Genomic DNA, 69507 nt, shown 5'->3' with positions numbered 1-69507 from the left:
TTATCAGCACATTTCTCTAGAAGCTGACTCTCAAGTGCGGAAACGAGCAGAGCAGAATCCAGCCTGAGCCCCTTTACATGAGCATTTAAGTTGGTGATATGTCACAGCTTTTCAGAACTTTTTAGGTTTGTATTCCTCAAAAGGGGGTTGTGGTGGGAAAGCTGCTATAAAGACTCAGTAGAAAACACTGTACGTGCCATGAACTCAGAACTGAAAACATAAAAATGACAATGTTAAGATTTATATATATATATATATATATATTTAGAAAGTAGAATTTTTATTGACATGCATTTCTCCAAATTTTGAGTCATTAAAAAAAAAAAAAGGATCTGGTGGGTATTCTTTTTTTCCTCTAAATATGTAAGTAATAGACCCTGTTGTTTTGGAAAACTGCAGAGAGAATATTATTTTTTTATTTTTATTTTTTAAAGTAACGTCTTACTTCACTATCTGCTTATGGTCCCTACATTTCTTTAAACAGATTGTGGCAGCCAAATACCATCACATAATTGATTGTTCATAGAATAAATTGTAAATTATGGGATATAAAGAAACATTTATCATTCTCCTCACAATAATGGAACAATGTTAATTAATAATATGAAGGCAAAGAGAAATACTAAATACTCAAGAAAAATATGTGGTGTTAAAGATTATATTAATGTGGCTCACCTGCTGCTTCCTTCTGCTTGTTTTTCCCTTTCACTTTTGGTTAAAGTGGGATTTTCCAAAACACAGGAATTTGCTTATCCTGTTCCTAGTTCTTTCAAAACAGAGCCTACTGAAAATCAGACTGTCTGTCCTACACTGTCCCATATTTTTGCTTTTGTTCTCTAATTGGGAAGAAAAATAAAACATGGAAAGTTCCACAATATTTGGGTTTTGAAATGTGGGCTTAGGGCGCCTTTGATGGATCATCATACCACAGCTAGAAGGGTCTCTATTGTTCTTTATGGAAAATGTAATCCATTCAGGGACCTCAGATGACAGGGAGAAATGAGGGACCTAACCATGACAAACTCCTGATGAGTAATGACAAGCCATCCTGAAGGAAAACATTTAGATTCACTTGGGCAGTTCAAAACATTTTGGATTCTCTTTTATTCTCCCAAAGGGACATTACATTGTTTTGGCATAACCATCTTTTTTTCCTGTGGAAAAACAGAATATTGCAGAAACCACTTCTCTATTAAAAAGCATGAACAGAAAATTCTGGGGCAGCAATGGGGGAAGACGTCAAGCCAAAACCAAGCACATTTGAAAACGCCCTCCCTAGAGAACACTAGGACTGCTCCAACCTGGCAATAAGAATTTTATATTATCTCCATGTTTTACACGAAGCATAAAGGTAAGTATATTTCATAGACAGTGAATATAACAAAATGAAATCCATGTGGCATGACTTGCTATGTTTCAACACATTGAAAATATGATGTTTCACAGAGGCCCTCAAAAGCTGTGCTTGTTTAACAATGTAAAAGAACTGTTGTTGAAAGCTTAGGCCTTTGAGGTGAAAAATCCCACACAAGATTTCACAACTGTTTTGCTGGGAGTGGGCACTTTTTTAAAAAACAAAACACTGCTTTTGAAAAAAAAAAAAAAAACAAAAAAACAGTGTACAAAGCAAAAGCTTCAGCTTTTAGCTTTGGAAACATACTTGTAGCTATAGAAACGTAAGGAAAAATTCATTGTTATTTATTACCCAGAAATATATTGCTAGGTTCAGTTCTAAGAAAAGGACACAAATTTTACTGATGACAGCAAAGTAGAAGATATGGAATAGGGTTCTCTTACTGAAGTTTGAGGATGCTGGTAGTGAGGATAACCTGCCAGGCTATCCTATAACCTTGGTGTTGCAAAAGTGGCCGTGAGTCCCTGATGGCAGATGGAGGCTGCAAAGTATAAGAGAGCCTCTGGCTTTCTAGAATTGGCAGACATCTCAATATCTATATTTCAGGGCAACTTTCACGTTAAATGTGGCAAACTTTGTCCTGGCTGCCTTTGTATCAGGGCAGACTTCATCATTACGATAGTGGATAGAGAGCAAAGCCTGTCATTTTCTGTAACCCAAATTAATCACATGCTTTGCTGAGGGTAATAAACAGGTAATTCAGCAAGTTTGGGAGCAGAAGTGATGAACAGATCGGTCAGTGAAGCTCTGCAGCTCACCACCTCTCAGTTTTTTCCCACACATGAACCCAGCCCCTGGGCCAGACCAAAGTGTCCCATATAGATCAGAAGGCACTGAGAGGTGGGGAGTCCACACCTTTGGGTGGCAGAGGCTTAAGAGAACAACAAGCATGAAGAGCAGAGCAACAAACCAGATCAGGAATCTGCCTGCTATTTGACAATGATGACTGCCTATCGGCATGCGGATCATTTGTCAGCTGTGTTACATGATCGCTTATCTGGTTCTTGCAGGCATGCATCATCTTTTTTTTTGTTCTTTGCACAGTTTTCAAAATGGAATGCTAGTCCCCATGGCGAGCCTGTTGGGTGCTTTCATAATAAGAGCTATAGGAATATAAAAAAGCCTTGCTAGGCAGACATGCAAAATAATCCTAACAATTCTGGACTTCATCACACATTCATCAATGCTCTTTTTGCTTCATGATCATTCTGAGAATGTCTGTGGAGTCAAATTAAAATGGATGGGTGTATTTCATAGCGGAGTACTTCCCTTTGGAGCACTTGTGGCTCTTCACTAGCTCAGAGAAAACAAAATACAAATGGATCCTGCTATGGTTTCAAAGGTACTTTAAATGTATAAATGTATTAATGTTTTTTTTTTTTTTTTTAGCCAACATCACCTGACAAAGTGCTGTTTATTAATGTATTCAGTGTGTTTCAATATATTTTTTCTTGTCTTTTTCTATAATTGCTTTTGTTAGTCATTTCTGTAGGCAGCTAGGCAGCTGCTGCTGCAATCCGTTTGTTATTTGTGGTTGGCTCCAGACTTAACAAAATGCAACTGCACCCTCTTGTGGTACCTAATATATGGATTATTTTGGTTTCACGGTACCTCCCGGTTTATTTTTTCTGAGCAAGAAAAGTAAAAACAAATAGCAGAAGTGTCCTGAGGCCACACAGAAACAAAGCTTCCTGGAGAACTTCAAAAACTTAGCTGCAACATAGGAATGTCTGAGCTCTGGCAGCCTTTGAAGGCAAACTTCTGTGGAGAACGCCTTCAAAGGCACCCTGGGAAACCTTTGTGCTCTTGATTTTTGGGGGGATTCCTATCATAATATATTCTTCAAGAAAAACAGAGTTCATACTGCTATATGCATATAAACAGTACATTTACAACTAAGTCTAAGGACAATAATTCATTATAAGTATCCAGCATGGACTTGACAACTAGTTTATATTCATTATTATCTATATGTATAAATTCATGAACAGACATTTGTTCAGACACCAGTCTCCTTGTATGCAATAATGGAAACATTGTATGTTCTTGGGTGGAAATATACTTGTGAAGAGTGTAGGTTAGGCTGCACATTAAGGGTTCAACTTTGAACAATTCTAAATCTTGATGTCTTTTTTTTTTTTTCTTTTTCTCTGAGACTCCTGTGAAAACCTTATATAAAACAAGTGTATTTAAATTCATGAGTGCATTTATATGCTGGTCTCTGAGGAGCGGTGGCAGGTGAAACAAGAACTCCTTCAACTTGTGAAGCAAGTGTATGGGCATGTCCATCTTCCACCCTGTAGTACAGTGGCTCATAGAGAGGGGTTTATTCAATATTTCCCTAACTTAAAAAAATAATAAAGAAAAACAAATGTATACAGGAAACTCATTTTTCTGTAAAAGATCCCCAAAATATTTCTCTCTCTCTTTTTTTTTTTTTTTTGCCCCCCTCCACTGTTAGTGAAAAAAGGAGATTCTCCATGAGATAAAATGGAGGAAATATATATATATATTTAATTATAATTCATCATGTCCTCCATAAGCAGAAGCAGTCACTGAGAAAAGGGGAAGAAATGCCAAGAAAGCAACACAGTATTTGTGAAAATATAACTTTCCACAAGTAAATTTTGAAGAAAGAGTGGTGAAAAAAATGGTATAATTTTAATAGCCAAAGTAACCTGATGAATGAAGTTCTCATTTAAGCACCAACCACTTCTAATGGTGCATAGCAGTGCTAGCCTTTTGCAGAGCAAAGAATTAACCCAGAGCCTGCTCTAGTGTCAATTACAAATCTGGAAGAATTTGTCTTATTTACTGCAAATGGTTAATTAATAATATTTTTTGAAAAAAGGTAACTGTTACACAGCAATTTGATCCTCTGCCCTACACAGGATTTAGTGAGGTGAACAGATTTGCGCTTTTATGCCTGGACTTGTTTTCTGGCTGCCAGCGTCTCTCAGGAAGCAGTGGAGTCCGACCTATCCACGTGGCTGGGTGGGGTAGCAGCCTTCAAAAGGCTGGTCTGAAAGCTGCATTTAAGGAGCCATGGTCATATATTCCCATCATCTTACCCCTGACAGAGTTGTTTGACTTTCTAAAATTCCACAGCAACTAATATATATATAATTAAAAAATTCTGTTTCTATTTGTTTTTCTGTTTTGCTTTTCTCTTTGCTTTCAAGGGCCCTTCGCCATCCCCAGGTGGTGTACCACTCAGCAATATGGTACTTTTTACACAGGATAAGGATCTGAGCCTCATTTTTATATCTCCAAGCTGTTAGCTCTTGTCCTGCATGCTCTACTTTGTGTGTTTCTCCCAGATCAGCAATAGGGCCAGCACCCAGGAGGAGCAGCTATCATTGCAGGTCTCTGGAGGGAGGCTCGCAGCCTGGCCAGCTTTCTGCTCCAAGGTCTATCACAAAGGTAAAGAAACAGGTGAAGTACTCTCATGACTGTTGACACTATTGTTCGGTTACGTCTTCCCACAGGGCATGCAAGTGCACGCAGGTGGATGAGCAAAACGAGGAGCGAGCACCCTCATGTATGGGAAAGCTGCTTCTTGGATGGCGAGAGGAATTGCTTTGTGCTGCCAAGTGCAGAAGGGCTCCCCGTCACGTGAGCTTGCTCCTTCTCCAGAGTGAGTGTGGATGTGGAGTTTATGCAGCTGCATCCCTCTTTCAAGTTAATTATATCACTCCGAGCGCTTCAGCTACGATCCCACACTGCCCTGCTCGCTGCTTGAACCAGCCTGCCGATTCCCCTGGGTGCCTGCCACAGAGGTTGCCTCCCTGCTGAAATCCTGGCACAGTACCCAGTCCTCTGCAGCCCGGGTTTCTTTCAAGCTCATGCACCCGGAATTCTGCTGCAGCCGTGCCTCATGTCTCTGCATGATTTCAGCTCCTTTCCCAGTCTCCCTTGGGGAAAGGAGCATGTCCAGTCTCATTTAAAATAAACATTGCTGAAATCCAAGGGTCTACACATGGATTCGACAGCTCCTGTGAGGCTAACAAATGCCAAAAAGCCATTTTCAATTCCTAGCATTGATCCCCCACTTAATAATCCCGAGCATCTCTATTGGAAACAAACCCCCCATTCCAGGCCCATACTAATCCCATACTCCAAATCTAATGCCATTTCTGAGGGGAGGCCTCATGGCGGCCTGCAGCTCCCTCACGAGGGGAGCGGAGGGGCAGGCGCTAAGCTCTGCTCCCTGGTGACCAGTAGTAGGACTTGAGGGAACAGCTTGAAGCTGTGACAGGGTGGTTTCAGACTGGATATCAAGAAAAGGTTCTTCACCAAGAGGGTGGTCAGGCACTGGAACAGGATCCCCAGGGCAGTGGTCATGGCACCAAACCTGCTGAAGTTCAAGAAGCGTTTTGACAACGCTCTCAGACACATGGTCTGATTTTTTTTATTTTTATTTTTTTGGGGGGTGGTCCTTTAGGGACCCAGGAGTTGGACTCAATGATCCTTGTGGGTCCCTTCCAACTCAGATATTCTATGATTCTATGATTCTAACCCTAGCTTTAACCAGTAGTTGGCTTTAGGGTGCACTGGGCTTGACAAATGCAGAAAACAAAAATGGTCAGTTCTATCCACCCAGAACCCACAATCCCAGTTCTAGAATACCTACAGAGCAGCGGCCTCCATTTCTACCAACTCAAAATAAACAAACCTGCTGTGTCCGTGGTACTCTTCCTCACAAGCCTTCTGGCCTGGCAATTCCATAAAGAAACCTAGACCTTCATTTAAAGGCAACGTGAATCTTGCCAATCATCCTGTGCAGCTTAAACCTTAACCATGGATCCCCACTTGTTAACTGTGGATCACTGGGTGCTTGTGGCAGTAGGATTTGCAAAACTCAGCAATCAACAGAACTCATTTTCAACTCTTTTTTTTTTTTTTTTTAAACCCTAACTCAAATATTATCCGCCCCCAACAAGATGCAGCCTTTCCAAATTTTGTGTGAGTCACTCCTGCCTCAGAGCAGGCCTTACCTAGCACCATCTCCAGTCTTCTAAACACTCTTCCACAATAAACCCAGCCATTCTCCTCATGGACGCTGCAGGATCTTGATGAATTTCTTCATTCCTTGCTATCACAGACGTGGGGCAATGGCTGGGGTTGGCATGGTGAAAGGTTTGTGGCAGCAGAACAGAGAAGGGTAGGTTCCAAGGCTAGTGATAGATGGGGTAAAGAACTGGGTTCAGAAAAAGAGGGCATGAAGATCAGAAGAACAGCATAGGATGTGGGTTCTTGCAGTGAAGTCTGGAGTTGCAGCTAGAGGTTCAGATAGGAAGGGTTGATCCAGAAATGCAATAGGGGATGAAGATGCCAGCCACAACTGCAAATTAAATGCTGAGTTGTGATTAATGCTAGCATTAAAGTTTGGCTGTTACCCAGCGCTCAAGAAGGCTGAGAAGTCAAATGATTGCTGCATCCAAGAGGCACACAGTGAGGACTGGCATTGGTAGGAGAATGAAATAAAACAGACTGCTGTTTCCAGCAGCTCGTGTTGGAATAGATTGGTGGGATGTATGTAAACCCTGTGCTTGGGTTAGGGTTAATGTTAGGTTTCAGTCCGTGGGAAGCTGAAAAAATCAGGAAGATTCAGGATCTACTAAGACCTCTAGGACTTTGATGAGGAATGGAGCAAGGGTAGGTTGAATTTATTTTCAGGGTAACAAAAGCTTGATCTGCTCCGGGATAGAATAAAATTAGGCTTATATCAAAGCTTTAAAATTAGGTTTGGGTCCAGAAAAACAGGAACTGAAGGGTTCAGCTTACTGCTGAATTCTGCAAGACATACAGGAAAAACACGATCAGTGCTGGCAAATAATTTATGGCTCATTCAGAGTCAATTAGGAGTTTCTGGGTGATGGTTAAGTGCAAGGATTAGGACACCAAGGGCTAAAGCACTGAGTTTACTTCAGGTTAAGTGCAGCAGCCGATTTCAAACAAAGGAGTGGTTTATGCTTAATTCCACAGTTATATTTAAGATTAAGTACAGTGGGGCTTAATTTCTTGCTACTTTGGTACAGAAGAGTTTGGTTTCTTGATGAATCTGGTAAGTATGGATGCTAAAATGAAAAGAAGTATTAGATTAGTTTAAGATTATTTTAGTTAGTGTTTACTTCTTTCTATATCAGCTCTGACAGGTGAGGCAGGAATCTCCTCATGGGAGTTCAGCTAATTTATTTTCGGGGATGGAGAAGAGATTAAATTGGACAAAACCAATTTTGGTGAGTTTAAAGCTAGAAGTCATTCTGGGTGAACATATTTTGTGACATTACCAATAAATAACACTTAGGTGTTCTAAGGTTTTAGTCAGATTTCTGGTATGCTTGCTAAGACCAGTAGGAAAAACAAATACACTTAGACCATTATGAAGCTGTTTGTGCAGATCAAACATTAACCAGGGTCCCATGCAGGAAATGCACACGTGCACACACACACGTTTAATTGTATGGGCTCTCAGAAAATTGAGGAATTGAGGCATCACTGTGGGAAGGTTTTAGAAAATCAGAATACTTCAGCTCAAGGCCTAACTACTAGTTTTAGAAAAGACAGTGGTTACCATTCAATTAAATTCTTATTAAGACCTGTAGTTACCGTCATGCAACTAAGAGAGTAGTAATTACCAATTTATTTATACATTTCCACAGTTAATTTGAAATTACAACACTTTCACGCATCTTACTAAGCATTCTGAGTTACATCTCCTTTTAATAATGATTCATGATTGATGAGTAACATACCTAAATGATAAATTGCATAATGCACATTGCATAGAGAAATGCAGCCATACAATACATTTGTTAGCCACCTTGGTTTGGTATTTACAGAAAATCCAAGTGGCCCTTCAGAACTGTTGAATCAATATTTCAAGAACAAAAATTTACAAAAATGCTTAGAACACTTTTTCATATTGTAATATTTAATAGTACACTTTGGAGGTATGTATTCAGTGTTTAAGGAAAGGTTGGACATGGTGCTTAGGGACATGGGTTAGTGGGTGACATTGGTGGTAGAGCGATGGTTGGACCAGATGATATTGGAGGTCTTTTCCAACCTTTATGATTTTATGATAATTTCACACGAAGACTACAAATCAGTTTATATATTACACCTCAGAATAGCCTCTGCTATCATTTAGACTTCTTATATATATATACATAAATTCTTGTATATATATATAATATACATATTTAAAAGCCAGTAGTTTTTTTCACTTGTTCTTTTTCTTTTTTGGGTAACTACTTCTATTCAACAACAGTTGAATTGCCTGTAAAGGCCTCTTGTCGACCTCAGTGGAGCTGCTCAGGACAGAAAAAGTTTTTGAGGAGAGCATACCTTTTCATAGCACGGAATGTAACTTGAAAAGTACCTACGTGAAGTTACACCCTTCTCACTGCAACAGGAACTTATGCCTTCAAATACATTATGACATGTGCCAGACATGCATGTCTTGTAGAGCTAAACAGCAGACAAATGTATAAAAAAGAGGGGACCCTTTGACATCTTTAAAGAAGAAGCCTGTTGCTGGGGTAAGAGCTTTAAGAAATACTGGAGTACAGTGCTTGGGAAGGAGGGGCAACAATCTTGTCTCCTCTCTCTGTGGTGGCTCTGGTTTTAAGCACAGCCTCAGGGAGTTACATTGCAGGACACCACACCCAGCAGCTGCTCATCCTTTAAGGCTTCTTCCCCTCAGAGCTTGCTGGCTGGGGAAGCACCAGGACAACCACCCTGACACTGATTTCAGGTAGAAGTTTCAGAAACCTCTGCAGGTCAGTAGATCTGGTATAGTAGCACTGGTAATCTAGAGATCAGGGTTTTCTCCCTGCCTCCCTCTCTGGTTTGCTTCAGCCAAATGATTTCTCCTGTCAATCTGTAGGATGTAATTAACATTACTTAATTTTTGCACATGCCTCTGTGCCTTACAAGCTGCAGTTAAAAATTATAAATATCAATAGGATGATACACATAATCATTCAATATATCTATTTGTATCAATATATCTAAGTGTATCATTCAATATAACTGACACTTTTGATTTTAAGAACTCATTTCAATCCCAGTTTCTTTCAGAAAAGATAATTGATGAGGACAAAAACAAATGTTTTGTCAGAAGACCTCAAAAGATTTCTTTAAAAATTCCCTCAAACCTTCTATTTATTGTTTTTTGTTCGTTTGTTTGTTTTTAAACTCAAATGCACTACATTTTTGAATACAAGATTTTTATTAATAGAAAGCTGTAGAAACAAATATTCTCAAGCATGCTGACAAGCTCTAACTTCAAAGTGGGCAATTCAGTTACAAGTTACACTCAATTACGTTTGTGAAAGGAGAACCTACGCTAGAAACAAAGCAGTCCAAGGGCAAGCCTGTTCTTTAATGCAGCGTTAGAGTACGGATGAAGAAATGCATTAACCAAAATACTGGCTGCATGCTGAGGGCCTTGTTGTACATGAGAGGAAACAATGAGTGCAGACTACATTCACCACCCGTCCACCACGGGCAGAGACAATAGCCAGTGTTGGACAAGCGTAAAAATAACTCTGCTAAGAGGAGAGCTAAATGCTTGCTGTGTTCTCACAAAATAACTCATGTTTGTTTTTGAAGCTTCTATCAATCCCCCAAACACTGTGTTTCAAGGAAGTTCTCGTTTCTGTGCACATAGTTGGTTTGCACAGGATTTTCTCAGCAACTTGTGTTTGCCAGTCTTTTGGTCTATATTGCCCATAGGATATTTATGAACTCTCTGTAAATGCCTACAGGTTGTTACAGTTAGTCTGTCCCTCCAAGGAGAAGTTTAAGCTGGTTTTCTTTCTTTCTTCAGACTTGACCATTGCTCACTGTGAGGCTTTTCCCTAGGGTGGCAGATGGTGGGACATTCATTGGAAAGCTCCTCTTGTGCATCTTCCTGAAGGCTGCTTGGTATGATAAACTCTCTTTATACAACATCTTTTTTCACAGCTGCACAGGGACTGAAATCTCTGTGACATTTGTAAACTTTTTGTGCAAAACTAATCCTGCCCATGCTCCAGACCTTTTGAAGCTGGAGTTGCTGGAACAAGTGGGATGCATCTGAATCAGGTTTCTTACCAGGCAGGCGTGAGACTAAGGCTGAGCCTAAGAGCCAGGACTGTGCAATGCGTCACCTCGCCAGAATGCAGCCTGCTACAGTCTTTTGCTATTTCCATGGTTTGCAGGAGACATCTTGTGGTCAAAAAGCAAAATCACAGAGCGTGCAGACCCTGTTGTGCAACGAGCGTAGTCTTTCTCCTGCGAAGGCTGAGGAGGGGTCAGACTGCCACTGTCTTTCAAGTGTTTAATTTTCAATGCCAGGGAATAAGTGAAGTAAAAGCTATCCATCTGTCTGAAGAGCATTTTTGAACTAGGGCACAACAAATGAGTGTGCATTTGTATTTAATTTCAGCTGTTTTTTTTTTTTCTTTTAATGACACTGATCCTGAAGGTGGATACCATTCAGCCAATTCTCCTAAATCTCACTGATAACTATTTTTGCAATAAGAGTGCCAGCCAGCACATGTACCAGGTGAATACAGAGGGACACCGAGAAAGGCCATTATTTGAAGTTATCTGTTTTTGTTGTTTTTTTAAAGTTTTTTTTTTTTAAAAAAAAAAGGGGATTAAAAAAAAAAAGCATGAGAAAAAGCAAAAGGGGAGATAAGAACACCCCAGGGAAGCAGAAAGATGAGCTTGTTTTAAGCATTTTAGTTATAGGTCTCTCTCTCTTTGATGTTAATTGCAATTATTACACAATTATATAATAGCATTTCTCAGCTGGCCTGGCTTTTCACTGTGGCAGGTGCCATTTAGATACACACAGAAAATGACAGTACTTGTTTCAAAGAAAGTATCAGCTAGGTGACAATATAAAGCAGATGAATGAGAAAAATAAGTGGATTGTGATGGGGTGATGGGAGATGTGGTAACAGTAATAAGAGGATGGGTGCAATTCTAAACTTATCATCATACCATGCAGTGTTATTAAAAAAACCTCATGAGAAAGCAGAGAAATAATGAGTGTCCATGCTAGGTGAGTTGGGAACAAAACAAGCAGCAAAAGGTAAATCCTAGAAGATGGGTAACAACGTATTATCTGACTATAGAAGCCATTCAGCAGAAGCTGTCTCAAGGCCAGGCAGTCTGGTAATGAGACCATATAGTAATCATTTGTCTCCAGGCTGCTATTATCTGTGGTGAGAAAATCTGATTCTTGCAAGTGTGCAATGAGAAAAATCATGACCTTCCAGACCCCTTGAAGTTACAATTTATTAACAGAGCCTTGCAAAAGATGGAAATTCCACCTGGCAAAGGACTGGACACTTGTCCTCATTAGCTGCAGCACCAGTAACTTCACAGATTGTATGCAGAAGGGTATTTCATAAAGGATTAGTTTCAGGTCGACCTGGATATTTCATTTTGAGATGTGGCCATTTTATAGGAAAATATAAAATTAAATGAATGGTACTTCTGGAAAAAAAAAAAGTACACCTCAGAATGTTTCTGAAAGTGACAAAAAGAGCATTTTCAACATTTTCAGAACTTCTCTGGCTTTTTGTTCCAATTTGTTGAATGAAATTACAGAGAAAATTATGCCATTTTGCAAATGTGTCTATGATAATGTAAGTGAATTCTTTATTCCAAAATTGCTTCCCCAATAGGCTCTGTTAATCAGGTCTCACTGGTCTTCCAGAGCTAAATTTTGTCCCCTTCTTTGAAAACTGAAACAATTAACTCTTGGTCCAGCAGTGTACATCTGTAACATGCTGGCTTGAAAAAGAGCAGCCCTTCTGCAACTCAATGCAAACTGTTCATGTGGGAGCCAGTGCATCTCTGGCAAGATCTCTTGGAGCCAGACTGGGGAAATGGCACAAACATGGGTGGGTTGGGCCATCTGATCTCTTTAGAGCTTGCTGTTGTCCTATGTACAGGGCAAACCTGCCCTGATTTAAATCTTTGCTGTATTTGCCTGTCTTGGTTGCTGAAACAGCCCGGAATGGCTGACATAACAGAAAGACCTGTACAAACAAAAATCCGGCTCTTCTGAAATGTTCCTTATGCTATCCAACAGAAAATAAGCCAAAGCCTGAAGGCTTTTCTTTAATTTCATCCCATGTGGCTGTCGGCCATGGTCTTCCTTCTAGCCAGCATTAACACTGGGATGGCCTAATGCATCAGGAAGACATATTCACACCTCATCCTTGTCTACCCAGCCACAGATGGTTCCACATCAGTACTGGACCTTCCAAGGACTCCCTATAAACTGTGAGAAGGGAATTCCCATGTCTCAGAAATGCCTGTAGGTGCTGCAGGGAGGCAGGCTCATCAGAACAGAGCAGACACAACGTATTACTCTGATGTAAAAACTGAGAGGTAGCTCTGTGCCATTGCTGTTGCTGGCTGGATTGGGACTGAACACAGGAGGAACATCCCAATGGCAGCTACCAACAGTCCAAACCACCTTCTTTCCGTCCTTTTCCCGGCTCTTTGTAGAATGGGTATCATTTTTTTCAGTACAGAATCTTCTTTGTTAAGTGAAATAGTCTCTGTGAGAGTAAAATTGTCCCTTTCTTGGTCTTCTATAGGGAACACTAGCAATAGAGGAAAAAAAAAGCTTAAAAGCCATATAACATTTGCAAAAGTGATGTTTAAATAAATAATAATAATAAAAAACTCTTTAAAACAAATTAATTGTGTTTACTCTTAACACTGGAAAATATTGTTTGTGACTTAAATACAAAAGCTATGCCTGCTGTCAAGGTGTTGAATTTTGTGCTTTGGTCATAATACCAGCAAAGTGAACAGAGAAACACAATGCTCCATGTAAAATGGTATTATAACCAGTGCAATTTAGGTATTCATACTGCAGTTGATCACCTCAGGGCAAGCCTGGCTTCAATCAAGGCAAGAAAGTAGGTTTGCAGCTATGCTGCTACATCAGTTTAAAAATCCATAATATAGATATGTTCTTTTCTGCACTGCTACAGCCTCTAATAAGGTATATCAACTCACTTGGTTTCTGTGCTACACAGCGATATGGATGTAAGACAAATATGAAAGACAAATATCATATAGTAATTAAGTGAAATAACAATGCTCCCTTCTTCACACTAGTAATTAAAGTGCAAAATAATATTTTGTAAGTATTTACATATAAATACTGTAAGCTACAATACTGACTGACTTTTGATTCTAAACGGACATTAGAGACTGGTAGCAGATAATGCTAATCCTGATCAAACAATTAGCTTATCTCTTCCTCTTGCCTGATAAGGGGAGGGTAGCCAAGATCGGTGTGGAAAGCTTGACACTGTCAGCTCTATTATTTCCCACCCTACTCAGTAAGAAAGCTGTAGTTTAAGTTAAACCTGCTTGCCACTTGATTCTGAGCATGTTTGTCTGCAGGGAGCCTGGCACCAGCTTTTGAGCTACCCAGCCTCCAAGCTGCCTGTGAACTCTTTGTTTATGTTTGAAGGGCAAGTCAACAGTGCTGATAATATGCAGATAAAGAATTCAGTTGTCATCCACAGCGGGCAATTTAGTATTGCCCTGTATACCAGAGAATAAGAGCAAAGGCATGAAACAAGTAGCAGTTCTGGTTTCAGAAAAGTGTTGAACTGAAATTCTAGTCACACTAAAGATCCCTTTGAAACAAGATGAAGGGGGAAAAAAAGCTCATAGTCCAGTTCAGAACAGACACTTGATTAGGCACAGCTCCTAATTAAGCTGTGAAACTTGTTCACATATCTAATGGAAGTCAAAGGTATAAAACAGTTCAAAATGCAATTAGACACATTCACAGGGAAAAGTCAAACAAGGACAGAACATCAGAAGGAGGATACACTTAAAATCTCAATAATTCCTTAAGCCACAGATACCCAGAAGCTGTAAGTATGTGAGGAGAAATCATCAATATATGTGTGCCCTGTTCTTGTATTCTTTCCCAAGCTTCTGGTAGCAGCTGCTGTTTGAGATAGGCAAGCAGGTTTGATGGACCACTGGTCTGAGATAGTACAGCAGTTTTTACACTCTTACATCCCCAGCTGTGCTCTCTACAGCTCTGAGGTGCTCTAGTCCCAGGAGCTTCAGTCTGTGTCACCTATGTTGCAGACAGACACCTCCAATGTGGGGCTGTGTGCATTTTGAACAAGTATTCGGTAGAATGGTTTTCATAAGGAAATACAGAAAGTAATGGCATCTATAAAGTCTCGTACAGTTCCTCCATTATCTGTACAAACAAATACCAGAGTACTCCAGGAAAATCAGAATAGGGTCCCAAACTTATGGCGCAGCAGATTGCTATTAGTCTCGGCTATTAGTGTTTCTGCAATAAATTCATCCCTCCAAAGCTTTGCCTTAGAGTAGGGGAAAGCCTAGATTTTGACAGCTGTCATTTTGTGTGGAGGATTCCCTACACAGTTTAATTGCAAACACACCTGATATTTAATTTCAAACACATATTCAACAGCTATCATGTGAGTACCGTGCAATTTCTGCACAGAGCTTTTCTCACAAGAGACTCATTGCTAAGGTAGCATTGGTACTGCCAAAACTGAAGGCCTGGAGCCATGTAGATTGTACTAATCTCAGTGAAAATTCAGTTTATGAGTTTACATCTATTAATACTAACCAAACTGTGAATCTGAAAGTGGAAAAAATGCAAAGTACATACTCTGCAAAGGAACAACAATATTGTATGCATTATGTCAGTATAGAAGAGAACCCAGTTGATTATTGATATTTTGCCTGAAGAAGAGACTATTGAAGGACTAATTTCTGGTAATATTAAACATGGTTTAAGTAGATTTGACCCCCACAGATCAATTGCAGTTTTCAGGAACTGAATACCACATGTGACATGAAAGCATTCCCACAGGAAATCTATTCGTCTCTACCCAAATGTCATTATCTAAAAGTGGATGAAGATTATTTGCATAGAGAACTTGAGGAAGATATTTTTCTGCTATTACAATGCCACTGGGATTGGCACTTTCAGAAAAGATGGTTTCTTCTTCCTTTTATTTTTCTTTTAAATGGATGAAAAAATCAACCTTTCACTCAGGATTTTATTTTGTTTTTCCTTTCTTGCAGATAAGAGATGGCAATTTTTTCTGCTTTTCAAAATTTTGTTTTAATGCAAAGGTGTCAAAGACAATCCTTCTTTTAGGACTGGGAAAATAAAAATATATTTTTTTTTCCTTATGTTTTGGGGTTTTTTTTGGACTGTTACTGTGGGCCTTGCTCCAGAATACATATGTGTTTTTATACTACGTAATAAATATGGGTAAGATATTGTTTGTATTTCTATACCTTACTCTTAGCAATAATAGAAATAGAAATCATAGAAATCTAATGTGTTAAGGACCTCAATAAATGACCTAATCTAATTTTTTTAGTGAGAGGTATCAAGTATATCTAGGCTACTGGCAAAGATGTTTGTCAAATGTTTCCTAAATGCCTTGAATGAAGGAGGTCCCTCAGCATTTCTCTGTGGCTTTGCCTAGAGACTCGTCACCTTCCCAGTTAGAAAGTCCTCTGCATATCTCACTTTGCTAGTCTTGGCTGAAGATTAACATGGTTTCTTCTTGACCTTCTTTCAGGTGGTCAGCACACTCCTGCTTCACTGCATAGCACTTCACAGATTTCCCTGCACTACAGGGGTGATGGCAGTCTTCCTTCTCAGCATCCTGATGCCCAGAAATAAGACTCTTTTGTCACCTTCCATGAATCTGCACTATCTCAGTGCAGTAAAAATTTTATTCAGAGAATGAAGCTCATCACATGTCTCTCAATTGTCTGCATATTTTTTGGTTGCATCCGATTTCTTTTAAGGTTTTGCCTTGCATGGCTTGCCTTGGGACAAGCCATGAAGAAGAGACAAGAAGTTTTCTGTTCCAGAAAGTCTTCAGACCAAACCCAGGTTTGGTCAACTGATAACTTATTTGGTTTGCTATTTGGCTAAACAAGGCTGAAGATGTGAAACTTAAATTATTTTCCCCTTCTGGTGTGAAAGAACAAAAATTAAAAACTGTGGATCAGAACTGCCAAGTACAGCACTGCAGTTCTTCCTGCCCACTGGGGCGGGTATGAATCACAGTCCCTCCTTCCCTACTAAAGCGGGGGCAGATGAAAGCCACTTGTGACTGCAGTGATAAGGCCCCATGGGTGAAAACAGAGCCTTTCCGAAAACTTGGTTCTTATATTTCCAAAGTTGCAAATCAGGGTGAGACACTGTATGCTGTCAGGTGACAATTACTATTTTTTGCTCTCATCTCTGCCTTTGTTAGTTAAAATGAACTGGGAATTGTCTAAACTCCAAGCTTGTTGTTTACATTTACTTGAAAATAAATATCTTGCCTTTAGAGACTATTATATGTCTGCAAAGAAGTCTATTTTTTTCTGATCTTACAAAAGTAATTTACCAGAATAAGATTTTTTTTTTCCTGGAACTGGAGTACTTAATTGTTTCTAAGCAAATGTGGGAAAGAACTGTCATGTGTCCTTTGCTTTGTAAAGCACCATTAAGCCTTGGACCTATTAGCTTGTGTTTGGAGGTTTCATTTGTCACTCTTTGTAGTTATATAATGAAATATTTATTGGAAAAGGAGTAACCGTTAACACTCTTCCATCAGTAAACAAGTGTCTCCTTCACCTTCTGAAAATGGAGGATGGACTGAGCTGCAATTAAACAACAGTTGGATGCATGGGTTTGCTGAACACATTTTGTCTGAAGAATGGAACATCTGTTCTGCCTCTCAGATTTCCTCAAGGAATTCCTCTTTTAAGCTATCACAGTTTTACTTTCTGCCAAGGATTTTATTTATTACTCTGACATGTTCAAAATTGCTAACCTGAGGTCCATTTAAACTGTACTAAAGTAACTACAGTATCTGAAGGATTTTGTACTTGGTTTTCTGTCTTAAAGTTTGTAAGCATCTGTTTTCCCATAAGTATGTGCACAACTTGCATAACTAATTCTCCTGTGCCCTTTCTTGTCAGACACATGCAGAATTCATTTGCTAATAGTGTCTGATTTCCTTTTAGGCACTTCTGGTTTATGATTCTTTACATTTTTATATGTTGCTTCCATTCCAATATTAACTGATGCTTCTGTGATATTTTATAGGGTTTTATTGTGTAATTAATAAAAAACAGCCTTTAAATAATGCTAATTTCTGACAATTCAGATGCTTAGGAGAGTCACGGAGGTTTTCTGTGCATGCCCATATCAAATTATTTCTCTAATTACATGTTATGATTTGTCTTTTCTGGCATTCTATTTCTTCTGCATGTTGCTGAACAAATTGTTTTTCAGAGTTATTGAGAGATTATCAAAAGAATTCAGCACCCACCTACAAAAAGATAATGATTTTCAAGACCTTAGGAACTCACCTTTGCAGTACTTTTGTCCAGATTTTCAGATAAACCCAACATTCAATGCCAGGAGCTTGAAAACCTGAGTACCTCTTCTGATGCCTAAGTTGGCCATGGGTACTTCTGTTCATATGTGCATTTCTTTGACATCAGGATCCCAAAATACAATGTGCAGTCTGGGATGAAAGACGATTTATAATATTAACACAAACACATTCAAAATAAGTCCTGGATTCTATAAAAAGATATATTCCTATACACAGGAATTACCTGCAGCTCTGGCAGCATAAGTCTGTGCTTCATCTGGCTGATTTCTGACATAGAATTTAATAGACATGGCAAGGGAATCTACTGTGTAAACTCCAAGGCTGGCAACACACCAGCCTTGACCTGACCTCTAAAATAACTGCCCTTTCAGTTGTGGATCCATCTCAGTGTTATTGTCAGTTTTACTATTTGCCTTTATTTTGGGGAAGTACAGGGAATGGCATTTTAGGAAGACATAGGAAGAAGCATAAAACTGGTGTTCTTTTGGTGAGCTATCCTGCTGTGTAAGCCCATGGTTCAAATCGTAATTAACAATTGTAACTTTCTACCTCTTCCAGTTTACTCATCCAAGAGGAAACACAATCCTCAGAAACTAAATTCTGCTCTTAAGAACCTCAGGTCTAACTTTCCTATTTAAATCTTTTCCTGCATCTGGAGCAGTCTTGATCTGTCAATTAAAGGCATTGCTTCTAAAAGAAATAATAATAAAAAAAGCTCCAAGCAAGCTCAGCAAAAAATTCTGTTTATATGCTAACCCAGACTTTACCAAATTCTTTGTAATTCAGTTTGTGTTATCCTTAATGCTTCAGAATCCCAAACTTTTCTGCCAAAGGTAATATCCAAAGATTCAGATATGGTGTTTCCATCCTAATTGTAGAAAGCTGTAGGTACAGCAGTGATAATAGCTTTCATGGAATCATAGAATCATAGAACAGCTTAGGTTGGAAGGGGCCTTAAAGATCGTCTAGTTCCAAACTCCCTGCTATAGGCTGGGATGCCAATCAGTAGTTCAGGTTGCCCAGGGCCCCATCCAACCTGGCCTTGAACACTTCCAGAGATGGGGCATCCACAGCTTCTCTGGGCAACCTGTTCCAGTGCATCACCACCCTCACAGTGAAGAATTTCCTCCTAGCATCTAATCTAACTCTCACTCCTTTTATTTTAAAACCATTTTCCCCTTGTCCTGTCATTGTCTGCCTGAGCAAAAAGTCACTCTCCATCTTTTTTATAAGCCCCCTTTAGGTACTGAAAAGCTGCAGTGAGGTCTTCCCAGAGCCTGCTCTTCTTTAGGCTGAACATCCCCAGCTCTCTCAGCCTTTCTTCATAGGAGAAGTGCTCCAGCCCTCTGATTATCCTCATGGCCCTCCTCTGTACCCACTCTAACAGCCCCACATCTTTCTTGTGCTGGGGGCCGCACACCTGGATGCAGCACTCCAGGTGGGGCCTCACAAGGGCAGAGCAGAAGGGGACAACCACCACCCTGCACCTGATGGCCACTGCTGTGGTGGTGCAGCCCAGGATGCAGTTGGCTTCTGGGCTGCAGGTATGCACTGCTGGCTCTTGCCGAGCTTTTTGTTCACCAGAACCCCCAAGTCCTCCTCTGCAGGACTGCTGCCGGTGAGTTCTCCCATTCTGTGTTTGTGTCTGGTATTGCCCTGACACAGGTGCAGCACCTTGCACTTGGACTTGTCGAACCTCATTAGGTTCACGTGGGCCCACTTCTCAAGCTTGTCCAGGTCCCTTTGGATAGCACCCCTTCCTTCTGCTGTATCAACCACACCCCACAGCTTAGAGACATCTGTAAACTTGCTGAGGCTGCACTAGATCCCACTGTCTGTGTCACTGATAAAGATATTAAACAGCACTGGTCCTGGTAGAGACCCCTGAGGGACATCACTCATCACCGGCCTCCACCTAGACATGGAGCCATTGACCACCACTCTCTGAGTGCAGCCTTCAGACAATTCCTTACCCACTGAATGGTACACCCATTGGACCTCATTTCATCCTATGTGAAAAAGTAGGAAGGGGTGATAGTCTTTGGGACCCACCAAGCTTGGCAGCTTCTTCATAATATTGCGTATGCGGACACTGGGCAGGCAATAAACTTCTCTGGAGAGATTATCTGGATGGCAAATGGGTGCCTCAGTGCCTCTCAGAGAGGAGTCTCCAGTGACTAACACCCTTCATGCCTTTTTTGTGGCACTGGTTCTGATGCAGGTGGCAGACTGAGCCAACTTTGTATAGTTTGCCTTTCTAAGGTCTTTACTGTTACTTACAAAGTCTCCTCTCTCCTGCCCTAAAAGCAGGGGCTCTTCAGGGGCAACCCGAGTTGCTCTCTTGTGAGATGCAGAAAGCACAAGCTACTAGATTTAGCACAGAATGCTTAGATTCAGTTTTAACAGAACAATAAACTAGTCCATAGGCTGGATCTCACAATCAGTAGTTTAGGCTGACAAACCTGGCTAATTAATTGATTTAAGACACCAAAGACATGGCCTACTTTATTTGTCTTCATCCATCTTCATTGCAAATATTTTTGGTTTGTGAGGAATGAGGAGTGAAAGTTGAGGTGGTTGGGGACAGAAGAATTATCTAAACCAGTGATAGCATTGATCACTGTAGGGAAACACTGTGCAACAGCACCAAGCTATGCTCCTTTCTGTGCCTACAAAGAAAACAACATCCACTGCTGCACCTGATGTCTAAGGACTTTGCTGTATTATTTCTAGTTCAAGCACCTTGGCTGAACTTTAAATATAAAAAATATCAATAGAAAATCCAGCTTATTAATTCTTTCTTTTTCTTTTTTTTTTTTTTTAGAAGCCTAGAGCAGATTCCAGGTTGCCTAAATGTGAGAACCAGGAGCTCTTCATTTGTAAAGCAAGTAGAGGAAAACATTGACAAGCTCAGTTCTCATGTTAAACAGAGAATTCTGTTTGCTTAGCTGTTTTTTTTTTCCCCTCTCTCAATATCTTCTACATCTGTCAGTAATGAAATTAACTGCAAACGGAAATGATGTGTCTGATCTCTGAAGCACGGTGTATAGAGAAAAAAAATCTTTTAAAGGAGAATCTACTGCACTGTCAGCCCTTCCTCCACTCCCATCATGTTTAAGGACAGCTGATTTCAAGCTGCTTCTATCTGTAGTCTCTAAACAATAATTTTGTCAAGAGAACAGGAAAATGGTGACTTGTATAATGACATTCATTATTTTTGCTGTATTAAATATGATTTCTGCAAGCATTCTTATTCATCAGAAATTTGCAAATTGAGAGGAAGTACCAGATATTTACCAGCTTCATAAAAGTTATTTAATTTCCTCATCTCCCTCAGCGCTGAGTCCGACCTTTCATTTTGTTTACCACCCACCACCAGTGCTCTGGGTATAGCTACCCACGAGAAAGGCCATTCAGCTCCCAAACCTGGTTTCATATGTCAATTAACCACATTTTTTGTCTTGGCCAAAGCACCATGCACTGCAAATCTGAAATGAATCATGAGGAGCTGGATAAAAGCAATTTGGAATAGGATTTGTTGTGTGGAGTTCATCCACCTGTACTTCCAAAGGGACTTTTGGAATTCTCAAAAATGAATTATCACGTTGTAGAATAATGTCAAGTATTTATGACAGCATAAATACAAATATTGAGAAGAAATGGTTGATGCTGTCATTCATTCATCCACAAATGTGTTTTCTTCCGAATTTTTCCCATATGCAGCTGCATGTTCTCCCTAATTAAGGAATTGCCCTCAGGTTACTCACCCAGACAGATCTAATCTGTCTCTGTCCAAAATGACTAAACTCTGTCCTGCATTAAAGATGTAAAAGGCCACAAATTACTTTCTTGGTCTTTCCAACTAGAAAATCACTGCTTACTGAATGGCATTCTCTCCATGTGGCATTCAGGGTGATTTCATCACTTCAGGGCTGAAGCTTTCAATACGAGTGAAGAAAAACCTCTACTGCTAAAAAGTTTCTCAGTTCAGATTACAGTTCAACAGAAGAAACATTCACTTCAGGTTTAAGCTTATAATAATGCCATGAATGCAATAAAATGTATAAGTATAGCATTCTTTTATCTTTAATGCACTTTATAAATACTAACCAATCTTTCTTGAGAAAGGTTTCCAGGTAAAGTTATGTGATTAAGATGAAGGATCAACGTATTGTTACAGAAAGGTATTTTTTTCCAAACCTTATAATAAAAAAACGGTATTGAATTAGCATATAAAGTGAAATATGGACAAGTACATGTCATCTTTATTACTAGCTGACCTTCACTGCAGTTATAAGACTATGGATATACGCAAATTTCATGTGAATTTTACTATTGTTTTCTTACATAACTTGATATGGTTTCCCCCGTAAGGCCACCAGGGGGATTTACAAGCTTATAGATAAAAAATTAAAAATAAAAAAAATAAAAAATTAACTTCTGCTCTGCTGTCTGGTATGAAATAGAGAGAGCATCAACAATACTTAGTAGTCTGAGGAATTGGAAATGATAGTGCTGAATGTGAATACCCCACAGGAGTGTAAGCAGCAGGAATGCTTGTTTATTGAAGTTGAAAGGAAAAATGTCCATACAGTTTGATCTCTGTTTCCAGTGTGAACACTGCAAGTGAAGTAGCCAACACCATGCTAATATTGCTGGTTAGCTGGCAGGCACAAATTTGGTCAGAAACTTTAGACTTGTATTTCACAGAAAACATTCCCTATAATCTTTTGCTGGAATTTGCCATTGAGAGCAAACCTTGTTAAATCCCTACATCTCTGTCTGCATTCATCATAATAAATGAAGAGGAAACAAACAAACAAACAAACAAAAACAAGAAACAAACAAACAAACAAAACCCCAGATGTGTACTGCAAAATTGTGTGGTGAAAGAAACAGAACAGTAAAAGTGGAGACGTGGAGTTGATCTCCCACTTTGAGACCAATTTGCCTCTATTTTTCTTTCCCTGTACAGGGAAAGCAATCACTCTTGTTCCTACAGTTGCTCATTCATCTCTATCCTCTCTGTTCAGATTGTGAAGTCTTTGGACCAGAGCTGTTTCAAGCAGGTGCATACAGTGCCTAGTACAATACACTGCCCGTACTAGCCAGTACATTATGATTTGATCCTAATGTGAATAAAAATCTGAGGGGAACATTGAGAAACTCTCTGCCCGTGTGATATTCTAATATTGGAAGAACATTGCTGTTCTTTGTTAATTTTAGAGTGAAGTAAGTCAGAAATATGAATGAAACAAACCCATCACCTAACTATTTAGAATGCATAAAGGCTTTTGTTGATTTCAGAAGTTTATTTTTCAAGCATCCTTTGATCAAGTTGTGGATGCAAGATGAAACTAGAACTTCTTAAAAATAGAACAGAAAAGAATGAGTTCTAGTGAACGGTACTTCAAGAATATGTGTGTGTTTTTGCATTCGAAATAACTACAAAGATTGCCCATTTGGGAGAAAGAAAGGTAATACTGCAGTGATTTTCCAATTTCTGAACCACTTTTCTACCTTTTTTTTTTGTAAAAGGTACCTTGAAAATCATGAAATTCACAGCTGGCAGGCTGGTAGCTTTGTTTTCTTACCCAGCTTGATTGGAAGTTCTTTACTGTTGTTATGGTATGCCATACTGTATACTGGCTACCACTGTATATTTCTGCTTTTCTAATTACGTTTGGGTTTCGGAGAAATAGTGACAGTGTAAAGAATTTTGGACCTCAAGCAGTCACCCACATTTAGGACAGTGCAATCAACCCCCTGGGAAGATAATACAGGAAAGCTTGATTGCTGGTGCCAATAGGTTTTCTTTTCCAGGTCACTGCACAGGGTGAGGCCTAGAAGGTGGATGTTTTCCATTTTGTTTCTTTTTCTAGTCATTAAAGAGGCCAGCTTAGTCATGTCCTTATTTTAGACTTTTCCACATGATCCAGAGTTAATGTTCCTCAGATGCAGAAAGTTCCATATGGTCCTTTATAATCTTCAATGTTTAGTATGTTGCAGTCCTGGTGTAGTTCCTCAGGGTTTGTATTGCAGTGAGATGAAGTATTTTTGCTTCTTCTTTGGACACAGTATTTTAATCATTAAAAAAAGAAAAAAAAGTGATGTTGAATTTTGTATTACGCATTTTGAGATTTGTGATAACTACATCTTAAGAAAGGATGTTCTCCACTCTTAGAGTGTAGGGTATCACTTTTGAGATCAGTTTGCAAAGTAATTGTTATTGACAGGTTTCAGGGTCAACTGTCAACCTGAGCTCCAAAGTCTTCACAGACTGAATTGGTTCTGAACATCTGAAATTTCATTTTTACTAGCTGTCCAAGCAGGTTGGTTTTCTCTGATTGACAAGGTACTGACGCAAGCTGTAGATTGCCCTCTTGTTAGAGATTAAAAACTCTTTGCAAAGCATCAGCTGACCCAAGTTTTATCACTTGCATGATTATTTCTGGAAGCAGGATATTTTGGTGCAGAATGACTAATTTTTAGCTACTAGCATCTTTGATGCTTCCTATTGAATGATCATAAAAAGCTTTTTAAACACAAAATAAGTTGGTGGTTGGTACTATTCCAAACCAGTGGGCTCTTCTTACTGTAATACTAGTTTCTCTGTACAAAAACACAATTCCTTCTCAGCAGCACCAGCACTAACATCTTCTAGAGTTTTCATTTTTAACTGCATGCTGCAGTGGCCAGAGCTGTAAGCAATCTCCAAAATATAGAAGTCTGGTAATTTATAAACTAATTGGCTATTTTGACTTGCAAATTCCTGTGCTGAAATTGCTCTATATGAAGCACAAGCTTTACAGTAATGAGATGATCAGAATGAGAGCCAAGGGAGAAGTTTCAGGAGACAGAGCTCTGAGTGCCCACTCCTTCTAAGAAAAATGACTTACCTAATTGCTGAGAGATGAAAAAGGTGAACGTGGTGCCACGTCCATATGTTCTCCCGGAGACAGCAATGGCAGCAATGTACTTGAAGTATATGAGATGGGCATGTTTCTCTCTGTGTGACAACTTGCCTCTTAATATCATCAAAAGTGGAGGAAAATCTGAGTTAGGAAAATCAGCTTTCTGCATCCTTTCAGCCACTGCCAGGATGCTGATACCTGTGGATGAAGGCTAAAGGAGAAGGGGAAGTAGATATAGGAGAGAGTACTGATCATTTGGTGATGTGACCTGGGCCACGGCCACCATGTGCTAATGGGACTTGTCCTCCTCTTGATGCCTCTGGTAAATTTTCCCTACAGCAATTTTATATTAGCACTGAGGCAAAGGCCTGTGTATTTGAATATCCAATTTGCAAAGACTATGTTTACAAATTACCTTGAAATTGTTATGGGAATTAATCTCACAACATGTTTCCTTACTCATGCAATTACAGAATATACTTCTCTGAAGCCTGAGAATAGACCAAGTCTGGAAAACTATAAATAAATAAATAAAATAAAATGAAGAAGTGTTTTCCAGAGCTTGAAGACTCAAGTACTTTTAAAGGAAACTGCTGTCAATGTTTGCTTTTGTGTTGATAGAATCCTTTTAAAAGGTTTTGTGGTGCGAAAAGCTTCTTTTAGTGGGTTTTCGTAATGTACCGGGAGAGAACAAGGAAATGTTTTTCTCACCGTGGCCAGCTGTGGAGCTCGCCCAGAACATCGTGTACCCAAACTGGGAGGCGATTTTCCCCACGCCTTGCGGGCAGAGCCAGCGGGGTGGGCTCCCTTGCCTGCCCACCTCGCCTTGGAGACCCAATGGCCGCTTCTTCCGAGTGCTCTTCGGGATGACTCAGGCACCTTAATGTGCTTGAAGGGGATACTGAAGGCGAGGGCTTGCACCCCCCCCGAAGTGACAGATTGACGTCCCCATGGCTTGCGGGAGGCGAAGTGGTTTTATTCGGAGTGTGCCCACGGAGCAGCAGGAGGGGTGGCATCCCAGCTATAATCTAGCAGCCACAAGGTGGCACGAAGGCTTTGCTCTGTGAAATGCATGCCTTCGGGTGGCAGCCAGCCGTCCGCTCCCTCCGTGTGCTGGTCTCCCCCAGCCTGCAGAGCTGTTTGGGGGGACCCTGAGGGTTGCTCTGTGCAAAAGGCAGTGCTGCTACGTCCCTGGGGCTGCTGTTTCTCAGTCTGGTTAGATTAAGACCAGCCTGAGTGTACGCCTACTCTTGCACCAGTCCTCCCTTCCCATTCAGATGACCCCCGGGAGGTCTGCCACTTTCTGTCCTGTAGGGTCAGTGGTGTCTGAAGAGCAGCCTTGCAAACACAGTACAGCACACAGGCTAAGGAAGACAGAGCCCCAGCGCCTGCTGGTGCGAGTCTGCGGTGCTCACCTGCCTGCAACAGGTCTTACGCAGCAGGGTGTAAGAGCCCAGATGAGCAACAGGTATTTCCACTGCAGCTATTCTAATATCTCCGCTCTCAACCTCATCTACAACAGATATAACAGCCAGCAAAATGAGGAAAAGCACTGACACAGGAGGCTGCAGCTCTCTTCTGCACTGAGACCTAAGTGAGGCTACGGTGGGAGACACTCGACGTCTTCTGTTGCAAATAAGTCCCTCCTTGGGGCATTTGTCATACTTCTGTCATACGTGATGACTGTGACATTCAGCAGGTTACAGCTGGCTGGGGGTGGACAGGACAGGATGGGATAGGATGGATGGATGCATCTTGTACTGCTGCAGCATTTGCTGAGGTGAAACTGAGTCATGAGGATGTGGTAGAGAGAGAGGGAAGCTGGGGCCGGGTTATTAAAGAGCGTATCATGGGGCTTCTTTGAAATGCATTTTTATGAACTTTGCTGTTCTTTTTGCCTCTGTCGGAGCCAGAGCTTTCCCTATATCTCACTTCCCAGTGCGTAGTTTGGATGATGTTTAGATGTCACCATCAGAGGTGCAGCTTCTGCTGGCCCCCTTGCAAGAATAGTTCTTACCCTGAGAAAGTCTTCCTTCCACCCCTGCCTTAACATTTCAAACAGAAGACCATCTGAGGGTGTAAGACAATATGAAATAAACACTTCCTACACCTGGTGCTGTGCAGGTTCCATTAACAGTCAAGCCCTGAGGATGTCAGGCATTCAACACTCCAATTCGTTGCATTTAATATTTAAAACTTGGGGGTTTCTACTCAGGACTCCAGGCCATGCAGGGATGTTAGCAGCTTGTAATAGTTCACTGGGAGCTGTAGGGATGCAGTGTTCAGCAAGTACGAGGCAGTGGCTGTGAGTTAAAGCAACCGTAAGTGCTTTGCTCACAGATCTCAGTGGAATTAGAGAGCTATACCTGACTGCACTTCGCTCCTCTTGTAAAAACTTCACAAAAGAGAAACCCACAGCCCCCTCACCTTTTCCCCATTTCTTACTAGTTAAAAAATAAAAAAATAAAAAAATTTAGTTTAATATCCCTGTGACCTTTCAGTTTTATATTGCCTAACTGGAGCAGAGAAGCTATTTTCTTCTCCACAATGAGCTTCCCTTTCACTGCAGGCTCATTTAGGCTTAGGACTAATGTAGCACAGCACAGAATACTACAAGGATTTGAGGTTTTGCAGTGCTGTTCCCTGATAACCGTTCCTAAGTTTTATAACCACGAATCATACGTTCTGGGATGTTTTGCCTCCCATCCTTTGTTATTTACAGAAATAGGAAGGAATAATCCTGAGAAAATATTTGCTATAGGTTTAAGTTAAACCAAATGCAGACTCTGAAAACAGGAGGCATCGCTGGACATTTCTCTTCACATTCTAATAACAAGTTTATGCTTTTGGTTTATGGATCCATGCTTGGGAACTTTTGTCATCTTTCTAATGCAATCAAGTGACCGTGCTGACATTACCTGGTGCCATGTTCCAGAACAGCAGTACACACAATTGTTCATTAAGAAAAATATGAGGAAAACTCATGATTCAGCTCTCCCTACTGCCTCTCCTTCCCCCAGGAAAATCAAGGAAGGACACCGACTATATTGAGTGTAATGACTAATAGTACTGTTCACCAATCAACACTGGAAGATGGGGAAAAATTTCTTCTGAAGGACAGCTTTTGCTCAGTTGCAAAGTCTCCTTTGACTACCTTGTTCTCTGAGGATGAGTAATGTGGTTTTAATTATTTTTAGTTTAGTTCAAGGTTATTAATCATCTTTAAGCTATCAACAACTACAGAAATTCACCAGTGTTTCATGTCATTCAGTGTAGATTTTCTTTTTTGGATGCATAGTTTTCTTTGTCATTCTAAATAATGCTGATTTCTACCTAGCCTGGTGAAGGCCACCACTCAGTGGTGTCTGTCTTGGGAGGTAGCATGGGACTTTCTTGAACTAAAATCACCCCTATAGAGGCTGAACACTGTACTTCCCTGAATCCATGCCAGAACCCATCAGTGGATATTTGCTTTACAGATTAATGGCATTGAGTGTTTGGAGGTAAAGGGGGGTGTAACTCCTGAGTAGCAAAGACACACTGATGGCAACAAAAAAAAAAAAAAAAAGGAGTCTGATTACCAAAGGTAATCATCTGACCTCACTGAAGTCACTAGGAGTTTTGCCTTTGACGTCAGTGAGGTCAGGTATTTATCTTAGAGCTATTCTGTTTTTTAGCTACGTGCTCCCAAGGAAGTCACTGAACTTGCTGTACATCATGCTGTACTGGGTAAAATAAATAGATTATACTTATAAATACATGCCTTATAAGAGCATTGTGAGACTAGCAGTAATGGTTTTTGATGAAAGGTATAACATCATTGTAGAATATTTTATAATGATGAAGAATCCATAGAGTAAGTATGGATATGTCATCAGCAGATTATCTTTCATGCTAATTCTGTGATGTGGGGATTTTAACATAATTTTCTCAGAACTGAACAAATATTTGCCCCTTTCATAAATAGAACTTTAAACCCTTATTCCTGTATTTACCTTGTAGTTCAAGCTCTGGGATAATTACATAAAAGTATTCTGCACAGGGAGGAAGCAATCCCTAGCTCAGAACAGAACTGGGAGAATTGATCTGAAGAGGTAAGTTCAGGAGATATATTCAAAACAGAGTTACTTTCTGTAGAAGAGAACTGTTTGAGTAGATCATATTCTTGACAACAGGTTTTATTTGTCTGCGATGGAAAGTTTTTCTTTCCCCCCACCCGAGAAGTACATGAAATATATAAAGGTACCTCCCTTTGGAGTCCTTATTAACAACAATGCAAAATTGAAACCCAAAAGCCAAACAACCTTAAATAGTTGCAATTAGATAATGAGATAAGATTATTGTTATAATTTGTTGCTCATACTTCCTGTCTTTTGTGTTTCACAACAAATTCTTTTCTCCCCCAGATTTCACATATCCAGTGATAAAACATTCATTTCAAACTGTTAAAAGACCAGTGAGACCAATGTATACATTTTACAGCAACCTCAAGAGCTGCTGAGACTTAGAAGAAAGCTGTTTTCATTGTAGAGTGAAATATGTCAGAGAATCACCCCAAATTACATGCAATTAACTCCTTTTTCTAAAAGCCCCTAGGATCCAAATGCAGAGTCAATAGCGTACTTGCAAACAAGAAAGGCCCGGGAAAAGGAATTACACTACAGTGCAAAAAATCATGTTAAAGTTTCAGGACTGTAAACATCTCCACAGAATAATGTAGTTTATTATTTCAGACACAGTGGTTATTGTTGACAAATACAGTTTTCTCTGGTGATTTGAGGATCGAAAGAGAAAGTTCAGTCCTGCAATGTCCTAGCAACCTCTGGTTGTCTTGAGCTCTCTAAACTGCTATGAAATTCAAACAGGACCAAAGGCAACAGTATTTACATAATGAGCTCAATAGACACATGCCTGGAGTTAAGAAATCACATAGGAGTTTCTGCAGACAACCCTCATTCCTAATGAGAAAGGTCAATAAATCTCATCCAGTTCTGTCTGAAGTCAGTGATATCCTTTCCTGTGGCATTACAAGGGTCAGAGACTGATTTTTGGCATTACAAGAGGCCATTACGAACATCTCATCTGACCTTTCCATAAAGCAGACCAAGGAATTTTGCTCAATACCTCAAGATCTTTTAGGAAGACAGCAAGCCTGACTTTAAAGATTTTAAAGTAATGGAGATTGTAATCCAATTTTGTTTAAGTGATTAATTGCCTCAGCTGTTACAGAAATGCATTTTATTAGAGGAGAGAGATGGATCGGGCCATAAAGACATAAAAAAGAAATTCTTTGTGCTTTCTTTATATATAAAAAATAAGAATCGCCCATTTCTCTTTAAGCTAAGTAAACTCAAGTGCTTTACTGAACTTAAATGAATAAATAAATTAAAATATAGTTGCAGTCTTTGGTCCCTAAACATCCCCCCGTGGGTTGTGTGTGCAGCTAGATGTTCATTTCATGAAGCTTGATTATGGTGTGTTTTGGGGCAGGAAGCCCAGAAACTGGTGGTTGAAGGCAACTGGGTGCTACAATAGCCCCTGGTCTCCCACAGCTGGAGAAGTGGCCAAGGGTGGGAGGGAGCATGAAGGGCTGTGAATGGAGGGATCCAGCTCACAGCCTCACTGGGAACAGCACCTTGTAGGTGTTCCTGTATTTCCTGTAAGTCCAGTTGCAACAGCAGCCAAAGCATGTATTGGCTGCTGGTCCTAGTGTCTGTCTGTCCTGCCTGGCACGGTGGGGTGCACAAACCGCCTAGAAAGGTCATATTCCTGACCAAATGTCTTTCCTTTTTTTCCTTAATGAGACAGCCTTTGCAATTCTGTCATCCCAACGTGCGGCTCTGACTGATATTTACCGGGCTCTGCATGACCCGTCCCTGCCGTCTTCGGTGCGGTTAATTGGAATTATTGAGCGGAGCCTGGCTCCAGAGAGCTGGGGCCCACCCCTGTTGGGACGGTCCTCACCTGCCTGCCTCGGGCTGCCTCCGCACAGCCTCGCTGCCGGCAGGCAGGATGAAGCCGCGCTGTCAGAAGCCAGGGGGGCGTTCGATAGTTTTCCAGCACAAGCATCACTGAATTGGTGTTTTGTAACAGGCCGCACACTGTTTGGTAATAAGAAAATATGGACGGTTCTATTTATTCTCTCTGGCTCCCGCGATGATAAGAAATGTTCTAATTCATTATTAATTTGTTCCAACTATTTCTGGTAATTCTAACCTATGAATAACTTTAGCTATGCCATTAGCAATACCTCAAAACTACAGATGGGTTTTAGTTTCTGGACGCAGGCATGAGGCAGTCCCACTATTTCTAAAGGTGTACCCAAAACTCCATCACATTTGGGTACATAACCGGTACTTGCCATTCACGCTGGGTTACAGCTTGAGCAAAAGCAACCTGGAGCACAGAGAAAATGTGGCTGTTATTTGTCTGGTATAAATTATTGGAGCCCAGCAGCAGTCTGTGAAACTTTGCGTATTCAATCTGTTTAAGGATTCACTCTCCCCTGAACACTAGACCAAATAGAGAGGAGAGATGGAATAGGCCCAGATCTGCTGCCATTACCGAGGGCTTTTATTCCACCCCATGGACTAGCAAGAACTTCAGTGACATTTTGTAGGTTGCTGGCTCACAGAGTAGGCCCTAGGAATATTTAATCTTCGAAAGGTGACTTTTTGTTGTTGTTGACTTTCGTACTTTATATCTCTACTGTTGAAACGTAAATGACTGATCAAAGAACCATTGTCAGAAAGGGTCAAGGAAAACAACACTTTTATTCCCTCATAGAATATGACTTTACACAGGTGAAAGATGGGGGATTATAAATATACCTATTGCTCATCCAAGGAAATCAGCCATCACACGCATAGCATGGTGGCAACTCCTTGTGGAGCCAAGCCCGCCGTTAGGTCTTTCGTTAATCCAGAAAGTGCTTTTCTTGCCTTTCTGTTTTGATAGGAATGACTCTTCCTTCGCATCAGTGTTGTCGCAGTCATTGTGCTGGGTTTGCTGCACAGGGGGAGGAGGATGCCCGTCACGTAAGGTCAAGCGTTGAACCCCTGTGTGGGCAGTCTAGCAAGGCCCTGACAGCCTACTGCCTTTGTCTCTCACCATGAGCTCTACACAGGGACAAGAGTGGGATGACTGTGCTCGCTGTACTCCCACGCTGTTGTCCTGAGAAATACTGTTGTGGCTCATCACTTCAGAAAAGAAAAGAAAAACAAAAACCAGCCCTTTTTCTCAGAACATATTTAAGAATGGGTTTCAACTGTTTGCTTGGAAATGGAGGTAAGGTGATAAAAGTCAACAAGGAATTATCGGAAAAATCCTCCCAAAGAATTTACTGTGGGATGCTGACAGCTAACACTTGCTGGTCACCCGTGAAGAGTTTGTCAAGGGACTCCATCAGCAAGTGAGCCCTCTCCATTCAGTTAATGCATTTCCCTCCCCTCCTGGGATTTTAGACTGTTTTTTTGCCTCAGACCCTTCACTGTACGTGTCTCTAGAGTTGCAGTCCCAGTTCTGTTCCTGGTTGTTACTCTCATTTTTTCTGTGGTTTGTTCCTCCTTCCCAAAATGTTCCTGAGTGAATAAACTTTCTGGTTAACAGCTTTACTCTTTGAGTCTATGGCAGATGTGGGGAAGCACACTGGTGTTCGTGCTCTTCACAGTGCTCCTAAACGTACTGCTGCTTTTACTTGCAGAAGAAAGCACAAGAGAGAACAGTTTAACCAAAGGAAACCATCTTTGTAAATGATGCATTTCTCTGTGTCTGAGCCTATTGCGATTTAACCTTGAGGGGGAAAATGAGGTTTTCCTGCCTCCACTGCAGGTGCCAGGTCTCAGCTGGAAGTGCTGAGAAGCACTACCTTCCCATGCTGGAGCTTTCATAAGTGTTTTCCCAGGCACCAGCTCACGGGGAGGAGGAGGCTGGAGGGCTGTGAGAAGATGAAGGCTGACGTTACAACCATGAAGCTGATGCAGACATGAACAAAGTTCATCAGCAGACTGGTTTGCAATGGGTTGCCCAAGCCATCTCTGTAGGATAGGAGGCCAGGGGAAAGACAGTGACAAGAAACTCAGAAACCCATAGAGGTGTGTATGTGAGAGAGAGGCAGCTGGGTCGGTAGGGTTGTTTATTTTTGAGAAGGAACAATTCACTCCTTTCTATATTGGCAGAAAAATGTATAACCTTTCATGATAAAGTTACATATTCCAGGTCCATCAGTCTTCCAAATTCCTTTTAAAACACACAGCTAAGGTGGGATGTGCAGAAAAAAAATGTCGATAGAGTGGCTGCACTTCCAACAAGTGTGCGTGAGATATCATCCAGCTTTATGGACCAATAAAATTCCCGATATTTTGATGGATTGTTCTTGGTATTTCTTTATAGAAATCTGCATAAATATGAAAAAAAAAGGGGGGGGGGGTTCTGAAGAGTGGATAAGATACCCATCATTGTGCATGATGAAATGTTTCTTTGAATTATACATTTGGCAGTAGGCTTTAGAGCAGTCAGTCCCAGTCAGGCTTAACAAGGCTCAGGGGTTGTAAGCTCCACTAGAAATATCTATAGAATTATAATGCTCTACTTAATAGAATAGATATTTAAAATAGCATAGTCAGGTAAATTAAAAGGTCTAATTTAAGCTGATAGCAGAAAGACGAAGGAAATTCTGCCAGTGAAAACCTACTTTCCTTCAGATGCTGCCTTAGGAATTTGCCTTAGAGGCAAGCATTACAGACGCCAAATCCCTCTCAGCCCTGAAATTACACAGTTATCTAGAAATTTGCTTCTACGTGGAGGACAGATTTAAACCTTTATTTATTCAGCCTCAGCTGTGTTCATGTTGTCTGCATATTCACGTTGCGTGCACACACCCATGAAGTACACCGAGATGCGATGAGACTTTTATTGGCATGAATCATTTGTGAGTTACTCACTCACCCTAAATGAGTGTCTAGAAGCCGTATTTTTGCGAACCGTCCTGGCATCACTCCTGCGTGCACAGTAACACCAGGGGCGGCACCGGGCCGCTCCGGAGCATCAGGACCCTTGTAGGTGAAGCGGTACGGCTGCGATGCCGATGCCTGGGATTTCGGGCATCCTGGCACTTTCTGGAAGGAACCGGGTGAGCAGGGGAGGCAGGAGAGGAAATGAGGCAGTGTAAACAAAAAGTGGTAAAAAAAAAACTAAAGTGAAAACAGCCACAGCCTTAAAATGCATTCCCCGCGATTCTGGTCTCTTTGGAAAGAGAGAGCCTTTCCTATCCTTTACGCAGAGACTGCAAAGCCAAGATATCCACCTAACCCCAGCCACGCTTGTTTCCCTAAAACCTTTCTTTTTTTCTTTTTTTCTTTTTTTCTTTTTTTCTTTTTTTCTTTTTTTCTTTCTTTCTTTCTTTACCTTTCTTTCTTTATTTTTATTTAACACCGCTGTCGCAGAGTCACTTCAAAAGGACACAAAAAAACCCAAACCAAACCAAACCAAACCCACCAGCCCCACAAACCCATCTCCGGCAGCGAGCGAGGTTCCCCCAGCATCCCCTCCCAGGGCAGTCCTCTTTCACAGCCGGGACCTGGGGCTTCGGCGGCGGCTGGGGGGGGGGGCTCCCCCGAGCCTTCCCCAGCCCCCGGAGCGGGCACCCCCGGCCCCACCGACGGCGGCGGCGGCAGGCGCGGAGCTGCCCGCGCGGTGGCGCCGTGCGCCCACGGACGGTGCGCGCTGGCGCAGCGCCCGCAGCTCCCCGGCTCCGCGCCCCGCGGAGCGGCCGCCGGCGGGGAAGCCCCCGGTGACCCTCGCTGGAGCCGTGGGGGCCTTCCGACCCCGGCCCGGTGTCGCTCCCTTCTTGCTCGCCCCACCGGGGACCCCCGCCGTCTCCAGCCCGTGGCCCCCGTCCCTCCGCCCCGGCATTGCGTCCGTGGCCCTTTTGGAAGGGGATAATTCATTCACGCTAAATTTCCTTCTTCTCCGGAAAAATGTTGCAGCTGCAAATGAGCATAATAGGGACGTAATTGTACGGCGTGCCTTTTGTTGTTGTTGTTGGGTTTTTTTTGAGAAATCGATTTGGGCTCAAATAACTCGGCTAAGCACGTTACACCAAAACCATTCAACTAGGAAACAGGAGAAGTAAATTATTGCTGCTTCCTGAACTCTCTGCTTATGATCCCAATAATTAAAATGTGCAGTAATGGCTCCTGCAGCCAGCCTGCGCTTCTCGGGGCAGTTCTCGGAAATGAAGGGCCCGCTTTGGGCGCAGGGGGAGCTGCTGCGGGGCCGGGAGCCTGCCGGGGTCCGCGCCCAGCGCTCGCCTCCCGCATCCCTGCTCCGGGGGAAATAACCCCGGCGGCGGGGAACTCCCCGGGGTAGGGATTTCCCTTCCAGTCCCTCCCGCAAGTCAACTTTCTTGGCTTTTTTTTTTTTCTTTTTTTTTTTTTCACCCCCTCTTTTTTTCCTTTAATCCCCTCCCTCACTGCCCCTGCACAAGGATGGGAGGAGAGAGTCCCGAGCCCCCCCACGGGCAGCGGTGGCCACGCGTGAAGCCCCCCACGCGGTCACAGCACCTCTGCTCGCCCCCGAGGAGGGACCCTTGAGTAATGACAACAACATTCCCAATAGTCCTCCAAAAAAAAAAAAAAAAAAAAGACCCTCTCCATCCCCAAATCCGAGTGGAAGTGGGGGTCCTGCTTGGGGGTGAGCCGGAGAGGAGACCCCCCCATCCCGCACCGCCCTCCTCCGCCCCTCGGCCCCTTCCCGCAGCAGGTACAGCTCGGCCGGGGCGAGCACCCTCGTAAGGCTTTGCGGGATGGGGTGGGTTTTCTGGGTGTTATTTTCTTCTTGTTGTTATTATTTATTTATTTTAGCCTTATTTTTTTTTTTTTTGGAAGCGTGAGTTGGTGTTTATGAGAAGCTTTATGACTCCTGATAAGCTCATCTTTGAGGACGACACAGAACCGTGTTCCTTGAGGAATTGGGGTGGTGACGTCTTTTCTGATACCCGATTATTACGTGACCGGGAAAAAAAAAAAAAAAAGAAAAAAAAAAAAAGGCATTTGATTCATGAATAAAAATCCGGACACCACCACGGGGGCAACAAACAATATTGCCCGTCCTCTAAGGTAACGAGCAGGCGAATGTTTACGAAGAGGGCTCTTGCCGAAGCGGGGTGTTTGCAAAGATTTGGTTGCTAATTGCGTATCAGACGGAAGGCTGCGGAAGGCTGGTCAAGTTTGGAGCCACCGAGCAGGAAGAGAAGAAGAGGAGAAGGCTGAGAAGGCGCTCAGTGAGGGGAGAGAGCTGGGGAAGACAACAGCTCACGCAGCCAGCCCGCGGCTCCCCGCCTCCGCTCCCTCCCGGGCTCGCTCGCTCTCTTCCCCCTTCCCCTGCGCTCCCTTCTCCGGCGACACCTCGCTCCATCCATCCCTCCTCTCCCTTCCCTCGCAGACTCCACTCCAGATCCGCGCTGCTACCTGCAAACTTTTTTTTTTATTATTATTTTCCTTTTCGCTTTTTTTCTTTTTTTCCTCTTTTTTTCCTCTTTTTGGAGCGGATCCCCCTAAAATCAGCAAACAACTCACTGCTGCTTTGGCGGCGTCTTCACCCCGCGGGTCCTTCGCCCATCGGAGAGGCGATGCTACGAGCGTTTTAACTCCTTTCGGCCGCAACTTGGGAGACAGCTCTATTTTTTTCCCCTCTATTTTGGGTTTTTCTTCTTCTTTTCTTTTTTCTTTTTTTTTTTTTCCCCCATATATTTTTTAAAGACCTGCCCTTTTAGTTTCGCAGCCAAACGCTCTTAGTGCCGGGTGTTTAGAGTTTGATGGTAAGGACACGAGGCAGCTCGCCGGGGCCTCCCCGCCGCGGTCCCGGGGCGGGCGGGCGGGCGGGCACCGACGGGGCGGGCGGCGGCGGCACCGCTCCGAGCCGCTCCCCGCTCCGCGCCGCTCCGCCGCCGAGCATCCTTCCCCCGCGGGCTCGGCCAGGGCTTGGTGGGTCGTGGGCGATTTTTTATTTTTTATTTTTATATATCTTTTATTTTTATTTTTTTTATATATATTTTTTTTTGACAGCGGTTTTCCTTTCCCTCCCGCACAGAGTGGCAATGTGTAGCAAAGCGATCCTAGCACTCCTGGTCTATGGCATAATAATGCATTGCAGCGTCTACTGCTCACCTGCGGCTGGACTTCAGTACCCGGCGCTCAGGTGGGTCCGGCCCCCGCCCCGGGGCTCCTCCGGGCCCCCGCAGGCCCTGCTCTTGCTAAGGGAAGGGGGACGAAGTAAGAGGGGAAGGGGGGACAGACACCAAAAGAAACCCCCTCCTCTTTTCCTGCATGCCCACCCTGTCCGTCCTGAGAGAGGATACCCTGGCAGGGCTGTAAGCGCCGGGGGGGACAAGTTGGGGGGATGCTCTGCTGATGGGACAGGCAGCAGGTTGCCCCCCGGCTGCAGCACTAACTTCTCCGGGGAGCCTCTTGTCCCCAGTGACAGGGAGAGGAGGGGGTGGGGAGTTGCCTCCCCCAGGACCCCCCTTCCTGTGTCCCCCCCCCCAGGACCCTGGCAGCTTTGGTTGTCTGCAGCCGGCCGGCGGAGCGGCGAGCATCCCTGCCCTGCCGTGGGCTGGGGGCGGCAGGGTGCCCCGTCGCCTGCTGGCCTGCGAGAGCTGCCGCGGCTCGTGTGGTGCCGGCGGAGTTTGCGGGGTTTCGGTCCCTTCCCCTATTTACCTGTCTTTGTGCCACCTCCCTCCTCGTGGGGGAAGGCGGCTGCCGAGGTGTCGCGGTTTTCTCTCCTTATCCATCTACTCGGCATCGCGGGCTGGTGCCTGTGCCGCCCCTCTCGGCTTGTGCCGGGGGTGCTCGGAGCCCCCCGGAGGCGTTTGGGGCAGCAGCGGGGTCCCCCCGTGGGATGCGCACCGGCCTCTGGACGGCTCCCGGCAGCCCGGTCCCACCCTGCTCGGGGGGCTCGGGGGGGAGCTGTGGGCTCGCTGCTGCCGTCCTGCCACCCCCCCCCCCCCCCCCCCAGCTCGATTTTGCTCCGGGGGGGCCCTGCGGGGGACCCCCGCCTCGCGGCTCGGCTGTGGGAGGGGGGCGATGCCGGGTGGCCCAGGAGGGTGCCCTTTACGGGGTGTCCTTTGGGGGGCTCCGAGGTGTCCTGGCAGGAGCCCGGAGCCCGTCGGGGCTGGCCCAGAGCAGCCCCCTCCCCTCCCCGGGCAGAAGGGCGGCAGGGCGGTGGGCTCGGTGGCCTGCGGGGCCATTAGCCGGCGGCAAGCTGGCTCCCCTCCATTCAAGCGCCTGAATTAGCAGGAGCGAAACACTTTAGCGGCATCTATTATTAATACCTCCGCTAAAGCTCGCGGACAAAAATAGCTGCCTGTATCGTACGATGACCTACATCGTACTGCAGAGAGAGAGAGGCGGGGAGGGCTTGGGGGGGGGGGGGGGAGGTTGGGGGGGAGGGGGGGGACACCGAACCGGAGGGACCTCAAAGGGCAGAGCCACCATTCAACGAACAGCAGCAGCGGGAGCAAGCCCCACCCCAGCCCGCAGGCGTTGCGGGGAGGAGCGGGGCGCAGCCCCCGGGGGGCTGCCGCTGACCTCCCGGTCCCCGTCGGGGATGCTGCAGGCTCCCGGCCAGCCCCTTGCACAGGGCCGGGTGCGTGTGTGCGGGTGTGTGTGTGTGTGTGCGGGTGTGTGTGTGTGCGTGTGTGTGTGTGTGTGTGCGGGTTTGTGCGTGCGGGTGCTGCCCGTGCGTGCGTGCGCTCCGCTTGGGAGGCACCAGGCTCCCAGCTCTCGGCAGAGGGGAGGCTGTTCCTCGGGCCTGGGGATGGGGAAAAAAGGGGGATGCTGGAGGATTTTCCGCGAGCTCGGCGTGCTCCGTCCCTCGTGGTCCTGCCCCGCAGAGGCTGGACGGGGATGGGGCGGGAGGAGCGGGTGGGCACCGCCGGGGGAGACACGGAGGGAGCTGACTCCTTCCCCTTGCTGCTCTCGTTGCCAGGCTGGAGGACGAAGTGTACGACGAGGACGGGAACACTCTGCAGGACTTCGCCTACGACCACGAGCCCCTGGGGATAGCGAGTCCGTCCTCCGTGCTGGGCGAGATGTACACCTTGTACTACCCACCGGAAAAAAGGTGACCGCAGCTCGCGGGGTGGCAGGCGACAATTTCGAGCCGGGTGTGTCCGAGCCGATTGGGGGACAAAAAAAAAACCCAAAAAACCCAAAAAAACCCACCAAGCCGCTAGCAATTAGAGAAAAAATATTAAAAAAATACCCGACCCCAAAACAAACGACCACCTGCCCGGGTCTCGCTTTCCTGCCCGGCCACCAGAAGAAATAGGGTCGCAGCCTTACCTCCTGGAGGGCTGCGGGTGGGGAATGGGGGTCCCGGGGGGGCTCGGGGAGAAGCCGCCCCCCGCAGCCGGCGGGGAGGGCCGGGGGTGTCGCCGCTCACCCGGGGGCTCTTCCCTCCGGCCCCAGGCACGCCGATGGGATCTTCAACAAAGCCTACAGGAAACTCCTGGGCCAGTTGTCCGCCAGGAAATATCTGCACTCCCTGATGGCCAAGCGGGTCGGGTAAGGCTTTCCGCTCGCTCTTTTCCGCGCGGTGGGCGTTGGTGGGCGCTGGAGGGAACAAAGCGCATCGGGCCGCCGCCGGGGATGCCTTGCGCCGGCGGCGGGGCTGGGCTGGGGGGGATGTGGGGGGATGTGGGGGTGTTTGGGGGCTCCCCGAGCCTCAGCCCCCGGCCACGGCTGCCGGGGCTCTCCCGGAGCAGCGGGAGCCCGGCGCCAGCGCCGGCGTGCAGGGAGTTTTCCTCGGTGTAACACGCCCGTGCGCGCATATGTGCATTTAGATCCGTCTTCCTTTCCCCGATTATTATTATTTTATTTTGGTTTCACGCCGAGAAGTTGGGCATCCCCTCCCTTAGACCCCTCCTCCATCCCCGGTCCCCCGTGGGCAGCGGTGTCCCCAGGGGGGTACGCGGCGGGGCGAACCCCCGGGGCGCTCCGTGGCGGCGGCGGGGCAGGGGCGGCGAGACGCCCCCCGCGGGAGGTGACATTTCCTCGGCTGGATGAATAATGCATGGCCGGGGCTGCTGTCTTTGTCTGCCCGCGGAGCCGCCGCGCTGCGCCCCCGGGAGAGGCGGCTCGGGGCCGGGGGGCGCGGAGGGGCGCGGAGCGGGGCGGAGCTGGGCTGGTGGTGGAGCTGGGCTGATGGGGATGTGCTGGTGATGCTGTGCTGGTGACGATGCTGTGCTGGTGGTGGAGTTGTGCTGGTGATGCTGTGCTGGTACTGCTATGCTGGTGATAGAGCTGTGCTGGTGGTGGAGTTGTGCTGGTGGTGCTGTGCTGGTGATGCTGTGCCGATGGAGCTGTGCTGGTGATGCTGTGCTGGTGGTGGAGCTGTGCTGGTGGTGATGCTGTGCTGATGGAGCTGTGCTTCTCGGTGCTTGCAGCGGTGCCAGCAGCGGCCTGGGGGACGAGGCGGAACCGCTCACCAAGCGGCACATAGACGGCATCTTCACGGACAGCTACAGCCGCTACCGGAAACAAATGGCTGTCAAGAAATACTTAGCGGCCGTCCTGGGGAAAAGGTATAAACAAAGAGTTAAAAACAAAGGACGCCGAGTAGCGTATTTGTAGCGATGAGTAACCAGCCCCTCCCGTGTATACAAAGTCCTGAGAGAGAGAGAGAGAGAGAGAGAAAGAGAGAGAGAGAGAGAGAGAGAGAGAGAAACCCACCACCAACAAAAAAAATCTAAACAAAAACAAAAGTCATTTCCAAACTGACTGAACAATCACCGCTCCTGTGTTATCTAAACATGTATTTATGTATGAAGTAAAGCCATTAAATGAATATTTTGATAATAATATTGTTTTTCTTTTGTACAAAAGCACTAGAGAAACGCACAGATCTACTTTGTGGACCAATCCTTAAGTTATATATAATATATAAATATATATATATAAATACTACTACGAATACTAAAGAACAATTCTTCATATAAAGCCTGCACAAGAACAAGAATTCGCCTGAGCTGTTTATGTTTTTATATAAAATAAATAGAAAAAAAAGACAATCATTGTTTTGAATATTACTCCTATTTTTGTAATGGAAATTAAAAGGATAGTATTTTTATCCGCGACAGGGTCGAAGACATTAATTTTCACCATTTGCTACTGTACATAGAGAAGGATGCCCTGCTCCCAGGGGATTTTGAGGAAAATGATTTGGGAGAATTGCTGAAGCAGATTCTTCCCCCGGTGAGTCTCAAGGCAGGCTCCTTTGCCACTAGCTCTCTGAAGGGGCAGCGTCCCCTTTGCTCTAGATTTCGATTTTTTAGTTTTATTTTTCCTGCTTTCTTTGATTCCAGTCGTATCTGTATTAGTGTCTCCTCAAATAATGAGCTTAGAGGACAATCCCCACGCGAAAACAACAGCTCGATCCAAATTGTGCACATCTCTGTTGCCTATTGGAGGGAGAATAGTTAAAAAAAAAAAAAAAGGAAAAAAAAAAAAAGAAAACCAAAACCAAAACTCAAGACCAAAAAATACCTAAAACCCCAACGACCCCCGAAGCAAGGATAGCGAGCACCCAGCCCCGCGCAGTGCTCTTGTGGCCGGCCGGGCAGGGCTGCGGGGCAGAGCGGAGCCAGGACCCTTTGGGGACCAGCGGGGACGTGAGCTGGGGTGGCCCCAAGGGGCCGGGGGTCCAGAGGCGACCCCCCCTCCGATCCGCTACCCAACTGCCGCGGGCAGCTCGGTACTGGACCTGGATGCAAAGTACAGTGTGTTACTCTCCAGTGCTGTCCATGCTTCTCATCGTGTGTAAATGAGCAGGGTTCTCGCCTTCGCATTTTTTCGGTCGGAGTTGCTCTTTTCTTTGACTGTTGTTGTTATTATTATTATTATTATTACTATTATTATTATTTCTTATAGACCCTCCCGCCTCTCATCCTCTCTTCGCACTTTTCCAAACACCGTTTAACCCACCCGAGTCACCTTTTTTTTATAATTATTTTTGGGGTTATGTTCTTTTTGGGGAAAAAAAAAAAAAAAGATTGTGAACGCTCTCTCACTCCTTTGTTCTGTTTTATGCAAGCTCTTATTGTAAAAGTTTAGGAACCCCTGTTGTAGCTACCACTAAAGAATTATGCACTACTACTAAAGTTTTTGTTCCTTGTTTATTGAGTTTGGAGGTAAAATGTATTTTTCTACATTCTGGCTTATTGCTTAGTAAAATTTATTTCATAAAACGAACTTTTGTCATACAAGAATGTGTAGTGTTCACCTGTGGTCCGGTTTCTAACGAGATAAACCATTTTCACCTCATCTCTCTATGTACGGACTCCTATCTTACCTTGCACCCGGGGGACCGTCGGCAGCGGCGATCCCGGCCGGGGGGCTCGCCCCCCTCCCTGCCCGCGGGCAGGTGGCGGAGGAGGACACGTAGGTACCGCTTCCTTCCTTCCAGCTCCCCACACAAACCTTACAGGAGTCTTTCCACAAAAAAAAAAAAAAAAAAAAAAAGAAAAAAAAAGAAAAAAAAAAGAAACAGCCCCGAATTCGAGCCGTCGATTGCTTACGAAAACAACGTCCCTCATCCTCTCCCAGCCCCCCCCCCCCCCAAAAAAAAAAGAAAAAAAAGAAAAAAGCCTCGGGCAAAACCGCCCCCGGGGACAGCCCCGGCCCCGGGCAGAGCTCCGGGGGGGGGGGGGGTCCGGGTGCTGCCGTCCGGGCTCCTGGGGCCGAGGGCCGCGGGGCTCAGTTTGCAGCTTTGGTGCCTTCTCTTCACCTTGTAAATCGCCACGAGTTGACGGATGGCTATCTAGTGGCCCTACGATGCTGCAACACATCGGCTTGCGTTTTTAGTCGTACTTCTGTCTTCTGTTCTGTGGCAATGGGCAGAGTTTGCTGTGTTTGTGTCGGCTGTGGTGTAATGACCTAGGGCTCTCTTGACGTTTTCTTTCTGACCTTAGCCGTTCGAGTTCAGTGGCTAGCTGCAAGCATCATGAAGTGACCGCCTAGGTTATCCTCTGTGTACTTTTTAGAAACGCCAACAGCCTTACCAAAACTTGAGCAGATTTGAGATACAGTGCTAGTTTAGGTAGATGTTAGTCTTGGAGAACTTATTTTGTGTGCGAATGAATATAAACAGAACTGCAGCAAAGTATTATTACACACATGATATCTATAACTAGGACTTTGATAACTGTTATACAAAGTGTGTAAAGTTTGTATTAATAAATTTTTGTAAACAATGCAATTTCGTCTAGTGTTTGGGGGAGAGGAACCTAGAAGCTAGCAGTGAAAGCTGCATCGCATTTTAAAAAAAAAAATAATTAATTCATTTTTAACATTTAATCAGTGCTTCTAACTTTTCGTGCCTGGCATACCTTCTTATTCAGTCTCCACATGTTGTCACCAAATCACCCCTAACGCCTTTACTGGTGCTTATTCTTCTGCTCGAGTCCATTAAGAGGAACTGCCGAAGCAAGTCTAGCTCCACACACACGGCACCGAAACCCCAGCTTTCCAAGATCCGCAGCCCGGTGCCCCTCTCTCTGCCAATTCCCGTGCTCAGGAGCCATTCTTTTCCAGCGGCGTTGGTCTGTTGGAGGAGCTCGTCACCTAATCCGCTTTTAATGAGCTGTGTGTGTGCTGACACCCTCCCGGCACCTCCCGGCTCGGGCGGTGGTGGCGACTCGCTTTGGCTCAAGGTTGTGCCGGGCTGTCCTAAAAAATGTGCCTGCGACACATCAAGACTTGCTTAGGGCTTAAGGAGTAATAGGCGGCCGCAACGAAAAAGCGCAGGCAGGGTGGTTTGTCGGCACAAAGCCGAGGACAGGATATCCGACCTTTAATCTTCAATTCCGTTTATCAATAGCTGCTCGTGTTTATTATTTTTATTGTAGCTCAGGGACTATATTCAGCTACGTTGAAAGGTAACAGCAATTTAGCTTAAACTAAACTCTATTTCCTTCTAAGCTCATACAATTAAAAACTAAAGCACAGGAATTAAATGACAATTTCCTAGCAAATTATTTTAAAAAAAACCTATAAGTCCAGGATTTGAAACAGACTGGTCATATCCTCCCCGCCATGTGTTCACCTTATACGCTAATTTCGACAACAGCATTTTCCTGACTAACAGGACATTGAGAGAACTTAAAACACCGCTGGTATCGGTGGTATGCGTGCAGAATTAGTGCAAAGCCAGATAAAAGCTCTGATTCAGGGCAGATTCGCTCAGAGAAGAATGCAAAGAGATACTCATTGGGGGGAGGGCGAGAGAACAGGGATTTCTCAAAGTAACAGTGTAAGAAAATCAAGTCACTGCTTCCCAAGGACAGCACAGAGTGACAAACTGCTGTTAGGTTTATTCAGTAATTATGCAGTGCTCATGCATATAATCCCATTACATTTCGTGCCCACCTAGAAAGAGAATGTGCTTAAGAGATCCAAGCTGAAGACCTGCTTGGCATTGGTTGTTCGAGATTGGCCCACCTGAAAAAATGTGGTCTTCAAGTCCTGACACTTGTGGAAGATGTGCAGAAGGGGTGCAGACTTCTGCTGTACATGGCAGAGATGTTCCTAGACCTAAGCTACTGAAATCACTCATTACTGAATCAAATATGATTTCAGGAGGAAGCTCAGCTCTGTTCCCAGTGATTGAAACTGCTACCTGGAGCGATACGCTTGGAAAATATTGTTCAATACTGAGTCATATAGCGTGAGTTTTGTGGGAATGCCTGGTAATTTGCGTGCTGCTGCTGTATGGCTCCCTCCAGCAATGGAGAAAAAGTCTTCTGGGGGAATAAGAATGACTGGACAACACATGATTTTGGAACCCTGCATTGTGAAAACCTCCCAAAATTCAAAGTGACAAACTCTTGTCAGTTAGTAAAGGAGGCTGAGCAGAGCAGGACATGCAGTCCAGACCCCAGCCTTCAGAAAGGTGTTGCAGTGCCACGTCTGTCACATAGCTGAACTTGGCATCAAAGCCAGAAAGCCTCAAAGAATACATTTCTGTAGAACTTTAGTGTAACTCTGGACGTGACCAATGCCTTCCTGTCACAAGATGTGCTTGCAGAGGTGCTGATCTCCTCTCCGTGTGCCTGTCAAGACTTTTTCAGCCTTCTTCATAAACGGAAGTTCATCCATTGGCTGTATATGTTTTCACCTAGAGTTAAGGAAAATAGAAAATCAGCAGGAAGTTTGATCTTTTGGGGGCTTGCTCCCTGATACTTTTGCAACTTAATTTCCTGCAAGGAAAGCATGTTCCTGAAAATTTTAAGGACTTGTTTCTTAGCTTCTCAAAGTGCATATCCTTTTAACGACACTCATAGATTTTTTAAGACCCGAGGGGACTCTTACAATCATCTACTCTATCTTAGATAATACAGGGCATAGGATTTCATGGAGTCCTTCATTTAGCATTTAATTTCTGAGTGATCTATTCTCTATGACAGCAGTAATGATCACAAGACTTGCAGGAATGGTGTATTTGCTGGATAAGTTGTTCCAAATGGTGCAGTTTAGCACTCTGTGCCCTGTTTCAGTTTGTTTCATTTTAAAGTCCAGGATATTTGCAGCCTGCTGAAGAATCTCTAATGCCTGGAGATTTTCCTCTCCATGTAGGCAGTCTCAGGGAGAGATTTACTCTCCTCCATGCCCTACCTTTGAGGTAGAAAGATTGATCTTCAAGTGCTCACAGTAAGGGAGATTTTGATTACTTCTGAACCACTTGCATTTTTTAATTTCTGTAGTAAGGTTTTGAGACTAGAAATGGTTACAGTATCTGGCAATGACAACCTCAAGGATGTGGCAAAAAGTGATAACTTTTCTCTTCTTCCCCAGGTGTTGTTGGTTGCTAGCAGGTGTCACATTTGCTCTCTTGGCTATTGCGTCATGATGGGAGATCAAAATCCTTTCCCACACCTTGCTTCTTTTCTGGATGATTACTTCACATACCTAGAGGCCATGGCCCTATCTTGCTCCCAGAGACATCCATTTCTTCCTGCATAACCACCATGTTTTGTCATCTCCATTGTCACCTGGCACCCATTCCTGTAGCTCTCAGAAAGAGCAAACCCATGACAGCAATGCCATTTCTGTATTGTGATATACGGGCCAAATCCAACACCAGTGCAGATCTGTGTAATCATGTCAGAGAAGGATTTGGTCCAGCTGGAGCACAAATCCTGGGACAGAGCAAATCACACAGTGACTCGTGGCAGGCTGCTGGCCAAATCTCCTCAGCTATTCTTGGGCTCCTAGAGGCAATCCCATCTTGACGCAGCCAAGGTCCATTACTCTAAACATGTGTGGGACATCTTTAGCAAGTGCCTTTTGCTAAAACTGAGTGTGGTTCAGTTACTTACTTGGAATACCTGGAGAAGATGAGAAGGATATGAGTCATTAGAGGTAAAGGGGTTGAACTGCTAAGGCAGAATAAGTGTGAAACCTATGGTATCTTTTGCATCTTTTGCAGTAAATAGTTAACTGGCTGTTGAGAAGGTTTTTCTGAGCCTAAAAATGGGATTTATTTTTGAACAAAGTAATTTAAGAACCAGAAATATGCCAGATTACAAGCAGTGGAAACAAGCATCCTATGTTTGCCATTTATACAAGAGTGTTTGTTTTACAACTTCAACAATGATAAAAAAATCCAAGATAGATAGTTGCATTGATCTCTGAAACAGCATAGTTCCTTTATGTGGTCCACAGAAAATAGACCTCTTTCTCTTGAGGCTTTGAGATGAGTTTCAGCAATTTTTCTTCAAAGAGAACCTTGTGGAGTTTTATGGCATTATGAATTAGAGAAGTTGGACAGAAAAAGGGCAGTCACTTCTGGTTCCTCCATGGTGTCATCCAATATCTTAATAACAGGATATGAGGAGCTGCATAGGTATAATTGGATGGGACAAATTCTGTCATGAATAAAGACCTACCAGATGACATTGTCAGTGTGGAAATGTGAACTGGAGAAAGGATAGGGAGGTAGGGAATGAACAGTTCTACTAGAAAGGGAATTTCAGTTGCCATCTTCAACAGATCCCTCAAAACAGGCATCCAGCTTGGAACCTGTTTTTCTCATTTGCTGGATTAACCGCTTGGGAGTGCAGGGCCCACTAATTTCATCTGGGTGTTAAAGGGTAGAGAAATTTTAACAAAAATTCTGTATTTTTTTCCTCTTGGCTGCACATTTCTGTAAGTCTTGGGTTTTGTCTGTTTCTTTGTTCATATTGGACAGGCTGGTCAGCCTCATATCCTGTCTAGTTTTGTAGGGTTAATATACTCCTCTGGCAGTGTATATCCAATGTGGTATGTGTATTTACAGGTGGAGAGGGCAGACTGAGGAAATAGTTGCCTGGGCTAAAGGGTTTACCATTCAAGATTTGACAACAGATCTAAATTTGTATTCATTTTGGACAGATTAGATCAGACTCAGCCTATGGCTGGTCTCTGTTTTGACATTTATCTTCATGGTGAGAAGAATGGTTACTTTTGAGTGTTGGAGTTATGAATAAATGACTGTCTTTCCCTCAGGAGTGAAGATTAGTGTCACAAGAAATCAGCCATCATGTATGTTATATGCTGGATGTGTGCTCCCTCAGCTCCCACTGCCTGGATGGGATTGAAACTTCACTGACAGTTTGAGAGGATGAAGAGTGCTTGGGCGGTGTGGGAATCAGGCTGCTCTGAAAATGGTTAAACTCCTAATCAGTTGTGAGCTGTTATGTCACCAGCAAAATAACAATATATGTAAATTAATTCATAAAAATAGCACAAAGAAATCTTTCTCTCCCTTGCTATGTATACACATGCATATGTGTATGTATATACACATATTTCTAAATGAGACAAAAATGATAGGAACACAATAAAGTTACAATATTTATGTATTGGCCATAGCTAAACTTAGATACAACATCTAATTTACACTGACGTCTTTCTTTAACAAGTTTTGTAGGAGAAATGATTTAAGTTCAAGGAAGTGCAGTGAGTCATCTGTACGGTGGGCCAGTGGCTGAGCTAAGTTTAGAATCAAGGGGAAGTTTGGATCTTCTGGCTCCAAGTTTTTCCCTTTACATCTCTGCTTTTCTCAAACATTCTTTATGCTTACGAAAAAAAAAAAAGAAACTTTCTTCACACTTTTTTTTTTTTTTTTATGTGTCCCTGGTTCTCTGGTCTTGAACAGTAAATCTCATTCTGAAAAATCAGGTTACCTGATGACCTTGCAGGTATTACATTGTGATAGCTCTGTTTTCAGAGGGCTAAGATTCAAAAGCGTAAATGAAAGGTGAGATCAGTCCATGTGATACCTGCGCAAGGAAGCATTCTGCATCACAAGAGAACAAATCAAGTGAGGCTGAGCGAGGCCAGCCCACCCCAGCCCACCCAATCCAACTTTTGTTGCTGTCTGCCCATGATAAAACTGTACATAGGCATTCTCTTCAGCTCTCTCGCCTTCCAAGATCTTTTTTTTTGGGTCATTGGCTTTCCTGTCCAAACAAGAGAATCCTACAGATTATGTGGCAACACCACCCATGTGAAATCCATCTCTTTCCTTGTCTGAGAGGTGCCTCCAAGCCAGAACAGGGGAAGATTAGTGCTCTTTCTCCATTAGTGGGTTATGAGTCCGTCTCCTCTGTGCCAGAGCTGGGGACATTCCTCTTACGTGGCCTGGGTTGGAACCTCGTGTGTTCCCCCCAGCTCTTGCAGCCTCTCCCCAGCACATCCTGGTGGATGGGTATTACAAGGCACTACCTGTTTCTGATACAAATCAAATGGTTAATCTGCTGTTGTATAGCTTCTATTGATTTTATTTTATTTTTTATTTTATTTTTTTTCCCCCTTGGCCAATAAATATATACAAACTAAAAAAACTGGCCCAAATTCTATAAGACTATGCTTGTTTAATGACTTCTGTTTTCCCTGGCTGGCTGGCTGCATTGCTGTGTTTTGCATCAGGAAAGAGTCATGACACAGCTAAGAGGTGATTAAACCAGGGACTTCGTGTAGCACACTGCATGCAGACAGGTGGAACATTTATACCAAAAGGAAGCTGTTTTCTGATTACATCTGACTTTGCTATAATAAAATGCAGTTATGTTTTATAACAGTTTCATTTTATTCTAGTTATACTGCGATGACAGGATTATTACAACACTGTTTATGCTTTTTGCTAAGCTTAGTCATTGTTTAATCTTATAAACAGAGAGTCAGCTTCAAGCCTGATAGTTGTTGCAGCTCACGCTCCTGAGCCCTACCACAGCTGTAGGTACAACGAGACAGTGATGTAAAATCAGTTAGATAGCCCGGTCATTATAATAGCCCCACCAGGGGAACCTCATACTACTGTTACTGTCCACTAGAGTTGGGCACTTGGAGAAAATGAAAATATTGAAGTTTGCCTTGAAGTGAATAACTATTAATTATCGATTATCAGCATCCAACAGGAGTGTGACTGCAGTCACTATTGGCCAATGCTCTACTCAGCCTTATCTTACCAATAACAATGGGGTTAATGTCAACGGAGCCACAAGCAGAACAAAAATGCCACTCGGCAGGAGTGAGCTTCATCAGAATCTGACCCCGTCTTGTTAAAGATGACTTCTTCAGCATGTGCAGTCTTTTCACATTCTAGATCAGTGGCTCCTGAAAGGTGGGCTTCAGAGTCAGAAAATCACAACACGTCCTGGTAACATCACAGCGAGCAGCTGTCACTCTGGTAAGATAAATGCCATCTTTTATAAACTGCAGTTACTGTTCACTTTTCTCCGCTCTCCTTCTGTCTCTGCTTTGACCTAGTCTGAGTCATTCTCTGCATGGGAAGCGTTTCTTCCTGTGAGCATACATATGACTGGGGTTGTGTACTGATAAAAGGGGTATAATGTGTCCCCTGACTCTGCAGTGAAGTGCTTCTGCCTGGAATTAGGATACTTGGTATCACAGTGAAGACACAAAACAGTGGGATTTTGCTAGATTCCCCTGCTATAGGTAGATGCTGGGTGGAAAAATAGCCTTTAAATAGCAATAAACATCTTCTGTGGGGAGCAGTCTGGCACAGTCTGGGAGGGTGAAGCAGGAGCAGAGGGAATCTGAAGGCTATGCTGTACCCATCTGGCAGGGCACCCACCATGCAGGGACCTCAAAAAGGCACCAAAGAGGAAGAACTCGGTTCCTCCACACTTGAATTGTGATATTTCATTTTCAGATTTTGGGACTAAGTTTTCTACCCAGCTCTAATGGCAAGAACTTAAGAGCATTCATAAGGACCAAGCCAAATGGCTCACCCAGCAGCCTGTTTATGATGGTGGCGAACAGTATGTGAAAAGTCTATGAATTAGACTTAGGCATGTGGAACGATCATCTTTGCTGAAACGAACATCTGGCCTTCAGTCAATGAAGGACTTGTTACGCAGTAACCTGTCTTTAAATTACTGTTTAAGAGACCCATATAGACTGCCAAAGATTTGGTGGCTCTTGTATTTTTGACTGTTTTGGCCACTTTTATTTTTGACTTTATTTTGGCAACAAATGGCCCATTTTATTTATGTACTATATGTTCTTGTTATTTGATAAATTAATTAATTACATGCATAACTCCCCCTGAAGATTCCAAGTATCTATGGTCACAGTCTCATTTTGTGTATACTGCCAGACGGGACACATTTTAGCTGTTGTTGGAGGGTATGAAAAAGTTACAGCTTGTTTTTTTATAACCATACAACCAATGGAGAACAGGAAAACTCTTTCAAACCATTTTTTTCCTCATTAAAAAACTCATATCGTATCTAAGCTATTCTTTCCTATTTATTCTGTCCAGTCTTGTTCACACTTTAGAGCTTTTTAAAAATTTCTTCTTATGACTTACAAAATACTTCGCTTTCTGTTTATACCCAGTACAGCTACTTTTTATGTATGAGTTGCATTTTGACTTCTGTTTCTACAACGGTGCCTCTAGAACAAGCAATACTATAAAGCATTGCATACTAATTTGGTTTTGCTTTCCGTACTGCTCCAGTACCTGAGTTTGAAGTTTAGGAGTGGATTTTTGCAACTAAACCACAACTAAATCAAATGATGTTTCAGGATGCTTTTGCAGTACAAAGCCACACGTTTGAATCCCTGCTTCAGCTGGTTCAACAACTTGCCTAAGAACTTCCAGTGATTACCTTGAAACATCAAAGAAATGACATAATTTTTCACCCAGTCTGAGACTTTCACCAGCTCAGTCTAAAACTTTAATTGTTTTTATCTTGAACAGTTCGTTTTTCGTATGTATACACATGGTGTGGTATGGAAAGAGTAGCATTAATTCTCTAGGCAAAAGCAAATACTATTGAAATATCTGCCAAGCTTCAGAGTACCCTAGGAATTTCATATATGCTATATCATTTGTTCATCAGATATGCTATGCACCCATTATTTCTTTGAAGCTCACTGAGAGCTGCTGGTGCTTGCTGCATTTCCTGACTGAAGCCCTTTCAAGTACAAAATTCCCTCTGGCTTTCGGTGGCTTTCTGTGTGTGGAGCATCAGCCCAGGCTCATTGCCACAGGAATGCAAAAGGGACACGGAAATGCCTTTCTCTGACCACTTGCAATTGAGATGCTTCACATTGCAGTGAAAGACATAAGCCAGCACGAGTTTGTTAGAGTCTGGCTGCCTTCATCAGAAAAAAAATCTGGTGAGCTGAAGATGTCCAGATGGGTTTAAAAAGATAAAAATAACATGCTGTGTCCTTCCCTATGATGAGAAATAATTCCATGTCAGTGATGCTTTCACAGTATACCCCCTGTTCTGCCTTTGGGATATTTCCACAGCAAAGAGTCCGTAAGGATCACAAGTGAAGGCAAGTGGGACTAGGTGCAGTCAGCAGGCGCTCTGTGCTGTTGGTCAAAGAGGGAAGTAGCACTGCAGAATAAGAGGATACCTCCAGGAAAGAAAACTTGATTCAACCAGAAAAGTCTATCCATGCCAGCACACAGGAAACATGGCCAGGGAAAACTTGAGGTAGTGGTTGGGACAGTCAAGGAGGCATACTTCAGCACTGAGGACCTTTCTGGTAGGAAAGCAAACAAATCAAGTTACCTTGTATGCAAGACCCATCACTTTGCAGAGTTCCTTATACCAACATCATTTTGGGAAAATCCAAGCTGGACACACAGCGGACTTCCTTCTGTAATGAATATATAATCATGGGTGCGGAAGAAGGTTTAATTTATATCAGAGGAATCAAAAGTGACAGGTACATCTAGCTCAGATTGGGTGCTGGGGTTTTGTTGCAGTTTCAAGTCAGCAAAAAATCTACAGGTTTTTAAGAGTTTTAGTGGAGAAAATTCTGGAGAAAGTGGAGTTCCATTTCTGCTGGGAGTGTTTGTAGAAATGATCATGAGCTCAAAACCAATTACTTTTCCTCACCCCAGATGGTTACTTACACCCCTGCCCTGCCTTGCAGTAACCAGGCCCTCTGCTCTCCTTCTCAATCTTTGTGTGGAGCTGTCGGTGGAAGAAAACTTTCCTTCCAGCTGTATTAAAGTTTTTCAGTAAACTTTTTGGTGAATCCTAGGTTTTTCACAGCTCAGTCTTCATGGTTTAGTCAGTGAAAGAGATGAAAGTGTTTGTTGGGGCTTCCTTGTTGTGCTGGGGAAGCCACATGCATATGCAGCAGATGAGCATTTTCAGGCAGCACTTCAATGTGGATATTGATGTATAGTGATATTGAATATGAATGCTATTCTGCTAAATGAAATTTCAACAGGGGAATCTAGGAATGTTCTTGATGGATCAATGCAGCAGGGGTGGCCCGATGCCTTTGGTACAGAGGGTGAGTAAGTGGCCCTTTGGTAAGCTGTGATCTGCTCAGCATGAAAGGCAAAGAGTAACCAAACTTAGTCTTACAATTCAGGCTATGATCTGAATAAAGCTAAATGCAGAAGTCACTTGAATGGATTACCTCGACTCTGCACAGATTGTGCAGATCCTCTTTTAAATCTTGATCTTTAGACTTAGTAAGTATAAGTGACAAAGGTTTGCTATTGTACAATAAGCTTGCCACTACTCAACTTTTCAAAATTTGGCTCCCTAACCAACAGCACCGAATGTCTTTGCACTTTTGGAGTATGAAGCTGTGGAAAAGAAGTATTAGGCTTTCCTTTTATGCGTCCCTGTCTCTTCACTTCTCCCCCTGGATTTTGGATTGGAAATATATCAAAAGATTCTCTATTTTAGACAAAAGTTGGCATTGAAAGTGTGCTGTTAACAAGCAACTCATCTCTTTGATCTGAGTAAAAGCACAATTTACTGGACAGCTGTTGCTCCTGGACCTTGGTGCTTGTCATGGTAATTTTGCTTTGTAGGTTGGTGGTTGGTGTATGCTGGAGCCAACAGAAGGAAGAGATGGCCTGGTGCCTGAAACAGCCCTGTGTTCCTATGCCTCCCGCCCAGCAGCGTAGGTGTTTGAATTTCACTGGTGCCTCTCCTCGGCCTGGTAACATACACCAAATGACTGTGGGCAGGCATCCACCTGATTATCTAAAGCCCTGACATAACCAAACACCTGGCTGTTTGACAGGATCCACAAAACAGATATTACTTTGCCCACTTTCTGTGCAGGACGTCATCTGATAGGGTTGTAGGACAAGAGGGTCTTGCCCCTTCAGGACACAGCATCAGGCAGAAGCCAGTGGTTAAGCTGATAGCTGGGAAATGGGGGTCACATCCTACTGATGCCCCCTGTTTGCGTGTTTGGCCAAATGCTTTCATGTGAAAAAGTCAAGAGTGATGTTTAGTAACCTGCTGGACCCAAAGGAGCAGAACCTCCCTTTGCCTGTGGTTGAACTGCAAGCTACCTTTCTCCCATGTCATGTCTTCTTTCACAGGACATTACATTGTACAGTGATATTGCACCCTACATGTGTGAAGCAGTGAGTTGGAAGTTTTCTGTAACCAGAGGATTTGGAAAATGGTAGGAAAAGTATAGATTTTTTTTTTTTTTTTTTTTTTAATTTCCATTTTTCCCTGATGATGCTTGCTGTGGGAAAGAATTAAGTTGGGAGAAAGTTGAAAAAAATTCTTTATTATGACATTGTTCTTGTTGTACTTTAATTCTTCAGAAATTCTTTCTGTAACTAGTAAGTATTTCCGAAAGTCACTTTATTTTTTAAAATTTGCAGGCATAAGAAATTGCAATTCCCATATGTTGTTGGCTGCTCCATAATCCTGCATAGTTAAGTATACGACCATGAGGATGCATGCATAGAGTTACCAACTTCATTTTTCAAGGTTTGTCTTTAGAAATATGAGCTTCTTTCATTTCGGCACAGTATCACCAGGTCTTTGTACTATCTCTGAGCCCTGTGGCTTTAACCATCCTTTTTGTTTGCAAGCCAGCAATGCTTATACTTCCTATTTGTAACACTTATATTTTCTTCTTTTTTACAAATGTGTCAACAGGCAAAAATATACTTAAGCATTTCAATGACCAGCACAGTTGCTGGATATTATCAGGCATATCTGTCACTGTTGAAGAATAAAGGTATAAACTTCCTTATTTTATAAATACACCTAGCAGCACTTTCTGTGCAGTAAATGCGCATGGATGTGCACATAGCTATTTATCTATGTATATAGTTCTGTAACATTCTCATAGAAGCAAATATAATTTTGTTTCAATAAAAAAACAACTCTTCAGACACGCCAGATTTCACCAGTATTTGTTATTTTTCCTGCAAAGCAGGAAGAAAACCAGCTGTTTTTCTGAAGGGTATCAGTTTCTAAAAACCTTATGTCTGCCTACAATAGAAATATATGTTTGTACACATTCAAAAAAAAAAAAAAAAAAAGAGGAGTCTTCCAAGTTTTCAGTTGTTCAGGAAGCATCAATTCTCTAATATTTTTAAATATAACTCCTGATTTACAGCTTTATTTTGCAAAATCCCATCTTAGCTCAATGAGCTCAATTCTTCTTTATATTGTAAATAAAAATATTACTTAAAGTGAGTATAAATGTAAATTAGAGCTATTTAGTTGTCTTCTTGCACATCCGAGGAAGTATAAAAGGTTCTCATTTGAATGAGGATACTTTACAATATTGTCGAGAGAGAAGCCCATGAAGTTTCTGCTTCCCCTTCATGTGTGTAAAGTCACCAGTTTGGACACGCCTGGCTCCAGCATGTGTGTGTACACACAGACAGACAGACACAGACAGATACACATCTCCTGGCCACTCTTCTGATGGCAGAGAATCGAAGCCATGGTCTGTGCTGCCAAAAAGCTGCAGTGGTACGTGGTGGAGCCGCATTACCATTATATAGTGTGTGTGAGGCATGACATCGCTAACAAGTGTTTTGGGGCACCCCAGCATGGAAGTGATGCTCAGAAGCACTACGCTGCAGGAAATGCCATTATTACTGTCCTAGAGAACATGCTTACAAAATCAGGATATTTTATTCCTATGTATAATTTTTACTATTTATTTATTGCTTGTATTGCCATAGCAACCAGCAGCTCAGCCACAGATGAAACCCCCACTCTGCTAGGAATGGCACAAACAAGAACAGGCGAGGAGCTCATCTTCGCATTAATAATGTGTTCCTAATTATAAAAGATCTCTGAGGTCATGTATGCGACTGCAGACAATAAATGTAAAGCAAGTTCCAACGTAAACAGATAAATAAAACCACAAGCAGGCCCTCAGTGATAACTTGGCTGTCCTCTGAAACTCCATGGAGAAATGCTGACAGTATCAGCAGACCTTGAACCATGCACTGATGGAAATTAATCCAGGCTCTATCAAGTTGGGAAGGAATGGCCACCCAAGGACCTCATACTGCGGCACCTCCATGTTTACCGGGTGGATGGTGAGTGGGGACATCTCCACTGGTCCAGCTCACCAGGACTTCCTCACATGGAGAGCTGTGCCATGCTCTTCTGCACAGGTTTCAGACTTTAATGAACCTGGGATCTGGAAATATTCCTTTCCCCATTATCCCACCATTGACTTTAGAGAAATTTCATATTTGTTAAGAAGAAAAGTTGTCAGCCCTCTGTAAGAAACTATCAGCCTGCAAGTCCCATGGGGAGGCGCTATTGAAAGGATCATGATTACATGACACAACGACCTTCTTAAATTCTCCTGCATGTCAGAGAATATCGATTCCTAGTGTGGTATTGAGCTGTGTAGTACGAATGCTATTTTACATTCCAGAAATGCTAGCTCTGTTAATGCCTCGAAATCTTCCTTTCTACTGCCCTAAGAAGAAGCTGATTAACTCATTCCTTTCCTTCAATACCTCTTTTAGTTTCCCATTTATTATTATTTTTTTTCGCTCTCTCATCTTCAACCTTTCAAGCTTTTTCTGCAGCTTGTTGCCGTCACATCTTGCTGCCTGAATGAAGACACAATTTATTTTACCAGGTTAATGTGGGGAGATTGCACAATTTTTATTATTTCAAAACGAATGCAACCCAACATGTATGTGCTAATTAAACAAACCATATGACCAACGTGGCAGCATGCAGCCCTCGTAGCTCTGGCAGCAGTAAGAAGGGTCCTGAGGGAAGCATATTTCTTCAGACTCAATTGCTGTAAGGATCTTTGCAGGGATGCCTTCCTTTTTTCTGAAGGCACTATGCTTGTGGGGAATGTGTTCCTGCCTAATGGTCTAACATTGACAGTCCACTGCCTCTGCTCCTTTTTTCTCCACAGCAAATTGGTGATAAATCCTCCTGGTCACCCTGTAAAGTAGAAGATATAACTAAAAAAATTGCATTTCAATCCAACAAGGCTTCAGAAAGCAGGAGTGTCTGCAATATTGTTGCAAAAGGGGATTCAGCAGGCATGAAGTCCTGCTGTTTGCAAGCAGTTTCACTTATCACCCAGGAGAAACGGGAAGGCAGGGGCTTTTCACATCTACCTCGCATGAACTGGAATGCCTGAAGCCTGGCTTTGATCACAGGCACAGATTTTGCAGCCAGCCAGAGCTGCACTCTGCACCTGAGCTTCCAGGAGTCTTCTCTGCAGGGCACAAGCCTCCTCTAAAGACACCTTTTGAAGTTGGAGAGGGGCCCAAACTTTGTGTGAAGACACACTTGGGGAGATTTTCTCATTTTCTTCTCCTTTTTAACAAATATGGATTTGTAAGCAACTTCCTTTGACTTTCTGTTGGGACATAGTGCTTATTGAAATGGGTTGGAATTCTCTGCGTGAAAACCATGGCTCTTCAGATACCATATGAACAATTTTGGGTTTTGTTTGTTCTATCTTCAAAATATGCACACTATAGAGAAAGAATGATAAAGAAAAAAAAAACCACAACTGAAGGAGGGAAAACCTTCGAGTTTTGTTCAATCTCTGTTTGGACAAAGTACCTGTTTCTGTGTAGGAGTCTTTTCAATCCAAATGCCCAGATAATTTGTTATTAGTGGGCAAGCCAGTGGGAAACTGTTGTGGTTTAACCCGGCCGGCAGCTAAACACCACACAGCCGTTTGCTCACCCTCCCCCCTCCCTCTCTGGGATGGGGGAGAGAAACGGGAAAGTGAAGCCGGTGAGTTGAGATAAAGACAGTTTATTAAGACAGGAAAATAATAATAACAATAATAATAATAATGATAATAGTATTACTACTAATAATGTGTACGAAACAAGTGATGCACAATGCAATTGCTCACCACCCGCTGACCGATGCCCAGCCTATCCCCGAGCAGCCGGCCCCCCACCCCGGCCAGCCACCCCTATATATTGTTTAGCATGACGCCAGATGGTATGGAATACCCCTTTGGCCAGTTTGGGTCAGCTGTCCTGGCTCTGTCCCCTCCCAGCTCCTGCTGCACCCCCAGCCTGCTCACTGGCAGGACAGAGTGAGAAGCCGAAAAGTCCTTGGCCTGGTGTAAGCACTGCTCTGCAACAATTAAAACATCAGCATGTTATCAGCGCTCTTCTCATCCTAATCCAGAACATAGCACCCTACCCCCAGCTACTAGGAGGAAAATTAACTCTGTCCTAACTGAAACCAGGACAGAAACCAATTCAGATTTTGTGATCTTTAAGGTCCCTTCCAACCCAATACTTTTGTATCCGCATGTGTCTACAGGCAAAGTAGTTGAAGTCTCAAACACCGTCATTTATCGTTATAAAGGCTTCTACTCAGCCTAGAGCATCAGGGGAAGACAGCTTCATAAGTGGACCCTGGTGTCTCTCCGAATGTGTCTTGGAGACTGAAGTCCAGGCAGGTGAATAGCACTGATGTGAATAATAAGGGAGGAGTGTGCGGACAGGCCACATAATCAGCACTGTTCAGCTCTGGGATGAATGGAGTCCCCCTTCTTTCAGCTACCTCATGCATCCATGCCTGGTGACAGCCTCTTGTAATTAGTTTTGGGAGGACAGATCCAAAGTAAGACTAGGAGGGCAACAAGCTACCTGCTTTGGAGAACAGTTTTTGTAAGAGTTTCTGCTTTCTACCCTTTCTACTGCAGACATTGATTCATCTCTGACCTTGGAAAAAAATGTGCCTGCCAGCTATACTGATCTGTCACATTTGAGTATTTGGAAATTGCTTGGAATACTCTGTTACAGAGTCCTGTATCTGGACTGTCTGCTACCAACACATTTTTGAGTTTCAGCCATTTCCATCTTTAGCTTCTTAGGGATACTTCTGATGGCTGAGGGATATTTTATAACTGGGCACAGACCAAAGCAGTCAATATCACCCCAGTGGCTATTTGCTTCTGGCTCCTGTACTCCATCTTCACCATATGCTTCCACTTGCTCTGAGGCTGCTTCAGAAGGAATGCTTCTTCCTACTTTATCTTGCATGAATTAAGCTTTCATTTGCTCCCCAGGCTACAGATGAGTAAATTCCCTTCCTTACCAGCAAAGACAGGGTAAGTGGCTCTGTTGGTGCTTAGGCACACCCTGTCAGCTTCTCGCAAGGGATGCTAATTCACCTCTCTTCTGTTTTTGGCCTTGAATGTCTGTTCCTGCCAAGTATGCTATGGGAATGGGTGTTAAATGTTGCTGTCACTTATAGTATATGAAAGATGATAAATACTGTGGAGGCAAGCTGTGAAGAATGAAGACAAGAAGCTGATGTTTGGTGTGAATGAAGAGGGGGAAGGCTGTGAAAAGTGAAATCACATGCTCAGAGAAAAAGGCTAGGACAGTTTTCTTCACTGTAATGTTATGAATGGAAATAGGTAGGAATGTTATATTTGACAAATGTGTAGATGATGTTAGTCAAGACAGAAGATGGTGAGAGCCTGGAGGAGTGTTTTAGGTTATGAATGAGAATAAAAACATCTAGTTTATAAATGTAATGCAAAAAGAGGCAGTAAGAATCAAATGGGGATTAAGCTAAAGAACACGCTGAGGCTATGGACCTGAGGAGCTGGAGAAGAGGCAGGACAATAGTATTTCCATAGTGACAGAGAAAAGGGAAAAATGTCAGGGGGAAAGACGAAGAGCCCTACTCTGACCATGCCACTCTCAAGCAGATGGCTGAAACATGGAGTAGGTACTTTATTTATTTATTTTGCAGATGAAATTATCTAAAATCTGATTATCTGTATAATTATCTGTAAATGAATTATCTGGAAACAACATGAAAAGAAACAGAGACAGAGCCCAGGTGTAGAAGGCTTCTGTAGAATACTGGAGGGAAGAATGAGGAAAATCCTTTGAAAGACATGCTGAAAGTGCAGCTAGAGGGAAAAGAGACATTGATGAGTCAAACAAAGGCCATGGAGAGCAGCTTTCCAAGAGAAAGAGTTTTGCAGGCAGGTTGGGGAGGGTGACAAAGGATTTTCATTCTGACTTTTGGCAGGAATGATTCATGAGGGACTTTGGCAAAAATATGATTTCTTCACCAGAGGGCAAAGGAAAGAAAGAAAAGAAAGAAGGCTTCAGACTAAACTTATCTGGAAGAGCTCCAGAATACAAGACACAAGAGATGTTTAGGATGGCTGATAGAGGGGACAGTGGAGTCAAAGAGTTTATTTTTAAAAAGACTTGATTATATGGTGAGGTGGAGAATCCCAAGGAAAGCTGAATTAAAAAGAATACAGGAAGGAGTGATAGAGTGCTAGGTGGATTAGAAGATAAACTTGGAAGAAACTAATGGCGAGAGGCTGTCGGCCTAGCATGAATATTGCAGATTACATGTCCTGTATGTCCTGCAGAAGGAGAAGAGAAATCTGAGAAGGGAAGGAACTTTGAAAAAAACCTTAAAATATTCATTCCAGATAAGTTAGTAAAATGCTGTGCAGGGAGAGAAGTGTATGGATGGGAAGGTGAAATGATGGCGGTAAAGGAAAAGAAAAAGACAGTTGAAGGGCTGAATCGAAGATAGAGAAAAATTGTCAGCTCTGGAAAACTAGAATTCATGCAAAGTATAGAAGCATAGAAAGTTTTTTTTGTTGTTTATTTTGTTTTTGTTTTTATTAGGGATGAAGCAGAACTGAAGATCTAGAAGAGAACTAAAGGAGAAAGGGAGGAGAAAGGAATGAATTCAGGGTGGAGGGCATTGACCAGACTGGAGAGGAGGAACAGAGGAAGCAGGAACTGAGGAAGTGCTGTGGGTTGGGGGACAGACCTTGCAATGGAAAAGGGGGAAAAAAGAAGTGTGAGTGGGGAGAGGTAAGATCTGGAGAACGTCATGAGTATGTGGTAACGGAAGAGAAAAGGCATAGCAGGAGAAACTGGAGAGCAGAAGGAGGGATATCTGTACTTGTGATATGGGCTGGGTAACAAGGTAAACTGAGGAGACAGATGGTTGATCCTCAATGGTCAAGACAGGGAAGGGAATTTTCATCAGTCCTTTGACCAGGCAGGTCAGATGAAAAAGCCAAGTTAATGGCAAAAGCAGTTAGGTGTGTTAACAATATGGTACATGAAGATATAGAGAATGGGGGAGGAAAGCTGGGAAGAGAGAGACAGAAATCTAAAATTGTTAGAAACTGCAAGAATGCTTGTAATTTGTAACACTTTCAACTGGGGTAGAATTTTTTCATAATAAAGTTGTAACTTCTGATACTTTTACTGATAATACTGTTGCCTCTATAAAGCTCAATCACAATGGCTTACTTTTTAATGTTAGGCATAATATTACTCATTAGCTTTTTATGTTCCCAAAATTCAAATTGCCCATACATAATACATTAAAGTGTTTTTCTGTGGGTTTCCATTAGCATTTTCCACAGAATGCTATCTCCTTAGCACAGCAATTGTGATATACCCGTTTATATCTAGAAGCTCCTTAAAACTTAAAAATATTAAGCTTACTAAATGATGTATTAACTTAAATCATTAGTCAATGGCTAAGAAATCTTGAGGGACTTCCTAGATCAATAAGCATACTGTGAATTAATAGGAAAATATGTACTGAAGGAAACTATGAAAAGAATTCTTATGCATGCCAGAATAATGATAATGGTCAACACTGAAATAGACATTTCTCTCATTTTCATTCATATAGCTGCATGTATAAGATAAAGAGCAGATGTATAGCACCTCTGACAGATATATATATACATATTTATAGTACATATATACAAATGCAATCTGAAATACAGAAATATACCTATCTAGCAGTAAGAGCTACAAGATTTCTCAGCAGGTTAGGACTTTTTACCATAGTCCTGGAAAACTCTGAAGCACATTCTTACTCTGAACCTTTACCGATCTGTTGATGCATCTGAGTTCAACAAATTATTTGCTAAGCCAGACACTCTACGTGTGACAAGTGTCACTGCCATTTTCCAATTAAGTGCTTTTGTTTTCCATTAAGGGCACAGGACTGCATTTCCACTGGAATGGATTCCCTCAGTCATCTAATGTGTTCTCGTAATCCAGCCATTTCTTTACAAAACTGGCTTTCAGATATATTAGAGGTTTAATTAAAGTGCCTAACTTTGATGTTTACTGCTCTAAGTTTCTCATGGGCAGTTGCTAAGGCTTTTTGTGAGTGTGATGCTTATTTACAGGGGTGTTGTTTGACACTGCTATATTGCTGCAACTGAGAAATAAATGATATGTATAGTACTGCTAGGCCCTTCATGAGCAGAAAGATGTATAAACTGGCTTGATTGTAGATGTGAATTCAAAGCATGGTGTTAGCTCCATGAGCTGTTGTCTTTTTCTTCTCTCATTGTTATTCTTATCCAAAAGATCCTAACTATCTTTTCATTTTAGGGAATGTGGGCAGAAACAAAAAGAGGTGGAGTTGTTGATTAAAATTAACGCTTGTCAGCTGAGTTGCATTTGTACTCCTCATGCATATATCTCCCCACAGCTGCAGCCAGTTTGCAGGTCATCTGACAAGGAATAACCCTTAACTGGTGGTAAAGTGGGCTCTTGCAGTCGTGCATACACTACAGTCATAGCCTATGTGCACCACTGAGCCTTTCTTCTCCTTGTTTTAGATCTCCTTGTCTAGTAGTGGAGACACCTTGGGACCATGCTCACAAATGTCAAACCTTGTTTCTTTTGGTGGTCTCTGGTGTCTTGCTTTAAAACTCTCGCAGCTGTTAAAAAATCAAATAAATGTGATCTTAGACACCAAGCCAGTTATCTTGCTGTTCATGTCAGGATACAATGCCCTTAGCTACCAGGTAGGAAAGATTTGGCATTACTATTATGAGGGTGACCAGAGCTGGGAAGCTGCTGGAAACCTTCTCTGCTTTTGTGAGGTGCAAAAAAAAAAAAAAAAAGTTGATGAACTTGGGCAAAGTTGGGCTGAGGAAATGGTTATGTTTGTGTGAGGAAATTAAGTAGTGCCAGGGAAGGCCCCAGGGCACAGGTATCTGATTGTCTGTACTGTTATTGCTGCAAGGGCCCACAAATAGCACGCTCATGACCCACAGAAAACAACAGCTCACAGCCAGCTTCTGAACATGACTCAGGACTTAGCAGCTCCCAAAGGGCATTTTAGCCTCTTTTGGAGGCTAGCATTGTTTAACAGCTTGGACAGGGCTAGTCTGTGCCTGTAGGTTTCAGTGCCAGAGTGCAGACCAGGGCAAATTTAATTATCTAATGTGAGGAAGCCTTACAGTGCTATACATTACATGTGTCAGGAAAATCCAGAAAAGGAGTAAGTGGCCTGGTGGTTGTTCACCAGTGAAAAGGTGAGCTGAATCAGTCGGTGGTAGAGGTAGGGACAGTACCCTCTATAGAGTGATCCGTATTAGGGCAGACATAATTTCTTGAACCTTCCCTTCCCTTCCCTTCCCTTCCCTTCCCTTCCCTTCCCTTCCCTTCCCTTCCCTCTAGTGATGAATCATCATCCTTACTGAGCTTCATACAAACTATAAACTTCATCTTACAGCTCCTGCAGTAAGAAAATATTCAATAAATAGGCTTGTGAATAAAATATTACAACAGATTAATGCCATTTTTCTATTTATTTCCTATGGCTAGCCATCTCTAGGAAGTAAACTAAGGGAAGCAGAGGGTCTGTGATTTCCTATTTGGTATTTTACAGGTTTATGAGTTGGCAAGGACTTTCATCGTGTCTAAATGATGGTTATAACTGATAGAAGTTTGCACTGCTTATTTTTATTTTTATTTTATTTTTATTATTATTATTTTTATTTTTATTTTAAGATCTCTAAGGAGTGCTTGAGAGATTGTTTGACCTGATTGTTTTCCCTAACTTGGACAAACCATTAATGGAGCCTTAAAATGTTCAGTTTATTTTTAATACCTCTTCTGTTGCAATAGGTGAGAAGAAAGGAACTTTTGCATGATCCTCCCTGCTAAGTGCTTTAGCATGGCCCATACCATTGTTGCATATCGACAGCTCGTCAAGCAATGACCCAAGGCAAAGTGGCCATCTGTCTACATATAAGAAAAAAATATTTTCTAAAATACAAATGGACAGGTTGTTCTAACATTTTCAATGTAATTATTACTTGCTATGTGTTGTCTAGAGCCTGCAGTATCTCCAAACACCAATCTGTATGTGCACACATAGAAGCATGCATACAGTTGTCAGTATTAAGCAAAGAACACAGCAAAAAATGAGTTATATTCTGACCATGACATTTGAAAATAATCTTGCTTTTGGGAGCTTTGATCTGTGAATTTCAAAATAGAGATTTTAATTCATAAGACAGAAGCTCAGCATTCTCTGGAGCTCTGAACCTCTGGAGATAACTCAGTCTGGACAAAACATTAAAACTTACAAATTCTTTTCAGAACCTGAGCCACCTTGTAATTTTTTCCAGCCTGTAAAACTTGTTGGCTTTATACTCTTACACATACTGCACCATAAAAGATCTAAGCTGCAATTGTACTGCAATCCATTTCTGAGGGCGAAAAGGCTGGCTCTGCGTTTGGATTCGCCCTGGTTTTCTACTGATGCAGCCCCACCAATACTGATGAGACCACTGCCACCAGTGGTAATGAGATTGCTCCTTATTTGCAACTTTGAAACGATTACAAGCTTTCCTTCTTCCCGGCAGTGAAGTTTCAGCACCGTTTACTGACACTCAGGGAAAGCATACTTGAAATTCTTGCCTGCTTTATGTCAAAGCTGCATCTGCTAGGAGAGCTTTATCTGTGAGAAAGTGAAGGAGGTTTCAGATAACCTCTGCGACAGACCCTTAAACTACAAGAAGGTTCATAGCATTACAAAGCTGTGAAGTAAATTTAGATTAGTGTGGACTAAATATAAACATGCTGTTCACTGCCCTGAGCAGTCGATGTGAATGGGCTAGACTCCTGCCAGAAATATGAGCGTAAGTCCCTGCTATGCACTGATTTTTTTGTGGAGGCTGGAGTAAGTCAAGGAGATACCCAGCATGAAAACCTGTTGAATGGGACCCCTGACCTTCACTCTGCAATTGCAATGTAGAATAGCAATAATTAATTACTGAGTAGGAACAGTTCAAAGATTTGTGAGTCAGTTTGATGGCCATGAATGCTTTAGCCACTGAACCAGTAATGTAGGACTCCAGCAGTTACCACTGCATGCAGAGACCACCTTTGCTCCAACACATGCCTGTCCTGTAAGGTGCCTAAAAGATTAAAAAAGAAAAAGTAAAAAAAAAAAGTATTGATTCAGACATCTGGAGCTCAACAGAACACAGATATTAAAGTAACAAGGAAAATTAATAATTGTGGAACTAAGAATTTTTGAAGGTGAATCAGTGGAGACCTTGGATGAGAGGTATGTTTTACCCTCTCCCAGAATATAACATAAGGATGAAGGCTTCGTATCAGCAAAGAGTAAAGCACCACTTCTTTATTTCTTTAGCCTTTATGAATAACATTGAGGAACAGGGAATTCAGCTTAAGAACTGATGCTGCAGTTTGGTCAGTTTGGTCCACAGAGCCTGCTGACTGAGTGAGGGCATTCATTCGGACTCTCAGTCAGGAGATCCTTTTAAGCACAGATGAAACCCACACCTGTTCACCTCATGCACATTAGGACTCATGCACTCATGTCTATGAGTCACATACCCACAGGCCAACATCATTTAAGTGCCATTGACTTCAGCGGGATCTGAGACTGACTTCACCCTCCTTAAACAGGGATGTTGCTCAGAGCAGTGCCTGAAAGCTGATTTTCCCCAAAGATGACAAGGACATATTAGCATTCATTGGTACATGATCAAACTCTGAGTTTGGGTGGCTCTCATAAGACCGTGTTTCTTAAAATCTAATGTGTCTTACTGCATTTTCTTATTTCCAAAGAATCTCTTTTAAGTCCTCAGTCATTAAAGCCTATTTTGGGAGTATTTTTCTGCATTAACTAGATTTCATTTGATTAAATTCAGTATCTAAAGGTATATAAGATTTTCAGTGCTGCTATTTAAAATACCTAGGGAAGCAATTTTTGTGTGGTGTTGATTAAAAGATGGCTTAAACTAGTAAGCGTAATACTCCTTTTATATTATTTTTTAATTTGCAAGCTAGGGAGAAACCATACAAACATCCCAAGATATTCATAATGAAAGCGACAAAGAGAACAATTTGTTCAGAACTGAAAAGCAAGTCAGACTTCATATATCTGTCTGTAGAAAGTGCATTCACAAAAAACCACTCTCCTTGACATTAGCGTTGGCAATGCAAGTACTGAGGAAGAAGAAATAACCCACTCCTTCTCCAGTCTCTTGGAAGAAGTATGCAAGGTTATTTTCTTTTTTTGTTTTGTTTTGTTTTTCTTCCTAATTTTAATGCAGGGGCTCACATCAGCCAATTTGTGTTTTAGGGAAGGTTGTCATCTAAAGCTCAGCCTGAGTATTTCTGGGTTTTGATGAGAGTGAATACTTCATTTAGCTGACATACCTGAGTATAAACTGCCGGGCTGTTCTTCATCCCTTGCTATCCATGCTACAATGAAAGAAAATAGCTCTGGATCAGCTTTGTGTACAGATAGCAGGAAAAGCAACACAGAAGCCTTCAGGGTCTCTCGCAGCAGGTTGAAGCTTTCAGCAGACCCGTAAACGCAGCACAGCAGTTCCTGGCTTGTACGAGTGCAGAGACAGGAGCTGCTGGGGACCATGGCATTGCTCTGTACCCTGGCCAGCCCTGCAGAATCCAGCTTGGCAAGCTACCACTTCCCAGCCCTGTAAGGAGCCTGCAGGAGGGTTGTGGAGATGGGAGCATGGGGATGCAGGTGCTGAGGAAGGGATGGGCAGGAGCACAGATGGGGGATACACTTACCCGACGCTGCCTTGCTCAAGGGAAAGGAAACACAGGCGAGCACTTGGCTGTGGTTTTATTTACCAGTATCAATATAGTCACAGAGACCCTGGGACATCCCAGTCTACCGTTAATTATTTCTTGTCGCTCCTCTGGCAAGCAAAGAGCACGTTTCAGGTTTCCTTTTGTCTTTGCAGCTGATTTAATCACAGCAGCTCCTAAATCTGCTGTTTGGCTACAGCCTTCGAGGTGAATCTTGGATCACAAATATATGCTCCACTGCAAGACAAAACAAACCTAATTTTGTGCCTCAGGCAGCAAAGCTGCCAGTGCAGATTGTTGCTGAGTACTACAGCCACTTTTATGGACTGGGAGCACGGAAAGGGCAGCTTGAGCACAGAAGGGGAAACGTGCTGCCGACTCCCTCCACTGGCCACCTTGGGAGGCAGAAAAACACTAAACAACAACTGCAAAAAGTTAGAGAAGATAAGAAATGGGCAAAATCCTCTCACCACCTCCAGGAAAATGAAGAGACCTGCTGCTACCTGCTAAAGGTAGAGTTGTGGTTTGCTTATAAACTGCTCATGCAAGGTAAATGATATTTAAGGAGAAGCACTTCATTCATCTGCAAACTGAAGGACAAGATGTGTCATCTGGCTAACAAGAACAACAAATTAACAACAATTAAGCTCTGCCTTTAACCACCTATATATTGTTAGGAAGGTAGCACATAAGCAATATTGTAGTAGGATATATAGTTAAAGTTAGGAAAAAACAAAAAACAAAAACCAACCCTGTCAGTGCTTTGTAATGCAACAAGTTCCTGCTGTTAGTAGAATTTTGCCTGCGCTGAGAGACTCTTATTTAAGAGAAATACCCAGTGCTAGGAAAAAGATTAATGGTCTGAAGCTCTGCAAGTTCAAAAGTGGAAATGATGTGTGCTCGGTTCTACCTTTTTCACATTTTTTCCTTGTCTTCCTCCCTCAAGCCTTTGTTGGTATGAAGCTAGACAGTGGCCAATTGCTTTTCAGTTGAGTATTGGGTGATACGGATCTACACGCCTACACCCAGAAGAGCTCACCCACAAGTCTTAGCATATTTGCCTATTGAAGGTATAATTTTTATTTTTTTTCAGTTGCTGCCAGTGAATTTCAGTGAACATTGCAAATTTCTCATGACAGAAATGATTTATTACCCAACAATTCTTATGCAAATTCAAAGATACAAGAGATAGGTCGCTACCTGGGGACAAACTAACCTGAACTCTTCATGCAGGAGACTGTTTTGCTTCATGTAAATGGATTTGAGGAGGTAAGAAACTGACTGTGAGGCCTCATTTTGGGATGAAAGGGGCACACGCCTCCTCACTTTCTCCATCATGGCTGCTTTACTCAGAGACTTGTGCTGCCTTTGGCTAATGTAGACCAGGCAGCACTGATTAATTGTGGCTAAGGATTTTGCCCTGTGCCTTCTTGCTTACCAAATACTCAGTAGCTGAGGGATCCTTTTTTGCAGAGTCACATACTTTGACTCAAACGTGTGGGCACAGAAAAAGGAAATGGCAATTTGAGTTTTAAAACCAACTTTTTACATTTAAAAAAACTGCAAAAGTATAAGTGCAGACTGATTTAAATCTTTCATGGTGTGGGCACTGTCTCCTGCTCTGTGCATTGGACAAAGCAACACTCAAGTTGCCTAATCTGTCTGTCGCAAAGATTATAGTAGCTGTAATGGCTGATGTCTTACATCATTTCTAGACCAGGAGATCAGCTTTAAGATGGATCAAAGCACTCAGGAAAGAAGGAATGTCACCTTTGCTGCTTTCCAAACTTGGCTGAATTATTGTGTCATTTGGTAACAAGAAGTCTATCCTTACAGCCTAAGGAGAAAAAACTATCCTGGGCAAAATCTAATGCTTATAAAGTAGGGCTTTGTGTCTCAGAATATGAGGATACAAACGAATCAGATGGATCAAACTCTCCTCACAGCTAAAAGATGAAATCGTTACCTTATGTTAGATACACAACTGCTGTTTAATTTTAATTTATGCTGACTATTGTTCCTTCAGTAACTAAGAGTAGAAGAGCGTGAGATTACATGACCCTGAGTCTGTACAGGAGAGGCAGAAAAAATTTTGGAGAGGGCTCCAAAGATCATTTTTGCACATGAAACTCATGCAAACAGCTTCAGGGATGACTCTGCTGTCTGGAGACTTTATCTTCTTGCTGTATGAGACAAAGGATCATAATTGCTATTACCAGGCTGTGAGTCTGATGTTTAACAAGCCCAAAAATAACATCATGGTCAAATTATTCTATGGATTTGGGACAACAGAATGGCCACATTAACGTTTTGCCTTATGATGCCTCCAATAGAAGAGAGTAAGAGCATTAGACAGTTCAGAGTTATGATGCTAAGGGCAGTCTTCAAACTGCACAGATCAAAACGCCCAATGAAATGTTAAATAAAGAGAAATGTGAGAAGAACAACACACGATCACATTTTAAGAGCTTTAATATGTACAAATTTGGCTCGACTTGAACAACTGAAATAATTTCTTAAATTGAATAGGAATGAACTTTATGCACTGTTCAGAAAAGGAAGCAGATAAAGCACAGCATTTCAAAACCAGCAGCTGTTCAAATATAAATTTCCTGTTTATTGAGATTTCAGTTGTATCAAAATAAAGGTCTCAGAGAGGCTGAGCAAGTCAATCATTACATACCTTGTTAGTGTGACAGCCCCCTGTGTATTGTTTGACTGGAAATAAAACACAAATACCCCAAGCCCCTACTGTGTCTGCTTCATGGTGCATAAATCTATTGTGTGTCACATCGCTTAGAGTTTTGATGGCAGACTACCAAATTGCAGAGGAAAATACACAATCAAGACTTCATTTTCATAAATGAAATAAGAGTACACACAGGAAATACAGAACAGAAGTGTTTTCATTAGTGCTATTTCAAGGGTCCATCACTCAAATTGGAGACTTCTGCAAGCCTCACTGAACATTTGATTACATATGTAAATAAGTGAGTTTTCCAAGTGTATATTATTTCATTTTCCAACTTTAATGGCATTC

The 69507-nt window shown here is 42.9% G+C and overlaps 1 protein-coding gene and 3 long non-coding RNA genes across 6 annotated transcripts; 3 read left to right on the top strand and 1 right to left on the bottom strand.

Annotated features, from left to right (window-relative positions):
* Positions 1–8925: 8925 nt before the first annotated feature.
* On the top strand, positions 8926–16986 carry LOC308190139. Its single transcript, XR_013946930.1, has 3 exons — positions 8926–9201; positions 10254–10351; positions 16045–16986. It is a non-coding gene; the product is annotated as an uncharacterized lncRNA (long non-coding RNA).
* Positions 16987–28050: 11064 nt separating this feature from the next.
* LOC308189245 lies at positions 28051–29927 on the top strand. The gene is made up of 3 exons (XR_013946199.1): positions 28051–28508; positions 28782–28873; positions 29186–29927. It is a non-coding gene; the product is annotated as an uncharacterized lncRNA (long non-coding RNA).
* Positions 29928–35668: 5741 nt separating this feature from the next.
* ADCYAP1 (adenylate cyclase activating polypeptide 1) lies at positions 35669–41305 on the top strand. Of its 3 annotated transcripts, none has more exons than XM_080580268.1 (5): positions 35669–35896; positions 36870–36977; positions 38766–38900; positions 39248–39343; positions 40225–41305. In XM_080580268.1, the coding sequence occupies exons 1-5, from the start codon at positions 35838–35840 to the stop codon at positions 40409–40411; spliced, it is 585 nt and encodes a 194-aa protein (XP_080436394.1). In that variant the 5' UTR covers positions 35669–35837; the 3' UTR covers positions 40412–41305. The 3 variants fall into 3 exon arrangements, with proteins under 3 accessions (XP_080436394.1, XP_080436395.1, XP_080436396.1); XM_080580269.1 differs by lacking the exon at positions 35669–35896 and adding an exon at positions 35903–36597; XM_080580270.1 differs by lacking the exon at positions 35669–35896 and adding an exon at positions 35903–36597 and having other exon boundaries at positions 36845–36977.
* Positions 41306–63176: 21871 nt separating this feature from the next.
* Positions 63177–69131, bottom strand: LOC308190740. The gene is made up of 3 exons (XR_013947465.1): positions 66447–69131; positions 66069–66113; positions 63177–64795 (listed from the first exon to the last, which is right to left on the bottom strand). It is a non-coding gene; the product is annotated as an uncharacterized lncRNA (long non-coding RNA).
* Positions 69132–69507: the final 376 nt, after the last annotated feature.

This window comes from Anser brachyrhynchus, assembly GCF_964034855.1.
Source record: "Anser brachyrhynchus genome assembly, chromosome: 2".
Lineage (NCBI taxonomy): Eukaryota > Metazoa > Chordata > Aves > Anseriformes > Anatidae > Anser > Anser brachyrhynchus.
The sequence above is the reverse complement of the archived record's forward strand: the minus strand, read 5'-3'. Positions and strand labels throughout refer to the sequence as shown.

Coding starts and splice junctions, on each gene's coding strand:
- ADCYAP1 (XM_080580268.1), top strand. CDS start 35,838: ATGAATAAAAATCCGGACACCACCACGGGGGCAACAAACAATATTGCC. Junction 35,897..36,869: donor AATATTGCCCGTCCTCTAAG/GTAACGAGCAGG, acceptor CCTCCCGCACAG/AGTGGCAATGTGTAGCAAAG. Junction 39,344..40,224: donor CTGATGGCCAAGCGGGTCGG/GTAAGGCTTTCC, acceptor CGGTGCTTGCAG/CGGTGCCAGCAGCGGCCTGG.